This window comes from Myxine glutinosa, chromosome 1, assembly GCF_964187855.1.
Source record: "Myxine glutinosa chromosome 1, kmMyxGlut1.1, whole genome shotgun sequence".
Lineage (NCBI taxonomy): Eukaryota > Metazoa > Chordata > Myxini > Myxiniformes > Myxinidae > Myxine > Myxine glutinosa.
This window is the reverse complement of record NC_136261.1, coordinates 400,670,617-400,740,679: the sequence shown is the minus strand read 5'-3', so window position 1 is coordinate 400,740,679 and position 70,063 is coordinate 400,670,617. Positions and strand designations below refer to the sequence as shown.

Below are 70,063 nucleotides of genomic sequence, written 5' to 3'. Positions count from 1 at the left end.
CTCTCCTTCTTTATATTGATATTCCCTCCTCTCCTTTATATTGATATTCCCTCTCCTCCTTTATATTGATATTCCCTCCTCTCCTTTATATTGATATTCCCTCCTCTCCTTTATATTGATATTCCCTCTCCTCCTTTATATTGATATTCCCTCCTCTCCTTTATATTGATATTCCCTCCTCTCCTTTATATTGATATTCCCTCTCCTCCTTTATATTGATATTACCTCCTCTCCTTTATATTGATATTCCCTCTCCTCCTTTATATTGATATTCCCTCTCCTCCTTTATATTGATATTCACCTCTCCTCCTTTATATTGATATTCCCTCCTCTCCTTTATATTGATATTCCCTCCTCTCCTTTATATTGATATTCCCTCTGCTCCTTTATATTGATATTCCCTCTCCTCCTTTATATTGATATTTCCTCCTCTCCTTTATATTGATATTCCCTCTCCTTTAAATTTATATTCCCTCTCCTCCTTTATATTGATATTCCCTCCTCTCCTTTATATTGATATTCCCTCCTCTCCTTTATATTGATATTCCCTCCTCTCCTTTATATTGATATTCCCTCCTCTCCTTTATATTGATATTCCCTCCTCTCCTTTATATTGATATTCCCTCTCATCCTTTATATTGATATTCCCTCTCCTCCTTTATATTTTTTTCCCTCTCCTCCTTTATATTGATATTCCCTCTCCTCCTTTATATTGATATTCCCTCTCCTCCTTTATAATGATATTCCCTCTCCTCCTTTATATTGATATTCCCTCTCCTCCTTTATATTGATATTTCCTCCTCTCCTTTATATTGATATTCCCTCTCCTTTAAATTTATATTCCCTCTCCTTTAAAATAATATTCCCTCCTCTCCTTTATATTGATATTCCCTCTCCTCCTTTATATTGATATTCCCTCTCCTCCTTTATATTGATATTCCCTCCTCTCCTTTATATTGATATTCCCTCTCCTCCTTTAAAATAATATTCCCTCGCCTCCTTTATATTGATATTCCCTCTCCTCCTTTAAATTTATATTCCCTCCTCTCCTTCATATTCCCTATCCTCCTTTAAATTTATATTCCCTCCTCTCCTTCATATTCCCTCTCCTCCATTAAATTTATATTCCCTCCCTCTATATTGATATTCCTTCCCTCTCCTTTAAAATAATATTCCCTCTCCTCCTTTATGTTGATATTCGCTCCCCTCCTTTAAATGGATATTCCCTCTCTTCCTCATTGATATTCCCTCCCCTCCTTTAAATGTATATTCCCTCTCCTCCTTTATATTCCTCCCCTCCTTTAAATTGATATGCACTCCCCTCCTTTAAATTGATATGCACTCCCCTCCTTTAAGTTGATATTCCCGCTCCTCCTTTACATCCATATTCCCTCCCCTCTGCAAATTGACAATCCCTACCCACTTTTAAAGTGATATTCCCTCGCCTTCATATTGATATTCCCTCCTCTCCTTTAAATTGATATTCCCTCAATGGGGAATGGGATGGGGAACGATGGCGGAGAGATTGGGATGGAGAACGGTGGCGGAGAGATTGGGATGGAGAACGGTGGCGGAGAGATTGGGATGGAGAACGGTGGCGGGGAGAGTGCGATGGACAATGGTGGCGGGGAGAGTGGGATGGAGAACGGTGGCGGGGAGAGTGCGATGGACAATGGTGGCGGGGACAGTGGGATGGAGAACGGTGGCGGGGAGAGTGCGATGGAGCACGGTGGCGGGGAGAGTGCGATGGAGAACGGTGGAGGGCAAAGTAGGATGGAGAACGGTGGCGGGAGAGTGGGATGGAGAACGGTGGAGGGGAAAGTAGGATGGAGAACGGTGGCGGGAGAGTGGGACGGAGAACGGTAGAGGGGAAAGTGGGACGGAGAACGGTGGAGGGGATAGTGGGATGGAGAACGGTGGAGGGGAAAGTGGGATGGAGAACGGTGGAGGGGAAAGTGGGATGGAGAACGGTGGAGGGGAAAGTGGGATGGAGAACGGTGGAGGGGAAAGTGGGATGGAGAACGGTAGAGGGGATAGTGGGACGGAGAACGGTGGCGGAGAGATTGGGATGGAGAACGGTGGTGGGGAGAGTGGGATGGGGAACGGTGGCGGGAGAGTGGGATGGAGAACGGTAGAGGGGAAAGTGGGACGGAGAACGGTGGAGGGGATAGTGGGATGGAGAACGGTGGAGGGGAAAGTGGGATGGAGAACGGTGGAGGGGAAAGTGGGATGGAGAACGGTGGAGGGGAAAGTGGGATGGAGAACGGTGGAGGGGAAAGTGGGATGGAGAACGGTGGAGGGGAAAGTGGGATGGAGAACGGTAGAGGGGAAAGTGGGACGGAGAACGGTGGAGGGGATAGTGGGATGGAGAACGGTGGAGGGGAAAGTGGGATGGAGAACGGTGGAGGAGAAAGTGGGATGGAGAACGGTAGAGGGGATAGTGGGACGGAGAACGGTGGTGGGGAGAGTGGGATGGGGAACGGTGGCGGGGAGAGCGGGATGGGGAACGGTGGCGGGGAGAGCGGGATGGGGAACGGTTGCGGAGATAGTGGGATGGGGAACGGTGGTGGGGAGAGTGGGATGGGGAACGGTGGTGGGGAGAGTGGGATGGGGAACGGTTGCGGGGAGAGTGGGATGGGGAACGGTTGCGGGGAGAGTGGGATGGGGAACGGTGGCGGGGAGAGTGGGATGGGGAACGGTTGCGGGGAGAGTGGGATGGGGAACGGTTGCGGGGAGAGTGGGATGGGGAACGGTGGCGGGGAGAGCGGGATGGGGAACGGTTGCGGAGATAGTGGGATGGGGAACGGTGGTGGGGAGAGTGGGATGGGGAACGGTGGTGGGGAGAGTGGGATGGGGAACGGTTGCGGGGAGAGTGGGATGGGGAACAGTGGCGGGGAGAGTGGGATGGGGAACGGTGGTGGGGAGAGTGGGATGGGGAACGGTTGCGGGGCGAGTGGGATGGGGAACTGGTGGTGGGGATCGTGGGATGGAGAACGGTGGTGGGGATAGTGGGATGGAGAACGGTGGTGGGGAAAGTGGGATGGGGAGACTGGGATGGAGAATGGTGGTGGGGATAGTGGGATGGAGAACGGTGGTGGGGAGAGTGGGATGGGGGAACGGTGGTGGGGAGAGTGGGATGGAGAACGGTGGTGGGGATAGTGGGATGGAGAACGGTGGTGGGGAGAGTGGGATGAGGGAACGGTGGTGGGGAGAGTGGGATGGGGGAACGGTGGTGGGGATAGTGGAATGGGGGAATGGTGGTGGGGAAAGTGGGATGGAGAATGGTGGTGGGGAGAGTGGGATGAGGGAACGGTGGTGGGGAGAGTGGGATGGAGAACGGTGGTGGGGATAGTGGGATGGAGAACGGTGGTGGGGAGAGTGGGATGGAGAACGGTGGTGGGGAGAGTGGGATGGGGGAACGGTGGTGGGGATAGTGGGATGGAGAACGGTGGTGGGGAGAGTGGGATGGGGGAACGGTGGTGGGGATCGTGGGATGGAGAACGGTGGTGGGGATAGTGGGATGGAGAACGGTGGTGGGGAGAGTGGGATGGGGGAACGGTGGTGGGGAGAGCGGGATGGGGAACGGTGGTGGGGAAAGTGGGATGGAGAACGGTGGTGGGGAGAGTGGGATGGGGAACGGTGGTGGGGAGAGTGGGATGGGGAACGGTGGTGGGGAAAGTGGGATGGAGAACGGTGGTGGGGAAAGTGGGATGGGTAGACTGGGATGGAGAATGGTGGTGGGGAAAGTGGGATGGGGAACTGTGGTGGGGAGAGTGGGATGGGGGAACGGTGGTGGGGAGAGTGGGATGGGGGAACGGTGGTGGGGAGAGTGGGATGGGGGAACGGTGGTGGGGAGAGTGGGATGGGGGAACGGTGGTGGGGAGAGTGGGATGGAGAACGGTGGTGGGGAAAGTGGGTTGGGGAGACTGGGATGGAGAATGGTGGTGGGGAAAGTGGGATGGGGAACGGTGGTGGGGAGAGTGGGATGGGGAACGGTGGTGGGGAGAGTGGGATGGGGAACGGTGGTGGGGAGAGTGGGATGGAGAACGGTGGTGGGGAGAGTGGGATGGGGAACGGTGGTGGGGAGAGTGGGATGGGGGAACGATGGTGGGGAGAGTGGGATGGAGAACTGTGGTGGGGAAAGTGGGATGGGGAGACTGGGATGGAGAATGGTGGTGGGGAAAGTGGGATGGGGAACGGTGGTGGGGAGAGTGGGATGGGGAACGGTGGTGGGGAGAGTAGGATGGAGAACGGTGGTGGGGAGAGTGGGATGGGGAACGGTGGTGGGGAGAGTGGGATGGGGAACGGTGGTGGGGAAAGTGGGATGGAGAACGGTGGCAATGAGAGTGGGATGGGGAACGTTGGTGGGGACGGTGGGATGGAGAACGGTGGTGGGGATAGTGGGATGGAGAACGATGGTGGGGATAGTGGGATGGGGAACGGTGGTGGGGAGAGTGGGATGGGGGAACGATGGTGGGGAGAGTGGGATGGGGGAACGGTGGTGGGGAGAGTGGGATGGAGAACGGTGGTGGGGAAAGTGGGATGGAGAACGGTGGTGGGGAAAGTGGGATGGGGGAACTGTGGTGGGGAGAGTGGGATGGGGGAACGGTGGTGGGGAGAGTGGGATGGGGGAACGGTGGTGGGGAGAGTGGAATGGGGGAACGGTGGTGGGGATCGTGGGATGGAGAACGGTGGTGGGGATCGTGGGATGGAGAACGGTGGTGGGGATAGTGGGATGGAGAACGATGGTGGGGAGAGTGGGATGGGGAACGGTGGTGGGGAGAGTGGGATGGAGAACGGTGGAGGGGAGAGTGGGATGGAGAACGGTGGAGGGGAAAGTGGGATGGAGAACGGTGGTGGGGATAGTGGGATGGAGAACGGTGGTGGGGATAGTGGGATGGGGAACGGTGGCGGTGAGAGTGGGATGGGGGAACGGTGGTGGGGAGAGTGGGATGGAGAACGGTGGTGGGGAAAGTGGGATGGAGAACGGTGGTGGGGAAAGTGGGATGTGGGAACTGTGGTGGGGAGAGTGGGATGGGGGAACGGTGGTGGGGAGAGTGGGATGGGGGAACGGTGGTGGGGAGAGTGGGATGGGGGAACGGTGGTGGGGAGAGTGGAATGGGGGAACGGAGGTGGGGATCGTGGGATGGAGAACGGTGGTGGGGATCGTGGGATGGAGAACGGTGGTGGGGATAGTGGGATGGAGAACGATGGTGGGGAGAGTGGGATGGGGAACGGTGGTGGGGAGAGTGGGATGGGGGAACGGTGGCGGGGAGAGTGCGATGGAGAACGGTGGAGGGCAAAGTAGGATGGAGAACGGTGGCGGAGAGATTGGGATGGACAATGGTGGCGGGGAGAGTGGGATGGAGAACGGTGGCGGGGAGAGTGCGATGGACAATGGTGGCGGGGAGAGTGGGATGGAGAACGGTGGCGGGGAGAGTGGGATGGAGAACGGTGGCGGGGAGAGTGCGATGGAGAACGGTGGAGGGCAAAGTAGGATGGAGAACGGTGGCGGGAGAGTGGGATGGAGAACGGTGGAGGGGAAAGTAGGATGGAGAACGGTGGCGGGAGAGTGGGATGGAGAACGGTAGAGGGGAAAGTGGGACGGAGAATGGTGGAGGGGAAAGTGGGATGGAGAACGGTGGAGGGGAAAGTGGGATGGAGAACGGTGGAGGGGAAAGTGGGACGGAGAACGGTGGAGGGGATAGTGGGACGGAGAACGGTGGAGGGGATAGTGGGACGGAGAACGGTGGAGGGGATAGTGGGACGGAGAACGATGGAGGGGAAAGTGGGATGGAGAACGGTGGAGGGGAAAGTGGGATGGAGAACGGTAGTGGGGATAGTGGGACGGAGAACGGTGGAGGGGATAGTGGGATGGAGAACGGTGGAGGGGAAAGTGGGATGGAGAACGGTGGAGGGGATAGTGGGATGGAGAACGGTGGAGGGGATAGTGGGATGGAGAACGGTGGAGGGGATAGTGGGATGGAGAACGGTGGAGGGGATAGTGGGATGGAGGACGGTGGAGGGGATAGTGGGATGGAGAACGGTGGAGGGGATAGTGGGACGGAGAACGGTGGAGGGGATAGTGGGACGGAGAACGGTGGAGGGGATAGTGGGACGGAGAACGATGGAGGGGAAAGTGGGATGGAGAACGGTGGAGGGGAAAGTGGGATGGAGAACGGTAGTGGGGATAGTGGGACGGAGAACGGTGGAGGGGATAGTGGGATGGAGAACGGTGGAGGGGAAAGTGGGATGGAGAACGGTGGAGGGGATAGTGGGATGGAGAACGGTGGAGGGGATAGTGGGATGGAGAACGGTGGAGGGGATAGTGGGATGGAGAACGGTGGAGGGGATAGTGGGATGGAGGACGGTGGAGGGGATAGTGGGATGGAGAACGGTGGAGGGGATAGTGGGACGGAGAACGGTGGAGGGGATAGCGGGATGGAGAACGGTGGCGGAGATAGTGGGATGGAGAACGGTGGTGGGGAGAGTGGGATGGGGAACGGTTGCGGGGAGAGTGGGATGGGGAACGGTGGCGGGGAGAGCGGGATGGGGAACGGTTGCGGAGATAGTGGGATGGGGAACGGTGGTGGGGAGAGTGGGATGGGGAACGGTGGTGGGGAGAGTGGGATGGGGAACGGTTGCGGGGAGAGTGGGATGGGGAACAGTGGCGGGGAGAGTGGGATGGGGAACGGTGGTGGGGAGAGTGGGATGGGGAACGGTTGCGGGGAGAGTGGGATGGGGAACGGTGGTGGGGATCGTGTGATGGAGAACGGTGGTGGGGATAGTGGGATGGAGAACGGTGGTGGGGAAAGTGGGATGGGGAGACTGGGATGGAAAATGGTGGTGGGGAAAGTGGGATGGGGAACGGTGGTGGGGAGAGTGGGATGGGGAACGGTGGTGGGGAGAGTGGGATGGAGAACGGTGGTGGGGAAAGTGGGATGGGGAACGGTGGTGGGGAGAGTGGGATGGGGAACGGTGGTGGGGAAAGTGGGATGGGGAACGGTGGTGGGGAAAGTGGGATGGGGAACGGTGGTGGGGAAAGTGGGATGGGGAGACTGGGATGGAGAACGGTGGTGGGGAGAGTGGGATGGGGAACGGTGGTGGGGAAAGTGGGATGGGGAACGGTGGTGGGGAGATTGGGATGGAGAACGATGGTGGGGAGAGTGGGATGGAGAATGGTGGTGGCTAAAGTGGGATGGGGAACGGTGGTGGGTAAAGCAGAGATGAAGAGGTACATCGCAGACAGAAGGGCAGTTTGGTGAGGTTTGAATAAGGAAAAAGACAATATGTTGATTCTTGATAACACCTGAACCACACCTCAGAAAATGGATCTCTCAAGTAACCGACACAGCATAATATGCACACAATGCCACCGATGCTTTACTAGCATATCCTCTTCGCTTCATTCCATTTGTCCAACCATAACATCTTGTATTGTACACCGCTCCTTTCCTATGCCATCTCCAGGCATTGCAAATCGTCATTGCCGGGCACCAAAGGGGGCTCGGCAGTGACGCACGCTGAAAGAGAGTACTCAGTTTTCACTCTGGTTTCTTGTTTTCTTTCTTGGTTGTCCGGACGATATCTCAGCCATCCTTTGAGCTAGGAAGCTGAAATTTCGGCACAGTAGTGAGCAAGTCCTTTGTCAAATACGGTATTTTTTGTTTTTTGAATAATCAATTAATTGAGGAGTTATTTAATTATTAGCGTTTAATTAAGTACTTATTTAATTAATTAAATTTCATTTATCTTCTGACCATTATTAACTCAGGCACCTTTTGAGTTAGGAAGCTGATATTTGGACATGCCAATGACCAGGTGATTTGGCTGCAAAGGATATTTTTGATTTATTAATTAATCAATTAATCGATTAATTATTTAATTATTCGATTAATGACAAAAAAAATTTTTTTTTTTAAGTTACAGATTCTGATGAAATAGTGGTAGTTTATGTGTTCTCTGACCAAATTGATTAATAATTTAATTTTTTTATGATTATTATTTATTTATTTTCATTATTAATCATTTATTTATTTTCTTTCTCATTTGGCCAATATCTCAGGCACCTTTTGAGCTGGGAAGCTAATATTTGGACATGAGTGACCAAGTGATGTGGCTATCAAGGATATTTTTGATTTATTGATTAATCATTTCATCTATTAAGTATTTATTGATTAATCGATTAATTATTTATTGAGTAATCAATTAATTATTTAATTTTTTATAAATGACTTATTTAATTAAATTTCTAAAAGATACATCTTCGGATGAAGCACTACTGGTTTAGTTATGCGATTAGCCAATTGATTATGAAAATATTTTGTGATAATCTTTTATTGATTTTAATTATACAATTAATCAATCAATTAGTGTACACCTCTCCCTCCCAATGCAGCCTCAATGAGCTGCACTGCGGTATTGCCGGGCGCCGGAGGCGCCCCGGCAATGCCGCGCTGCAGCATATTTAATTATTTGGCATGGGGCGGTGTACTTTGAATGTATGTGTACTTGTTTCCTTTTCAATCAAAACCTTTATTCTCTTCACCACCATGTGCGAGGGTGTATGATTCAGGTCCAACCTTCATGCTGTTACCTTTTATTAGAACGAGGTGTTCATTGGCAGACTAGAGCACAGCATTGACTCCTGTTCGGAGATGGGTACTAAAACCTACTAAATGCATTCGCTGTGAATGAAGTACAGTATTAAAATATACAAGCCTCGTTATACGGTAACCAAGGTAAAATGGTACAAATTTGATGACGGTCAAGATGTTGAGATGGTGAGTTCTTTCAAATTCCTGGGCATTCACATTTCATCTGATATGTCCTGGACTCTGAATACTGGAAGTATCTCCAACTAGAACAATGCGACTGTGTCGCCAATATGCTTCCGCATAGTCCCACAACGGGTAGATGCCATCACTCTGCATATGCATGCGAAGGGGATCACGTTTGTGCAGTTTCGTGTTGATCGGATAAGGTTCGTTTTTTAAATCCAAGATGGCTGCGAAACCACGTGACCTATGACATCATTTTCAAACTATATGCAACAGTGCTGTTTGATGATATTTGTAAAATTTCGCATCGATAGGGTGAGCGGTTTCAGAGATATAATTATTTAAGCGTTTCTTTCAATCCAATATGGCTGCCAAACCATGTGACCTATAGAACCACCTTCAGAGGCCATTTTTCCCCGCAGAACAGGGGTTGGCCTTTTCCAGGCACCGTGGTCCCCTTTTTGAAGCAATGCTTCATGGCCGGATGCCCTTCCTGCCGCCAACCCTGTTAGTCGCCTCTTGCGACACACAGGGAATTACCAGTGAACTGGTTCTCCATTTGCCGACCTCGGAAGGATGACAGGCTGAGTCAACCCCCCTGGCATTAATTCAGCAATCGACCGGGATTCAAACCTGTGATGACCTATGATGACTATGACCTATGATGTCATAAATTCAATATTTCAATACAAATGGGTCAAAGATCATGTGCATGCAATTTCAGATTTTTAGGATAAGGACTTCGATTAAAACATTTTTGGCTGGTATACCACTTCACCTATGATGACATCATTATCATGCTTCTGTTCCCCATTGGGAGTACTTGACAATATGCTAAGTTTCAAATTTTTCCATTCAGCGGTTTCCGAGAAATATTTTTTAATTATTTGCTTTTAATCCAAGATGGTTGCCATACCACGTGACATATGACGTCACAATTATCATAAAAACATTCTGCATGGGTGTCACTCCTACCCTGAAAGTTTCGTTTCAATCGGACATGTGGTTGCTGAGAAAAACGAGGTTTAGCCGGATGGACGGACTGACGGACAGACAACCCGAAAACATAATGCCTCCGGCGACTTTGTCCGCGGAGGTATAAAAAGGCCCAGCAGCACCTGTACTTCCTCAGACAGCTGAAAAAATTTGGTTAGCATTGCGATGTTTCAGTGAACTTTTGCCACAGTGTTATTGAAAGTATTTTAACGGGATTGATTATTGTTTGGTTCGGCAACATCGCTGCACACGACCTCAAGTTGTTGGAAAGAGTTGTTCGTGCTGCGCAGAAGATCATTGGTGTTGACCTTCCTGCACTAAAACTTATCGACACGTCCAGTTGTTTTGCAAAAACCACAACTATTTTTAAAGATTCGAGTCATCCTGGGTTTAACATGTTCGAACGGTGGTGGGGAGAGTTACGCCACACTACGCCACACTACGCCACAGTTACGCCACACTACGCCACAAGACTACGCCACATTCTGGCCGTGGGTACCGCAGTATTAAAAAAAAAACAACCGCCAACCGTTTCAGGAATAACTTTTATCCGAGTGTGGTCCAACTTTTAAACCATGAATCTTGATTTTTAGACGTCTGCCATTCTTTTTTGTGAAATTTTACTTTTCATTGATAGAACTCGTATTCCAAAAAATACCCAAAGTCTTTCTGTGATATTCAGGGATGTTACATATGACATTAAAACGATCTGAATCTGCTACAGCATGGAGACTGACCGAATCCCTTGCCATTCCTTGTGGTTGTAATCTCCTTGAGAGGATGTCAGAAGATGGAACGGATCCCTCTCGAGGCCCAAATCCCTGTTTATCTGTCTGTGAGCAGGATGTTTCAAAAGGTTACGGATGGATTCGGAAAACACTTGATGGCAAGGACGAATTGTTTTTTTTGTTGTTTTTTTTACTCCCAATGGTTATATTTGTTGTGGTTGTGTGCTTCCCCTTCTCTCCCCATCTTGTCTTCCGCTCCCTCTTTTTGTATATTTTGTTTGTCTGGTTGATTTGTTTGTGAAATAAATGTTAGCTCTTTCACGAGCCTCGATTCAGTATACAAAAAAAAATCAATCCCACTCCACCCTCCAGGTCTTTAAAACAGCTGTTCACTGCCATCTCTTATCCTCCCCCATCCAAAACCTTGATCTTTTCTACCCTCACTAATTTCGGTCCCCTTGTGTTTTATACCTCTCCCCCTTCCCACGCCTCCTCCCCCCAAGCCCTCTCCCTCCCACACTTCTCCCTGCTCTCAAATGTTGTGGTTGTGTGCTTCCCCTTCTCTCCCTATCTTGTCTTCTGCTCCCTCTTTTTGTATATTTTGTTTGTCTGGTTGATTTGTTTGTGAAATAAATGTTAGCTCTTTCACGAGCCTCGATTCAGTATCCAAAAAAAAAAAAAAAAATCTCCTTTTCCAGGTTACAGAACATGGAACGGAGTTCTTCTCGGGCCCAAACTGTCCACTTTTTAATCGGATCACATTTCATGGATCAAGTTGTGATGCTTTCCTGTTCATATCACTAAATCACAGTCAGCCTCTGAAACTCTGCCACGAGTTGCTACCGATTTGATATCTTTAGACGTTACGCAGATAAAGGGATCTTTGGAAGTTTTCATTTGATCCTCGAAAGACTTTTCTTTTTCGTGTCCCCCCTTTCCCGCTCCCTACCTCCCACTACCGATTTCTCATGTGTGAAATAAATATTAAAATTAAGGATGGTCTCCTGATCTTCCATGCTCCGGCTCACCTATTTTTAATTCTCCTCTGCTCATTTGGAGCTTACTTTCTGTTGCTTTTGGAGCAGATGGTACCTCTTCACCTTTTTGCTTTGGTGCAGAGATTTGTCTTGTCGTGAGGAAGCCATCTTCTTTCTCACTAGAGAAGTTGCAGTTTGTCTTTTTGATACACATTTCGGCTGCTCAATGTGGCCTTCCCGACTTGTATCTCAGCATTGGAGAGAGCTTTATCCCTTTATTGTCATTTCATAATGGTTTATAAGCCTGGTGTTGGCGTAACGGTTAGGGTGGAGGGCTTGGGATTCCAAGGTCCTGAGTTTGAATCCCGTTCAGCTGTTGAATGAATACCAGGTGGGGTTGACTCAGCCTGTCATCCTTCCGAGGTCGGCGAAATGAGTACCAGGGTACTGGGTCCTCTCTCAAGGAGGTTAGTGGCAGGATTTGCACTCCGGCTGCCGTAAAACACCTCATTCCATAGAACAGACAGTGGTGTGTGTTGGGATGGTGCTGAGGAGTTGTCCAAGGCCGCAGAGACGCGCTGATCCAGCGTACGCTATATATAATGGTTTGTCCTCATTACAATGGACATTTCATTTGTTTACAGCCAGCCATATGGCATTTTCCATGGGGCTCTGTTGGTTTGCCAGGGTTCACCGATGGCATTATTGGAAGGTGTACCTCTCGATGGTAAATGGCTATTTTAAAAACCCTACTACTTCGTGTGTACGCGTGCATGCCCTTTCAAAACTGATTGATCAGAGAAGGCTCTCCCACAAACTTTACAAATGTATGGGCGCTCTCCCGTGTGAATTCTCATGTGAATCCGCGAGTGCGATGACTGACGGAATCCCTTACCGCATACAGTGCAAGTGTACGGGCGCTCCCCCGTATGAATTCTCATGTGTATCTGACACGTTGTTGAGTGAATGAATCCCTTCCCACATGTACGGCAGACATAAGGTTTCACTCCAGTGTGAATATATGTGTGCTTCCTCAAATCTGATTGATCCGAGAAAGTCCTTGCACAAACTCCACAACTATATGGGCGCTCTCCTGTGTGGCACCTTGAATGCCTCCTCAAAGACCTTGCATTTGAAAAAGTCTTCGCACAAACCGTACACTTGTACGGACGCTCCCCCGTGTGAATTCGCTTGTGAATCTCACAGTCCGAAGACTGAATGAACCCCTTACCACAAACATTGCATGTATAGGGGCGCTCGCCCGTGTGAATTCTCATGTGCTTCTGACAGTTCGACGAGTGACCAAATCCCTTACCGCACACACCGCAGGTATATTGTTTCCCTCTTGTGTGAATATCTGCATGTCTCATGAACATGCTTTGATCACATGTGCTGTAAGGACAATCAGTGCATTTGTACTGTTCATCACTGGGAACTTGGCGGTGCATCTCCATGTGCATCTTCAAAGCTGCCTTTCTGGTGAAGCTGTGAAAGCATGAGGTGCAGGTGAACTTCTTGACGAGTTTCTTCTGTTTTCCTGTGAAGAGCATTCATCAATGTAAAAAAAAATGTCAGCACCAAGTTTACACTGAATGGAAGCTTAAACTACCAATGCCAAATTGTATGTTGAGAACATATTGTTATGAATTTTGGGGTAGGGGAATATCTAGATTTAGGTAGATCTGCATAGGTAGGTGTCCAGCTGTCGTGATAGGGAACCTCACCTGTAATAAGTTCTGTGTTTAGCCCGGTTTGTCGGATCAAGTGTGTACCTGTGATCATACAAGGATGATCGTGTGATAGTTCTAGGGAGTAAGATAATTCCCCTGTGTGTCAGACCTGGTGATCATACTTGTGTCCCTCATGGCAATGCACTCTTGTAGACATTAGATAGGCCCATTAGTGCACCACATTAATTAAATCCCCCCCCCCTCCCCTTACAATAACTGACCGGAAGACACAGGCAGGAAACAGCCGTGTACAACGGTGCCATGGAAGACAAACATCGTGCAGGCGGGCAATAGCCACACCCAGAGGGGCTCTTGATTGGCCAGGGGAGGGGCGAGCAACAAACACCACACCGATGTTCAGAGTAGGGGAGGACGTGCGATTGGTCAAAGGAAGGGCAGAGAGCTTCTCCATGATTGGGGGTGAGAAAGGTAAAGGAGCGACAAACTGACACACTGGTTGAGGTGACTGAGGGGACCCTCACCGTGCACAATAATTGGGTACATGAGCCTACGAAACTGAATACCCAGCAGGGGGAGTGTGTTGGCTCCGAGCTGGATTTGGACAAGGAGGAATTGGGAAATTGAGCCTCGGGAAAACTGGTCCCTGTAGGGAATGTGGAACAGCTGCAGGGAGGGGCAGAACAACCCGAGGAGGGGGTTGTTACCTGCAGCTGCGGGTTGGCATGGAAAATCAAAATGTTTAAAAATAAAAAGAAATTTATGTTTAAATGGGAATTTGATTGGCACAGCCTTGGAGGGAGTTGGTCCCCAGGCTGCGGAATTTGGACCAGGAGAGGTCATTGAGGATGGCCTCGGGGAAAGGTTTCCCCTTTGGAAATTTTGTTATGCCAGCCAGCTGGGGGGCTGGGCTGGCGAGATTTGGACGTGGGGTCCAGCCATGGGTGTCGTGGTACGACCTGGGCCTGGGTCTGGTGGACTGTGGCGTCCTTTGTCCATCGGGGTGCCGCCCGAGTGGGTCTCGAGCCGGCAGGGTCACTGGAACCTGGTGGGGGTTAAGACCTCCAGGGGGTCCGTGGTGGTTTCTCAGGTACCTAGGATGGTGTATAATGAGGACCACTAGAGGGAGGTGTTGTGGGTCACGCTTTGGTGGTTGCACCTCGGATGGCCAACATGGGCCTAATGTGGTGACCGCACGGGCATGCGGCCTGACACCCTCTCCCTGAGACTCTGGGACAGCCAGCATGTGGTGACCTGCCATGCTGTGCTGGTCTATGGACGCGGGTCGAACCGAATGGACAGGGATGGACATAGCCTACTGGACAACCATTGGGGCACCTGTGGAATGTGATGGTGTGAGAATGATCTTCCACAGATGTTCCGTTATGTTTGTGGACTCTCGGCTTGGGAAGAGAACCATGGGATTGTTGAATTGGGAGTGTGTAATGTGCCGAGCATATGGGCCATGCTCGGCTGGCATGTGTTGGGAAAAGCATCTTTCAATGTATAAGAGATTAGTACAATGTGAAAAATGTTTGGCATGGGTAATCTGAGGGTAGATGCAAATTTAAGGGTGAATTCTGTAAAGATGCATGGTGGTCACTGACAGCAGTGACACCATTATTGATCCATGTGTGTTCGACCAAAGTGTTGGAGGTTGGGATAAAATTGATAGGGTAGCAGGACACAGCCTTCAACTGGTTACGGGGGCGACTGTGCCAATATTTGGGACGTGGGGTTATGGTGATGAAGTTAGGGTCTGGGGGTCAACGTGGTGCTGTGCGTGTCCGAGGTGTGTGGACCATGTCTTCTGGAGGAGTCCCCTGGTGGAGCATGGCTGTCGACTGGACCTTGGTGTGGTCAAGTGTGGGTGGGCACTGGGGGCTGCCGTTGTGTGGACTGGGGGATGAGGGCGGCGTAGGTGACGTGAGGGTGGATGCCACACACTGCGACCGTCTCCCCCAGGGCCGAGGTTGAGTGGGGTAGTGTTGGCAGCAGGTGCTCACCACATTGGCCAGCTGGGGCTGGTGCAGCCGTGTTCCTCGCAGGGGGGCCGAAGGATGGATGGTGGATCGCATCCTTATGGACGCCCATGGTCCATGTTGGCGTTTCGGCTGCTCAGCTTGTCCCGATGACCCTTGCCGACAATGCCAATGGCGACATCTCCACATCTCCACATCGGGTGACAGGTGGGTTTTGGCGCTCTTGCTTCTTTCGTCGCTGGGACAGCAACCCCGCTGAGTTTGAGCCCCACTCCTGGATTTTTGGAGAGAAAAGGACGCCAAAGGAAGATTGGGGTAGGGTGGATGTTTTTCTGCATTTTATTTTTGAAGTTATTGTCGAATAACGGCATTGTGCTCGTGCCTCAGGCCTTGCCCGTGGTCTTGACTAGATGCTAGACCGCACCACACTTTGTCGAATAAAATGGTTTCAAAATATTTTTTCACGATTTTTGTGCCTAACATGTGATGCCTGACGCTAGTAGCTACACACACATGTATGGATTGTCGATGAATGGCATAAAATTAAGGATTTAGGGATTCGGGAATATTTTCCTCAGAAAAAATGTGATTTCTTTTCGAAGCCCTCCAGAGCTAACGATAGCTCGGATTTAAATTGTTTCCAGATTTTGCAGTCGCTAGAGCGTCTTAACACTCGACTGAAACAAATTCGGTGGAATTCATTATTTTTGTAAAAAATACCTCAGGTTGTAATTACATCGGAAAATCCCATATAAACGTTCCGCCGCTTCACGGCAAAATTTTAGCTCCTAAGTTCATTCTGATTTCACTTTTGGCGAGAAAAAGCAGTACCTGCAAATAATGGTAACCTTTATTTGACGAAACCGGACGAAAAATGACTGAGTTATTCAAAATCCAACATTTTATCGCATTATATTTTCCAATTAAATTATTTTCTGAGGTAAACGTGCAGGCAGACTTTGTGGCGTTAATTTAGCTCCGATTTGAAAACGGTTTTCGATCGTAGTCTTGCCTTCGACGAATTAATAAAATACTGCCACAAATTTGATGAAAATCGGAAAACATTTGATCAAATTTGATCGGCCGATTTGTTCTTGTGCAAGGCCTGGGTGCAGCGCACACGAGTAGCTTTCCTGGGCCTATTAAAATGGTTTAAAATGTTTTTGATGATTATTGTGCTTATCATGTGATGCGTGATGTTACTAACTACACATGCAATTATACATGTAAGGGTCGTCAATGGATGGCATAAGATTAAGGATTTAGGAACTTGGAAAAAATTTCCTTCAGGAAAAAAGCGATTCCTTTTGGAATCCATAGAGAGCTAACGGTAGCTCGGATTTAAATTCTGTTTCCAGATTTTGCAGTCGCTAGAGTGTCTTAACACCCGACCGAAACAAATTCTGTGGAATTCCGATTGTTTTTGTTAAAAAATACCACAGGTTGTATTTACATTGGGAAATCTCATGTAAAACTCGTAGCCACTTCACGGCTTCATTTTAGTTCTGAACGTCATCCTTTCTTCACCTTTGACGAGAAAGTGCGGTATTTGCAAATAATGGTAACCTTTATTTGACGAAAATCAGACGAAAAATGACTTAGTTATTCAAAATCTAACATTTTATCGCATTTTATTTTCCAATTACATTATTTTCTGAGGTAAACGTGCAGGCAGATTTTACGGCGTTAATCCAGTTCCGATTTAAAAACGGTTTTCGATCGTAGTCTTCCCTTCGACAGATTCATAAAATACTGCCACAAATTTGATGAAAATCGGGAAAACTTTGATCACAATTTGATCGGCCAATTTGTTCTTGTACGATCGTTTGGTTACCATAGTAGCGGCTGTGCAAAGCTGCGCACACGAGCAGCTCTCCCGGGCCTACTTCAACGACGATAGTGCTAGTGCTTGAGGCCCTTGGCCTTGGTCTTGGCTAGATGCCAGACCGCACCACACTTTGTTGAATAAAGTGGTTTAAACATGTTTTTTGATGATTATTGTGCCTTGCATGTGATGTCGGAAGTTACGAATTACATATCTGTGTGTAGTTTATTGACGGATGGCGTAAGATTCCCGAATTTATGGACTTGGGAATTTTTCCTCAATATTTTTCGTATTTCTTTGCAGGGCTAAAGTAAACTTTCTGGAAAGCTGGAAATAAGCTTGCTCTGGCTTCCTGGAAATAAACTTTCCATAAGCTAAGGGTAGCTTCGATTTAAATTGTGTTTCCAGATTTTGCAGTCGATAGAGTGTCTTAACACCCTGTCGCAACAAATCCGATAGAATTTTGTTGAAAACTGGTAAATTTACGGCACTTTATAATTTACATAGGGAAATCCCATGTAAAACTCGTAGCCGCTTCACGGCTTAATTCTACCTCTGAAATTCGTCCTTTCTTCACCTCTGGCGAGAAAGAGGGGTATTTACGAGCAATGGTAACCTTTATTTGGTGAAAATCGGACAAAAAATGACCGAGTGATTCAAAATATTAACTTATACAATAGAAGACCTGAGTGCAAGAAGTACTTTAGTCACAAAATAACACTTTTGAGATATTGAGGATCAAAGTTTTCAAAACATGCTGCAGATACTTTTTTTTAAAGGTGGCATACTGTGGAGCCTGTTGCTGGTTCCAGGGGCGAGACAGAGCAGACAAACCCTTTTTGTGGAAAAATAATCCTTTATTACGAAGAAAACGATAAATTAGTTTTGGACTTAAGTACTTTTTAGGGCTAAATACCTTGACTAAGGTACTTTTTGCGACAAAATGGCTGGACTTGGGTACTTTTGACACACAAAGCCCTTTATTTCTCATTTTTGATTGCCAAAGTCATTTTTGCGACGTCTTCTTGCCTTTCGTAGTTTAATTTTATGCAGAAATACTCAGTTAACGCCAATATTACCCAGTTAAGTCCAAAATTACTCGGTTAAATCGGAACTTAATGTCCTAAATAAAAGAAAACCTAAGCTAAACGACATACCTGATGCTTTGGCATCCTTCGTTCTCTTTCTAGCCCAGTCTCCAGGGTTTCTTTTTCGTTTTTTGCCCCTGTCATGCCTGCTATCAGGGTTATCTTCACTCCCACCATGCTGTCCAGCCTCCATGGTCGCCATTTTCATAGCTTGTCGCGTGACACATACTAGCATTTTGATTGGACAGTCATGGACGAAGGAACTTCTTGCTCAAACATTATGGACTTGGGTATTTCTTGCACTACATTTTAGTGAATTCAACAATGACCATATACCAATATACAGGACTTGCGTACATATTTTCGGAATTTTTTTGTATCAAATGATGCTCTAGCCATTATAGATTATAGTACTGGTGCCAGCTCACTTAAAAAAAAAAGTGACTTAAGTACTTCTTGCACCCAGGTCTTATAAGCTCTTTTAATGCCAAGCTCATGACGTCATGACGTCCGCAGCACGACTTTTGATTTTGAAGTGATTTTGTTTTCTCGTGCACGGCTTTGTTTTACAGCGAATTTAAAATCTGTTTACACTTTTTCCGAGAAAGTGATATCCCCACGAAAGTCATATCCCCGCATCGAGTAGGATATTTTATTTGGTGAAAATCGGCCAATTTGAACTAGTGAAATCAAAAATGCGATCGTGGGTTACCATTGCAACGGCAGTCCAGATCTCATCACCAATCTACTTAAATAGCTCTCTCTGGCGTATTTCAACCTCGATTTCAAATTTGTCTTCTGCTCTCGTCTTACTTTGGGTATGTTCACACTGGAACACTGCAATCCGTTTCAAATGAGACAAAAATTATCGAGTTCTGGTGTATAGAAAAAGAAGCGTTTCATTGTCTGATGGACCTGGTAAATACTGTTGCGGATATGGGATTTGCATCCATCCATATCCGCTTGTAAATATTCCCCTATTTCCTCAATACTTCCCAACTCTCCCCAATCCCCCAATCCCCCATTCCCTAGTCCCATTTTCTGTAAACAACACTCTGTAGACCCGACCTCCCCCTATTTCCCCCATTAAATGTCGCACCCAGGTTCACCGCATCTCATGTAAGACAACTATAGGACATCTTGCTAGTTATTCTTAGTCTATGTCAGTTAAGGATTCGTTTCCATTAATTCTGACCCTTCGTTGCACCAGAATGTGATTGTATGGCACCGTTAGGAAGTTTAGGACCTCCCAATACCTCCCCGCAGCTCTTCCTCACAGTTCAGCAACAACAACAACAACAACAACAACAACGAGCGCAGGGAGTGCGCGTCCTCACTCCGGCTTGGTTGGTAGGGGTGGTGGGAGGGCACCAGGCCTTCCCAACGAGCCGCCATCGGACATGTGCTCGACGGGGTTACCAAACAGGGGCTCCCTGTCGGCTCCTCGTCAAGGGCGGAGCCCGGTAACCCCCGCACCCAATGGAAGCGGCGGACCGGCCCCAGTGGGGCGGAACCAACCAGCCGAGGGCGTGTCACTCCCCGCTGAGCATGCGCAGTGAGAGGGAGGTGACGTCAGATGCGCGCTGAGCTTGGAGCAAGCAAGACCACCTCCGAGCGCTGTGAGACCTCCCTGCATCTTTTGAACCGTGCTTTATCCTGTCCCCGAGCCAAGGTGCACCTTGTGCCATCGACCTACCTGTCCCTTCCTGCCATCAATCCCTGTGTAAGTCTACCTTGTCCGTTTGTCCGTGGTCTGTCCGGGCAAAGATAAGACTGGATTTAAGTGCCCATCTCTTCTGTGTCTTTACCTCACTCTGCCTTGTAATCTACCCCCTTTTCTCCACCACTGTAATTATACCCTCCTCCGGAGGTCTTGAGAACTGTACCCCTTGCGTCGTTTCATCTATCCCAGTCGTCGTGTCCTTTCCATCATTGATTTAGCATAGCGCGATTTGGCCAACGTCTGGGTGAATCGGGTGAGTGTAAAGGGAAGAAACGGGGAATAACTGTTCGGTCGCGGAGCCTCCGCTCGGCAAATATAACATCTAATCCGCGGTCCGTAACAACTGGTGTCGGGGAGTGAGATACGAGGCCCGAACCAAATTTTTAAAAAACAGCTAGACAAAATTTGGTCAAAATTATAAAGTACCGAAATTGCTTTTGTTTTACAAAAACCCGAATTTTGAAAGTCGCGCTATGGGAGATCAAGACGGCTGGGTTCCGGTAGAGGAGAGTGAGGCAGGGTCGATCCAGGACCAAATTGAGGGACATGAGGAGAGCGAAGCAGTGAGGGCGGCAGGTTCGCAAAATGGCGGCGCTAGGCATGGGGAAGAGGAGCGGGAACAACAGGTCGGCGCCGCGCAGGGGATTGCGGTAGCTGTACCCGTGCCGCCGATGGACATGCAGGTCCTCATGGCGCAAATAGGGGCCCTGTTGGCCCAGAATAGCGAACAATTGGAACAAAGAATGGGCAAGCAATTAAGGGAGGACATGGGGGCCAATAGCCAACGGTTAGAACAAAGGATGGGGTCCAATAGCGAGAAATTGAGGGAGGACATGGGGGCCCAGATCGGAGGGTTAGGGAGTAGAACAGAGGGATTAGACAATAGATTAGGGGAAATACAGGAGGGGTTAACGGGGGTAGAAAACAGAATGGCCGCTCAAGAGAATCAAATGGAAGGGATGAAAAAGGGGTTAGAGGGGTTAGAAAACAGTATGGAAGGCAAATTGAGGGACATGAGGGACCAAGCGGAAAGGGAAGTTAAACAAATGGGGCAGCAGATAGAGGGGGTCAGAATGGGGGTAGAAACTAAATTGGATGCTCACAGGGAGGAAATGGAGCAGATGAGGGTGGCATCTGGGCAGGAGATGCAAGTGATGGGAGGGGAGATCAGAAGAGGTGTGAGTGAGGAGGTCGGAGGTGTGCACGAGGAGGTGAGGCACTGTGAGGAGCGCATGGAGAAGGAGGTGAGAAAGGGGACTGTAAAATTGCAAGGTGGTATAGAGGAGTTGACGCTGGGAGTGGAACAGCTGACGGAGGGACAAAAAGAACTAACGGAGCAGGTTCAAAGGAACACTGCGGTACTAGGAGGGTTAAAAGCGACACAAAACGACATAAAAAATGACTTGATAGCAACACAGAGGCAATGTCAGATGGTACGTGAGGGACTGACAACGAGGTTGGACGAGGTGACAGAGGTAATGGAGACGAAGGACCGGCAGGTGAGGACGCACATAGAAACGGTCAAGGTAGCCTTAGAGGACGAACTTGAGGAGACGCACCGGGAAATAAAAGAGGTGAAGCAGAAATTAGAAGAAGTGGAAGAAGGGGTGAGCGAAACTAAGAAGCGACGGAGAGGGAATAAGAAAGAGATAAAAGAGGAAGTGAAAGAATTGGTCCAAAGTCTGTGTTCGGATCGTGATGATGTGCTCATTAACCGGATGAGGGATTCGCAGGTGATGGAGGAGAAGCGAAGAGAAAGAGGACCCGGTGTAAGTGGTGACCAATATGGTCGTGCGTATGATGCGCCAGGTGATTTAATAAGCTTGGGGGTCGAGATGGACCCGGGTGTTCGTGAGAGGCCGTTGGTGAAGTGTGCGACAGGTCTGGTGTGCGAAAAAGGAGGTGTGCGAGAAAGTCCGACTCTGGGGTGTGCGAGGAAAAAGTGCGCGCCAAGGAGTGAGTGTGCTGTCGAGAGTGAGTCGGTCGTAGCGCGTGTGCGAGGGAGCACATGGAAGCGCGTAGTGAGGAGTGTTACAGAGGATGTAACGGAAGCATGCACGCCTGTGGTGAGTGTTACAGAGGATGTAACGGGAGGGTGTGCGCGAGAAAGGTGTGTAATGGACAGGTGCATGGGGAAAGAGTGCGCTGTCAAGAGTAAGGGAGAATGCACACCTGTGATGAGTGTTACAGAGGATGTAACGGGAGAGTGTGCGCAAGAGGGTGCGCGAGAAAGGTGTGTAACGGACAGGTGCATGGGGAAAGAGTGGGCTGTCAAGAGTAAGGGAGAATGCACGCCGGTGGTGAGTGTTACAGAGGGTGTAACGGGAGTGTGCGCAAGAGTGTGCGCGAGAAAGGGGTGTAACGGACGGGTGCATGAGGAAAGAGTGCGCTGTCCAGAGTGGAGGTGAGAGTAGTAAGAGTGACACGGAGCGTGAGTTGGTTGTGGCAGGTGAGAGAGGATGTACACCTGGAATGGAAGGATGCACACCTGGAATGGTAGAGCGTGTGTGGGAATGCACACTTAAGTTGGTAGTGAGGCACGTGGTTGGGTGTGCGAGTGAGAGCACACCTGTGGTTGTCACAGAGGAGGTGACCGAGAAGGGGGCGCGAAGAGGTGTGTTGGTGAGGTGTGCGAACGACGAATGTGTGCCAAGGTGTTCGGTGGTCAGGTGTGTGACCAAGTCTGTGAGCGGAATGAGTGTACCTGGGTGTGTTAGAGAAGGTACGACGAGGAGCATGGGAACAGCTGGATGTATGAGCAAGAAAGGGGTAGCGTATGCGTGTAAGCATGCAGGTGAGGCATCGACGGTAACCGGGTTAGCGGTTAGAACGACATTTAGCCGAATCGGGCCCTCGGTGCGCGTCGGGCAGCTTCGCGTGCCGCGAGGACCAGCGGGGATCCGAACCACGGCGGGTTCGAAAGGACCGCCGTACGCAATCCAGGCTGGGCATCGCTTTGAACGGCCGCGTCCGTGCTCCACTAAGCGGAGCGGGCAGCCCGATAGGAAGGGTCGTCATGGCGACCCCTTTTTGTTGAGGCGTTCCGGCAGGTCAAGATCGGGCCATGGGATGGCTCCGTGCCAAGGTGGTGCGTGGGATCTCGGCCCGGGTAAGCGTCCTTCCCTGCACCGAGTGTTGGACGCATCCAGCCGCCGGCACCAAAGAACCCGCATTCATTGCTCGGCTGTACGAAGCCGAGCTTTAGAAGTGAATTGGCGCACCGAGAGGATCTAGTAAGTAGACGGGTGATGAGGATAGTGTTTTGGCCCCGAAATTAGAAAAAAGCAAAATTTGATGATTGGCAAAGGATTGGCAGTAATGATTGGCAGATGATGGGTAGTGATTGGCAAATTTTTGATTTGTTGAAATTTGATGTGCAAAATTGGTAGTGGGAGGTGCCTGATGTGGTGGGATGGCAACTCTGTCATCCCTCACAGGGGGGGGCAAAGGAGCACTAGATTATGGGGTTGATGGCAGTGAAAACTAGCCCGGGAGGGTTAGGATATATCGTTTGTAGGGATCTAGCGAAGATGACATTAGGTAACGTTAAGTTTAGTTAGTGACTGATACCTGTAGTGGGGACGCAGGTAGCTTAGTGTGGATGATAATGACGTGGGAGCGCAATAGTTTAAAGGGAAGACGGAGGAGCGCGAGTTTTAGAAGGGGGTAGACAGAGCAGATGATGCAGTATGAATGGAAGTGCTGGTGAGCAGCTTCAAATGAGGCATTGGTGAGGCAATGCTCAGAGGTGTGTGTGAGGTACAAGCAATGAATGAGAGAGCATTGCGGATGAGTGTCATGGTGAGTAGTGAGTGTTGTGGATCAGCGCGAATGCGCTTGGGGAAGAGAAGGGTGCAGGCGGCACCAAGTATGAGAGCACAGGTGTGCAAGTACAGGTGTGTGAAATATATGGAGCAGAGAATGAGTGGTGTGGAGAGAGTTGGAGTAAGTGGTACGGCGTGGTGTGCATGGTGCGAAGGTGTGGATGGGGGAAGAGTGGCCCCTTTCACGAGTACCCAGGGCGGGTAGTGTAAGTGTTAGGTAGAGGGTATAGGTAAATTGTGGTTGGATATTGGCATCTGTGGTGCGGGTGGAAGAATGATGATTGGATGGGTGCATTAGTGTTGTGGAAATAGCTGGGCGTGTAGCCTGTTAGTGTGTGTAGTTGGTTTGGGCACTCCACCACTGTGAGGATGTCGGCCAGGTGAGGCCGCAGGTGGGCTCTGGGAGCCGGTACTAGTTGTTGTGGATGGGGCCCGAGGATCCGGAGGACGGACCCGGGTAGCCCAGTGCCAGAGGGCACCGAGTGGGGTGACAGAGCCAGGAGGGGCCTTCCCCAGTTAGTTAGGTTAGGGTGAGGAGCTAGGTAAGCTCGGGTGGCAACTGCAGTGGTGGAGGTGTGCAGGTGGGTAGACCTGCTGGGAGAGCTACACGTCGCAGCCCAGAAATTGTGCAAGGGCACCGGGAGATGAATCGGGGGAGTGAGACCCCAAATTGAGAAGCACCACAGTTTGGTCAATGGGAATTGGTTTTTAGAACCCATCGTGTAAGTTGGCCAATGGATTTGCAGGGAAAGACCCCGGGTAATGTAAAGTTGTTAAAGTCATTTAGGAAATAGTTAGGATTGATGAACCTGTCGCACCATACGCAGCCACTTTCCTGAGGTGATGATGATGACTCCACACCTGTGTTTTCTTTGTTTTGTGTTGCAGGAAATGAGAATTGCTGTTTGGATTTGTGAGACGCATCACGACGTGGATGAGACATTGGGGTGATTCCATCTCTCCCTCCTTAGGAGGGACTGATGATGAATTGGTGATGGCAAATTTTGATGTTGAGTTGGAGATGGCAAATTTTGATGAGAGTTGGAAATGGCAAATTTGATTGGGTAGGAAGGAGAGAAGACGAATTTGGTTTATGGGAGGAACGGGGAAGACAGTAGGGACGTTTGTTGATTTGTAAAGTAGATGTTTATGGGTAGTGTTGTGTTTTGTGGATACAGTAAGGGGTAAGGGAGGGGCAATGTAGGTTACCTGGTGGGGGGGGGGGGGGGCGTACGGTAGGAACGTACCTGTCTCACCTGGTTCCCATGTGCCCCCAGTGTGCATTACCTTGTATTGCATGCACTTTTGCGCCCTTACCACCTTACTCACTTGTCTTCTTTTGTCTCCCACCTCCGAGGATCTGGCTTTGGGGCAGAGAGAGAGAGGAGAGAGAGAGGTGGTGGCTCCGCAGTTGTGGGCCTGTACTTCCGCTGCTTGCTGCCTGGATCGATACACCATATGGACCGCAATTTTTGTGGCCGCCCACAATGGACCGCAGTTCTTTTGCGGTCAAGCACCACCCGTTGATGGACCTCTGGGTCAACGTGGCACCCATGCCATACAGGTGAACCACTTTTAGTTGGCCCCCCTGACGGCCACAATTCAGAAATGGACGCGGTTGGCGCCTTTCTTTATTTCTAAAGAAGCCAGAAGGCCAAGTGCACTTCATGAAGGCAAGACCAGCGGCAGAACATCGGCCGGCTGCGACACCACCAGTGACCATGGACACTTGATTGTGCATTGTTATTGAACACTTTATTGGAGCACCGAATGATGCTCACTGTGCATAAGGGGGTGGTGCTTTTGGTGCTTGGAAGGGGTGCTCTGCACATTATTAAAGGCCGTAGGGCCACAGGGCACTCATGGGTTGGTGTATCGATGCTGGCATGCGTGCTCTCCCTATGCATAACATCTGCATGTGTTCCTCAAAGAACAGGTCCTGGATCGTAGTGTAAATATCAGTGTAGTCTTGTATAAATGATGCTCCCTACCTACCGGCTGTATGTTTAGTTTGAGGATGCTTTCCGCGATTCGGTTATCCTGTGGGTGTGTTTCTGTTAGGAGAAGGGTGCAACGTCGCAGGGGGACATATTTACTCATTTGTGAACATCTGTAAAACTGTCGCACTCAGGGTTGAGTTAATAGTAGAGGGAACTACATCTGAGTGCCACACTAAAGTAGGTAAAAATTTATCGGGTCGGGACGCCCCGAGGTCGAGAAGGGTGCAGTGTTGCGGATATGGGATTTGCATCCATCCATATCCGCTTGTAAATATTCCCCTATTTCCTCAATACTTCCCAACTCTCCCCAATCCCCCATTCCCTAGTCCCATTTTCTGTAAACAACACTCTGTAGACCTGACCTCCCCCTATTTCCCCCATTAAATGTCGCACCCAGGTTCACCGCATCTCATGTAAGACAACTATAGGACATCTTGCTAGTTATTCTTAGTTTATGTCAGTTAAGGATTCGTTTCCATTAATTCTGACCCTTCGTTGCACCAGAATGTGATTGTATGGCACCGTTAGGAAGTTTAGGACCTCCCAATACCTCCCCGCAGCTCTTCCTCACAGTTCAGCAACAACAACAACAACAACAACAACGAGCGCAGGGAGTGCGCGTCCTCACTCCGGCTTGGTTGGTAGGGGTGGTGGGAGGGCACCAAGCCTTCCCAACGAGCCGCCATCGGACATGTGCTCGACGGGGTTACCAAACAGGGGCTCCCTGTCGGCTCCTCGTCAAGGGCGGAGCCCGGTAACCCCCGCACCCAATGGAAGTGGCGGACCGGCCCCAGTGGGGCGGAACCAACCAGCCGAGGGCGTGTCACTCCCCGCTGAGCATGCGCAGTGAGAGGGAGGTGACGTCAGATGCGAGCTGAGCTTGGAGCAAGCAAGACCACCTCCGAGCGCTGTGAGACCTCCCTGCATCTTTTGAACCGTGCTTTATCCTGTCCCCGAGCCAAGGTGCACCTTGTGCCATCGACCTACCTGTCCCTTCCTGCCATCAATCCCTGTGTAAGTCTACCTTGTCCGTTTGTCCGTGGTCTGTCCGGGGTAAGATAAGACTGGATTTAAGTGCCCATCTCTTCTGTGTCTTTACCTCACTCTGCCTTGTAATCTACGCCCTTTTCTCCACCACTGTAATTATACCCTCCTCCGGAGGTCTTGAGAACGGTACCCCTTGCGTCGTTTCATCTATCCCAGTCGTCGTGTCCTTTCCATCATTGATTTAGCATAGCGCGATTTGGCCAACGTCTGGGTGAATCGGGTGAGTGTAAAGGGAAGAAACGGGGAATAACTGTTCGGTCGCGGAGCCTCCGCTCGGCAAATATAACATCTAATCCGCGGTCCGTAACAATACGATAAGAACCACAGTTGTCTTCGTGTTAACTCTAACCCTAACACCAACCATAACACTAAGACTAACCCGAAGACCAACCCGAACGCTAAGACTGACCTCAAGACCATTCCTCACGCTAACATGAAACCTAACACTAACACGAACACGACGACTAAACATAGCACTAACATGAAGTCAAACCCTAACACTAAGACTGAAACTAACACGAAGACTAAACCTAACACTCGCACTAACTGTAACACGAAAACAAACCATAATACTAGAACAAAGACGAAACCTAACACAAAGACTAGCACTAAGTCTAAATATAACACAAACGCCAACACTAAACCTAATACTGACACGAACGCTAAGACTAAACCTAACATTAACACTAAGTCAAATCCTAACACTCGGACTAAAACTAACACGAATACTAAGACTAAACCTAAACCTAAGACTAACACCAAGTCAAATCCTAACACTAACACTAACATTAACACTAAGACAAACCCTAACACTAACACTAACATTAACACGAAGACAAACCCTAACACGAACATTAACACTAGGACGAACCCTAACACAAAGTCAAACCCTAACACGAACACTCACATTAACACTAAAACAAACCCTAACACTAAAGCAAACACTAAAGCAAACACTAAAGCAAACACTAAACCTAACACAAAGACTAGCACCAAGACTAAACTGAACCGACGTCGAAGACTAAAGACTAAAAACCTAACACTAACTCTGGAAAATATATTCTTTACGATTATTCCATTATTATATGATGCATGAGGTCACGAGGCACATGTATGTGTCATGTGCATGCACTATTAATGCATGCATAAATTATTCACAGATTATGTATAAGAGTGTTGCGGATCTCGAGCCCGTCGACGTACCTGGCTGTACTGAGGAGTCGAGGAAGGGACGGGTAGCTAGTCTGGCCGGCCAGACGAGCGGCTATCAGCCTCCCCCACCCCCGCCCCCCCACACCCTCGCAATGTCACACGGTCTAATATCGTCTCACCTTCCCACTCTTCCCCTGTATCCCTGGACCTCAATGACGCAGGGAACGAGGTTAACCACAGTTGCTGGGACGAGCTTGGGGAGCACTGAGCCCTGGAAGAAGGGACTAATGGCAGTGATCGCACGCCGCCAGGAGCCTGGGTCAGGGACATGGGGCGGAAGGGGTGACCGTCTGAGAGGTGGCCCTTGACTCGATCGCTCATATTGGGGGTCAGTGGGTGTGGTTGCGGTGGCTGGTGCGCTCGGTCGGTGTGGTGTGGCGTCCGCGGGGGTCGTCGTCGTGCGCTCTGGGGCCCAGCGGCTTGGACTGGGTGCTCGTCCGTCAGGACATGGGGCTACTCAGGGTTACACCAACCCCAGGCCAAATTAATGAACAACCTTCAGGGTCATAAGGGTCTTTTGGGTACTCAAGCTCTTTTGCATCCTTGGGATCTTCTGGTTCATTTGTGTTTTCGGGGTCTTTTACTTTTAGGTCATTTGAGTCTTTTGGGTCCTCTGCATCTTTGGGGTCCTCGGGTCTTTTCAGTCATCTAGGTATTTGGGGGTATTTTTGGTCTTTGGGGTAATTTGGGTGTTTGGGTTCCACTGGGTCCTCAGGGTCTTTAAGGGTCTTTGGGGTATTTTGGGTTTTCAGGAACTTTTTGGTCTTCTGGGTCTTTTTTATATTTTTCGGTCTTTGGCGTGTTTTTGGTCTTAAGGGTCTTGGGATCTTTTCAGTGTTTTGGGTCTTCGGTGTCTTTATGGGTCTTTGGGGAATTTTGGGTCTTCATGGCCTTTTGGGTTTTTGTTACCTTTTGGGTCTTTAAGGGTCTTGCGGTCTTTGGGCTATCTTGGGTCTTCTGGATATTTAAGGGTCTTTGGAGTCGTTTGGGTCTTCTGGATATTTAACAGTCTTTGGGATCTTTTGGGTCTTCAGTGTCTTTTGGGTCTTTAAGGGTATTTGGTGTATTTCGGGGTCTTTACAGTCTTTGGGGTCTTTATGGGTCTTTGGGGAATTTGAGGTCTTCAGTGTCTTTTGGGTATTTAAGTCTTTGGGGTCTTTTGCATCTTTAACGGTTTTCAGGGTAATTTGGGTATTTTGGGTCCATTGGGTCTTGGGTCATTGGGGTCTTCTGGGTCTTCAGGGTATTTGGGGTCTTCTGGGTCCTTGGGGACTTCTGTGTCTTCATGGTCTTTTGTGTCTTTAACAGTCTACTGGGTATTTTGGGTCTTACCAAAATTTTGGTTCTTAGGGTCTTTGATGTCCATTGGGTCTTTAGGGTCTTTTCAGTCTTTTGGGTCTTTAACAGTCTTCAGGGGATTTTGGATATTCGGGGTATTTTGAGTCCATTTGGGTCTTTGGGGTATTTTGGATCTTTAGAGTCCTTGAGGGTCTTCTGAGTCCTTGGGGTCTTTTGGGTCCTCTTTGTCATTTGGGTACTTGGGGTTGTTTGGGTCTTTTGGAACTTCAGGGTCTTTGGGGTATTTTGGGTCTTCACGATATTTTGTGTCTTTGACAGTCTAAAGGGTATTTTGGGTGTTTGAGGTCCATTGGGTCTTTTGGGTCCTTGGGGTCTTTTTTGGTCCTCAGAGTCTTTCAGGTATTTTAACCGGTGGACACAGTCGTGTTCAAAGATTTCCCCCTTAAACACCCCCACCCAAATCCCTCCGAAAGCACTACTCAAAGCCATTAAACCCTGCCCTTATGACGGGGACAGACAGACACAGTATTTTATATGGTATGTATGTATGTATGTATGTATGTATGTATGTATGTATATATATATATATATATATATATATATATATATATATATATATATATATATATATATATATATATATATGTATATATATATATATATATATATATATATATATAGTTGCAGAGATGAGGACTATTTTTTTTATTGTGTGCTGTATTATTATTATTATTGTTTATTCTGCGCCCCCCTACCTCCGGAGCTGTGTAAAGGTGAAAGGGCATCCCATAATTAGTCCACAAGCATACACGTCAGCCAAGTAATAGAATACCCCTGTTGATAGTTATCTCTTATTCTGTGTTCTAGGGTAAGGCTGTGTCTCCCATTAATTGAAGTACTCCATTGCACCAGTGAAAGAGAATAGATCCCCTTTCATTCCCATCCCCAAAACCTCCATTTCCTATCACATCCCCTTTCGTCATTGCCGAGCCTCGATTGCCCATATTACATCCCCTCTCGTCATTGCTGAGCCCTCGATTCCCAATCACCTCCCCTCCAAAGCCACCATTGACCATGTGCTTGAGTCGGAGAAGAAAGGCGTGTCTCCACCTCGTCATAGAGGGGAGGAGGGGCGTACCCGCCCGTCGTCATCGAGGGCGGAGCCCGAGGGTCGCGCGACCAACCAGGGCCGAGGTGAGCACCCCGATGGGCGTGTCCTGAACGCCGGCGGCTTAATCGCCGGAGGCGCTATAAAAAGGCGCGCACGGAAGTGAGAGTTGAGTTGGTCTTGGCAAGAGAGTTGGTCTGAGTTGGTCTGAGTGAGTTGAGAGTCGGTCGTCAAGTGGAGAGTGGTGAAGAGTCAGTCAGTAGAGTCGGTGGTCAGTTGGTTGCGTTGGTTGCGGTGAGGAGTCGGTGGTAAAGAGTGAGGGACCAAGAAAGAGTTGAGGGTTGGACCAGACGAGTCGGACAAGGCCTGGCAAAGCAAGCGGAGGCCGCAGCAGCAACAACACCCAACAGCCACTTGGGGGCCTGAACGGCGGTTTGGAGCAGGGCCGAAAAGGAACGGCGGCTGCTAAACGCGCCGGTTGAGCTGCAGGACCCCCTTGGACCTCCCTCTCCCTCCAGCCATCCACCTCCTGCCTTTCCACCCTTCTTGTGTACGTGAGTTTGTTTTGTTTGTTCTGTCCCTGGGTATTTAATTAAGTCTGTAGGTATAAGCTAGTATTTTCCCTGTGTCACCTGCGTCTTATGTGCTTGTAAATAAACGTGACTGCTTTCTTTTTGCTTGTGTGTAAATAGTCAATAAATTCAGCAGTATTTCCAAACCTTTCTTTGCCTTCGTTTTCCTCTTTGCATTCGTCGCCTTTGTCTTTTCCCTATTGACTAGCTGCGGTGCGACCCGGCCAACGTTTGGGTGGAATCGGTTGAGTCGGGGATCCTGTTAGGTCGCGGTAATACACCACCGCTCGGTCATCATAACATCTAAACCGCGATCTGTAACAATATATATATATATATATATATATATATATATATATATATATATATATATATATATATATATATATATATATATATATACTGTATATATATACATACACAGGGGGCTGCAAAAGTAGGTATACAGTAATGAAAAACAAAACGTGCGCACAAAACGTATTTTATTGATTATACAAGCATATCAACAATAACATATCAATAATGAACATATCAATAATAAACATATTAATCCCTCAAATGTTCAAACTGTTTGCCTCCGGCATTCACACACTCCACTAGTCGAGTGTGGACATCCATGCACACTCTGGCACAAAGGTCTTTATCAGCATCAATTTCCTGGCAAGCCTCCCGTATGAACTGAATCATGGCATCAACAGAACGTGGCTTGCGTGTGAAAACCCTGTCTTTTACACATCCCCAGAAAAAGAAGTCCATAGGGGTGAGATCCGGCGAACGTGGTGGCCAGTCAACGGCTCCCCGACGTCCAATCCACCTGTTGGGAAATTCTTTGTCAAGTAGCGCACGCACAGTGAGTGCGAAGTGCGGTGGCACCCCATCCTGTTGAAAGTAGAAGTCGTCCTGCTGCTGTTGTTCGTGTACCTGTGGTATGATTGTATCCGTCAGCATGTTCAGATACACGTGTTGATCGACAGTCCTGTGCAGAATGATAGGTCCAACGACACCTTTGCAGGACAGGCCAGCCCACACTGTCACCCCAGGTTGATTGAGCTGTTGCTCAATCGTGACTTTAGGGTTTTCAGTTGCGTAGTACACACAATTGTGCCGATTAACGGCACCCGATAGCTTAAAGTTTGCTTCATCGGACCACACGATTTTGCGCAGAATGCTGTCACCCTCTCGTTCCTCGTTCAGGATGGCTTCGCAAAATTGTAAACGCTGATCCGAGTCATCCTCTAATAAACCATGTATCAATCGTGGCACGTACATTTTCAGTCCTGCACAGTGCATCAAACGACCCAACGATCTGCGTTCAATACCCAATTCAGATGACGCCCTGTTTTTCGATTTCTGAGGGCTCTGGGTAAATGCCAGGGCGACTTGCATTGCATTCTCTGGCATTGTCACGGTGACTGGTCGACCACTCTTCGGCATGTTGTGGATAGACCCCGTCCTCTCAAATTTGTCACGTATCCGGTAAATCATGAGCCTCGTTGGTGGAGGCGATGCAAATGTTTCTCGCCACTGCTCTCGCACACGTTCACTATTCTCTGTCTTCCAGTACTGTTTCAAAATCCATTTGCGCTCCTCGTCCGTTGAATTACCAGCCATCGTTAAAATTTCCACTTCACCTGCAAATAACAGATGTATTATAGAAAAAATTACGAAAATAAAAATATTAAAAATGGTAATAATGATTTTAATGAATTAAATGAATTCTAGTATTAAATGAATCCTAGCACCACTATTATAATACTGGTAATACTGGTATAATCCTTACTGTATACCTACTTTTGCAGCCCCCTGTATGCAGCCCCCCTTACTGTATACCTATATATATATATATATTGTTGCGGAAACGGAGTACGGTGCTCCCCTTAGTGGGGGGGGGGGGTGGGGAGGGGTTAATCCCCCTTTTATTTTCACTGGCCGTCTCCGATCCTGAAGCTACCCCGCTCCACAAGGCAGGGGGGTAACTCCGCTCGAACCCCGGACAAGATGTTATTTGCCGAGCGGTTTTTAGCAGCCCGCGGTTCGAGCGATTCAACAAGGACTAAACCCGATTCTCAGCGTCGGCCAAATCGTGCCACAGGTACTCAATGGGGGAAATCACGAAGATGAACGGATGGGAAGGAAAGAAGGCAAAGGTAGAAAGAACAGGAATTTATTCACACACATTCATTCACTTATTTACACACAACCAAAGCAAGAGAAGAAAGAAATGTAATTTACAGGGACAATGGAAAAAGCAGATACACAGTGCAGTGGTTAACTTAAACAAGCTTACTTATACCCAGGACAGAACGAACAGAACAAACTCACGCACACGAATGGGGAATTGAAGCAGGAATTGCTGGAGGGAGAAGAAGATGTGACCACAGGGCTGGAAGGCTTGGCAGGGCACAGCAACAGGTCCGCTCCGGGCTGGAGCGAGCAAGGCAGCAGCAGGCACACGTATCTCCTTTCACGCGGCAGGCCCACGTATATCGTTTTTCGCAGCAGGGCTGGTTTTCGCTTTGACACGCCTCTGGCTCCCTCGATCGTCTGCCCGGTGGGGGCTTCCCTCCACGGGTTATATACCTTACCTTACCCTTACCTTACCAAGCAACACCTTACCAAGCCATGCCCACCGAGTCCTGGTTGGGCGCAAGGGCTTCCTGGCTCCACCTCCTGATGACGATGGGCGGGCCACGCCCTGCTTCCCCGAGTTGACCGCGTGCGTAATGGAGTTTGGGGTGAAGAAAACAGCCCAATGCAACGGTGGCGAACGCCGCCGAAAACAGCCCAATGCAACGGCGACGAACGCCAACTTAAACAGCCCAACTGTTACTGGCACTCTGAAGAGATGATTGGGGAACTGAAAGGGACCTATCTTATTTCATTTGGTGCAATGCAATGTCAATTAATGGGAAACAGAGCCTTAAACTAACATAGAATAAAGAAATAACTATAGAGAGGTTCTATGGTTCTCTACGTGTGTGCGATGGACTAACTAAAAGGACGACCTTTGATCTTTACATGAAACGGAGGTATTTACAAGAATCATTACATTTACAGAGGGTGGTATTTACAATAACACAGGATTCTCAAATCCGCAACAATATATATTGTTACGGAACCGGAGTATGGCCCTCCCCTTTTGGGGGGGGGGGTTAATCCCCCCTTCTATTTTCACTGGCCGTCTACGCTCCTGACGCTACACAGCTACCTCCGGAAAGGCAGGTGCGCAGCCCCGTTCGTACCGCGGACAGATGTTAATTGCCGAGCGGTTTTAGCAACCGCGGCACGAACTATTAACAAGGACTAGACCCGATCCTGAACGTTGGCCAAAATCGCGCCACAGATATTCAATGAAGGAAATCACTAAGACGATGGATGTGAAGAAGAGGAAGACAGCAGTAGGAAATACGAATATGATTTATTTGCTATTATTTACAACCAAAAGAAACCAAGGAGGAGGAAAGATAATAAAATAAAATACAGAAGAAGAAGAGGACACAGTGCAAATTAGCTTACCTACTACAGTCTTACTTAACCCCAAGGACAAGACACAGAACAAACTCACGTACACAGAAGGATGGAATGGAGGCAGGAACAAAGGACTGGAAGGAGAGAGGAAGGTTCAGCTGGAGCAGATGGTTCGGGCTTGATCCCGCACGGGACGTCGGGCTGGACCTCGACGGCCACCGATGCCACCGATCCTGGTTCCCGCGTGGTAACGGGTCGAAGCTGCCTGGTGGAGCCAACGCTGCCTGGTGGAGTCAACGCTGCCTGGTGGAGTCAACGCGGCCTGGTGGAGTCAAAGCTGCGTGGTACTGCTCGTGGGGCTCCGTCACTTCCCTCGCTCTGGACCCATCTGCCGCATCTCTCTCTCCCACTCTCTCAAAGGCTTCCGCACGCGCTTTTGTATCCCGCCTCGAGATCAACCCGCGCCACGCCCGTGCTGGTCTCTCACCAGTCCTGATTGGCGGTGGGGGGCTCGCTGGCTCCACCTTCCGATGACGATCGGCGGCCAACGCCCTGGATTCGGTGGCTCCTCCCCCTTCTTCTCCGATCTGACCGCGTGTTCAATGGAGTTTTGCGGCGAAAACCACAAAGCAGCAGCGGTGAATGCAGTTGGCAATGATGGCTGGCAGTGCGGTTGGCAATGGGGGTTTGCGGCCATGGAAAACTACTTGCACCGCTGGGATGGAAAACCAAAGGGGACCTAGCTTATTTGACTTCGGTGCAATGCAGTGTCAATTAATGGAAGACAAAGCCTTAATCTAATACACATAACAAGGAGATAACTACTGAACAAGGAGTTCTATGATTGGCTACGTGATTGTATATGGAATAACTACGGGGACGACCTTTAACCTTTACACACCAAATGGAGGAAGGAGGGTGATATTTCCATACACACAAAAACACAATTCTCAAATCCATAACAATATATATATATATATATATATATATATACTGTATATATATATATATATACACACACGCGCACGCACGCATGCACGCACACACACACACAAAAGTACCCGGGTAACAATGAATCACTTGCTGCCGGGAATATGATGTATGCAATCTGGGTCCATCATCTCGAGCGAATTTTAAAAATAGATCGCAGGTACAGTGGACTCTGATGCAGTGCAGTGACACACAATCCCATGGAAGTTACACTCACAAACTGCTTACGAAGTACCAGGCTATGCTTCTACAATTTAATAAACCATTTGTGGAAGACAATGACATTATTTTGCTCCTTCAGGTGACAGTTTGGTTCAGTTTCAGTAACACACACACACACACACACACACACACACACACACACACACACACACACACACACACACACACACACACACACACACACACACACACACACACACACACACACACACACACACACACACACACACACACAATAAAATTGACAGAAGAACTAAAACTACTAAAACGGTTTTCCGAGGACATTCAAATGTAATGTGGACTAGACAAGTGCGCCAAGTACACATTTGCACAAGGTAAACCAACAAAATCAGACAACATAAAAATTGACCTTGAAACAACAATACAGCAGTTAGAAAACGAAGCATCATACAAATACCTCGGAGTAGAAGAGGGCCATCAAATATGTCACAAACAAATGCACAAAACAATTGCCAAATAATACGTACGTAGAAAGAAGCTGATCCTGGAAACATACCTCTCCCCAAGAAACAAAATCAAAGCCATAAACCAGCTCGCAGTACCAATGTTCCAATATAGCTGCGGAATAATAAACTGGGCCCAATCATGAATCAACAAGTTAGACATCAAAACAAGAAAACTCCTCATCATTCACAAAATGTTGTACAAGAACCAGTGCATCCCGAGAATTACCTGCCGAGACGAGATGGAGGGAGCGGCCTGATGTAACTCAACCAGGTGCACAGAGCGATGAGTGTAGGGCTAGCTGAGTATGTGAAATGCTCAACAGACTATCGGATGTAATTTGTAAACAAACATGAACAAAACCAACCTGAAAAAGTCATGCGATTAAGCAAGGGTTGTGATCATATTTCCCGTTTTGATTTCCCAAAGTAGTGCCTCTGTCAACACAGCTACTATATAGCGAAAATGAAACTTCGGGAATAAGATAATGGGAGGGGAGGGAATAGGGGTTGCAAAAATGAGAGAATGAAAAATGGGTTAGCAAGTGAAGAGGAATGCTTGGAGATGCCTTGGCCTGGGATGAGGAGTGAGGGGTGGAGTGTATGGGAGGTGGAGTTGGAGGAGTGGTGGATGATAGGGGGAGGGGTGGTGTATGGTGGGGGGAGGGGTGGTGGATGGTAGGGGGAGGGGTGGTGGATGGTAGGGGGAGGGGTGGTGGATGGTAGGGGGAGGGGTGGTGGATGGTTGGAGGAGGGGTGGTGGATGGTAGGAGGAGGGGTGGTGGATGGTTGGAGGAGGGGTGGTGGATGGTAGGGGGAGGGGTGGTGGATGGTAGGGGGAGGGGTGGTGGATGGTAGGGGGAGGGGTGGTGGATGGTAGGGGGAGAGGTGGTGGATGGTAGGGGGAGGGGTGGTGGATGGTAGGGGGAGGGGTGGTGGATGGTAGGGGGAGGGGTGGTGGATGGTAGGGGGAGGGGTGGTGGATGGTAGGGGGAGGGGTGGTGGATGGTAGGGGGAGGGGTGGTGGATGGTAGGGGGAGGGGTGGTGGATGGTAGGGGGAGGGGTGGTGTATGGTAGGGGGAGGGGTGGTGTATGGTAGGGGGAGGGGTGGTGTATGGTAGGGGGAGGGGTAGTGGATGGTAGGAGGAGGGGTCGTGGATGGTAGGGGGAGGGGTGGTGGATGGTAGGGGGAGGGGTGGTGGATGGTAGGGGGAGGGGTGGTGGATGGTAGGGGGAGGGGTGGTGGATTGGGAGAGGGGTGGTGTATGGTAGGGGGAGGGGTAGTGGATGGTAGAGGGAGGGGTAGTGGATGGTAGGGGGAGGGGCGGTGGATGGCAGGGGGAAGGGTGGTGTATGGTAGGGGGGGGGGTGGTGGATGGTAGGGGAAGGGGTGGTGGATGGTAGGGGGAGGGGTGGTGGATTGGGAGAGGAGTGGTGGATGGAAGGTGAGGTGGTGAAGGGGATGTGTGAGGGAGGGGTGGTGGGTGGGGCGCTAGGGGGGGAGGGGGGTGTGAATGGTTTGCTCCATTTGTATACAGTACCGCAGGACGTAATATATGAATGAACAAGCATCTGGTAAATATATCCTCAGGACTTGCAACCTCAGAATGGACTTTCCAAATGTAGGTTTATATATATGACGGTTATAAATCACGTTTATCACAAAATGTCCATAAGTGTTACAACTCACCATCCTCCGGGTCTCTTCTGTCAGTGTCATCTTCAGGACCAACCGAGTCCAGGTCGACTACCTTGATGCACATGTCTCCAGTAGGTCCTCCCGTCTGCATGGCGACGGTTGGTCCCGATCCTCGCTCCGCTTCCATGTACCGACATAGCTCCGCGTACATGGTGTAGGTGAACTTCCGTGTGGCCAAAGCACACAGTCGATCCCTCACCGGAGCGGGCTCGGCTCGGGCACAGAGAGCTCCGAAGATCTCGATCCCCAACCCCGTGACCACAGCTCGGAGAGACTCCTCCGTTAGACCTTGGATCTTCATCCAGGCGGGAAGTGGACCGAGGCCGCTCCGACCTCTCACACACTCCATTGTCTGTCAAGAACTCACACCAAGATACCAAATAAATAAATAAATCGCACGTGTTTCCGGGTTTATTTTTATTTTTTGACCTTCTCAACTCGAATATATAATTTAAACATAACTGATTTTAATGTTTCACTTCATATTATTATTATCTCTCACTCATCGTTAATTAATTATTTATCCCTCCTATTTGTGTCGTTGCCGGATGAAGCTCCTCCCCCACCCCTCTCGTTGAGGTCTTCGTGTCCCATTCGCTGAGCTTGTGGGTCAGAGTTCAGGGGTCAGGGCCTCAATTTAGAATTTGAACAGGGTGCCGGCGATAACTTGCCTACTCCTTACGAAATACACCGTGGGATCTTGATGATTCGATCCAACAGTTTATCATTGCCCGACAATCGAAACCACAGGAGAGAGGTCAAAGGTGAATGGAATCCATCATCCTGTCAGATCTGTAGTCAAATCAACCAAAGATGCCAGAGCAGGGCAAGATATACCACTCCGCCATGAACAGGAAGTAGCCAATGAACATCCTCGGCCGCCATTTTAGTAAGCAACTGCGCAAGCAACACTGGCGACTTGTGCACGTTAGTCAGCCATGGGCATAAAACATAAAGATAGATTTAATTAGTGTATAAAACATGCCGATTTCGAGATTGATGTTTTTTTAGTGTTATTATAACGAGCAGAGTACCCATCCAAGCTCTATCTGACGGGTACCTATATTTGGGCGGTGTATAGGCAGATGACAGCTACTTCAATCGCTCCCGAAAAAAAAAAAAATAAGGTTACGTGAACAAAGCAAAAACATATCTTCTGCCAGGGTAGGATTTGTAAAAATTTCCTATACGACTTAACTTATACATAACAGCGACACAAAGAATAAAAAATCACATTACAGTATTAAAATATATAGATAATAAATTTCTCACTGAAAAAAAAAAAGTAACGAAACAATCACAGACACATTCAAAGTACACCACCCCATGCCAAATAAATAAATAAATAAAAAGGACAGATACATTCAAAGTACACCGCCCCATGCCAAATAATTAAATATTCTCCAGCGCGGCATTGCCGGCGTGCCTCCGGCGCCCGGCAATACCGCAGTGCAGCTCATAGAGGCTGCATTGGGAGGGAGAGATGTACACTAATTGATTGATTAATTGTATAATTAAAATCAATAAAAGATTATCACAAAATATTTTCTTAATCAATTGGCTAATCGCATAACTAAACCACGAGAGCTTCATCCGAAGATGTATCTTTTAGAAATTTAATTAAATAACTCATTAATAAAAAATTAAATATTTAATTGATTAATCAATAAATAATTAATCGATTAATCAATAAATAATTAATCGATTAAATGATTAATCAATAAATCAAAAATGTCCTTGATACCCACCACCGTTCCCCACTGAGAATGGTGGTGGAGAAAGAAAATAAATAAATAATTAATAATTAAAATAAATAAATAATAATCATAAAACACTTAAATAATTAATCAATTGGATAATAGAATACCTAAACCACCACCATTTCATCCAAATCTGTAACTTAAAAAAAAGAGTAATTAATTAAGCAATTAATCGATTAGGATCGATTAAATTGATCGATTATAATCAAGAAATCAAAAATACCCTTCACAGCCAAATTACTCGGTCATTGTCATATCCAAATTTCAGCTAAATGGATATTCCCTCTCCTTCAAATTGACATTTGCTTACCTTTGAATTGATATTCCCTCCCTCATTTAAATTGATATTACCTCAACGCCTTTGAAATGATATTCCTTCAACACCTGTAAATTGGTATTCCCTCCTTTAAATTGGTATTCCCTCCTTTAAATTGGTATTCCCTCCTTTAAATTGGTATTCCCTCCTTTAAATTGGTATTCCCTCTCCTTTAAATTGGTATTCCCTCCTTTAAATTGGTATTCCCTCCTTTAAATTGGTATTCCCTCTCCTTTAAATTGGTATTCCCTCTCCTTTAAATTGGTATTCCCTCCTTTAAATTGGTATTCCCTCCCATCCTTTAAATTGGTATTCCCTCTCCTTTAAATTGGTATTCCCTCTCCTTTAAATTGGTATTCCCTCTCCTTTAAATTGGTATTCCCTCTCCTTTAAATTGGTATTCCCTCTCCTTTAAATTGGTATTCCCTCTCCTTTAAATTGGTATTCCCTCTCTTTTAAATTGGTATTCCCTCTCCTTTAAATTGGTATTCCCTCTCCTTTAAATTGGTATTCCCTCTCCTTTAAATTGGTATTCCCTCCTTTAAATTGGTATTCCCTCCCATCCTTTAAATTGGTATTCCCTCTCCTTTAAATTGGTATTCCCTCTCCTTTAAATTGGTATTCCCTCTCCTTTAAATTGGTATTCCCTCTCCTTTAAATTGGTATTCCCCCTCCTTTAAATTGGTATTCCCTCTCCTTTAAATTGGTATTCCCTCTCCTTTAAATTGGTATTCCCTCTCCTTTAAATTGGTATTCCCTCTCCTTTAAATTGGTATTCCCTCTCCTTTAAATTGGTATTCCCTCTCCTTTAAATTGGTATTCCCTCTCCTTTAAATTGGTATTCCCTCTCTTTTAAATTGGTATTCCCTCTCTTTTAAATTGGTATTCCCTCTCCTTTAAATTGGTATTCCCTCTCCTTTAAATTGGTATTCCCTCCTTTAAATTGGTATTCCCTCCTTTAAATTGGTATTCCCTCCCATCCTTTAAATTGGTATTCCCTCTCCTTTAAATCGGTATTCCCTCTCCTTTAAATCGGTATTCCCTCTCCTTTAAATTGGTATTCCCTCTCCTTTAAATTGGTATTCCCTCTCCTTTAAATTGGTATTCCCCCTCCTTTAAATTGGTATTCCCTCTCCTTTAAATTGGTATTCCCTCTCCTTTAAATTGGTATTCCCTCTCCTTTAAATTGGTATTCCCTCTCCTTTAAATTGGTATTCCCCCTCCTTTAAATTGGTATTCCCCCTCCTTTAAATTGGTATTCCCTCTCCTTTAAATTGGTATTCCCTCTCCTTTAAATCGGTATTCCCTCTCCTTTAAATTGGTATTCCCTCTCCTTTAAATTGGTATTCCCTCTCCTTTAAATTGGTATTCCCTCTCCTTTAAATTGGTATTCCCCCTCCTTTAAATTGGTATTCCCTCTCCTTTAAATTGGTATTCCCTCCTTTAAATTGGTATTCCCTCTCCTTTAAATTGGTATTCCCTCTCCTTTAAATTGGTATTCCCTCCCATCCTTTAAATTGGTATTCCCTCTCCTTTAAATTGGTATTCCCTCTCCTTTAAATTGGTATTCCCCCTCCTTTAAATTGGTATTCCCTCCTTTAAATTGGTATTTCCTCCTTTAAATTGGTATTCCCTCCCATCCTTTAAATTGGTATTCCCTCCCATCCTTTAAATTGGTATTCACAACTCTCCTTTGTATTGATATTCCCTCCCCTTCTTAAAATTGATATTCACTCTTCTCATTTAAATTGGTATTCCCTCTCTTGGATCTCGATGTCACCATTCTGTACTCCGTCAGTGAACGTGGTCGTCATGGAGAAGTTGTTTAGAAAATGACGGACTTCACTCCTTTTCCAGGTTTAAAGCCGAGTAATTTATCTTACCTTGGTCTGGTAAAAACATGAGGAAACAAATCCCTTCAGGCTTCAATTTCCGGTCGTGTCATGAGCTCGATGGAGGACGAGTTGTTGTTGTTGTCGCGGTTTATTCATATTGTTAACGACTACAGTGTTCAGAAATTGCAAATCAATTTATAATGGAGTCTTCATGTCCCGAGATAAATAAATAAATAAATAAAAAACTCTTCCCGATGTTGTGGAGAGGTCAGAATTCACATCACGTCAGGTTTTTCCGAAATCATTTTTTATTTTCAGAAATAAAACGAAAGACAAAAGCAAATTTGACATTTGCTTTAATCGAATAATAGTTCAAAGTTGGTACGAGACGCGTACACTAAACTACACAACGCCAATCATTGCAGTTATTTTTTTCTGTAATTCATCCTTCATTTCTGTAATTTCGAAACAATGAAATCTCCACACAAGAGTAGTGCATTGCACCACAAACATAACCCAATCCAACTCGAAATACATTCATTCACTCAATAGGGAGTGGGATGGAGAATGGTGATGAGGAGAGTGGGACGGAGACTGGGATGGAGAATAGTGGCGGAGAGATTGGGATGGAGAATGGTGGTGGGGAGAGTGGGACGGAGACTGGTGACGGGGAGACTGGGATGGAGAATAGTGGCGGAGAGATTGGGATGGAGAATAGTGGCGGAGAGATTGGGATGGAGAATGGTGGTGGGGAGAGTGGGACGGAGAATGGTGGCGGGGAGACTGGGATGGAGAATAGTGGCGGAGAGATTGGGATGGAGAATGGTGGTGGGGAGAGTGGGATGGAGAATGGTGGTGGGGAGAGTGGGATGGAGAATGGTGGTGGGGAGAGTGGGATGGAGAATGGTGGTGTGGAGAGTGGGATGGAGAATGGTGGTGGGGAGAGTGGGATGGAGAATGGTGGTGGGGAGAGTGGGACGGAGACGGGTGGTGGGGAAACCGGGATGGAGAATGGTGGTGTGGAGATTGGGATGGAGAGTGGTGGTGGGGAGAGTGGGACGGAGACTGGTGATGGGGAAACTGGGATGGAGAATAGTGGCGGGGAGATTGGGATGGAGAATGGTGGTGGGGAGAGTGGGACGGAGACTGATGATGGTGAAACTGGGATGGAGAATGGTGGTGTGGAGATTGGGATGGAGAGTGGTGGTGGGGAGAGTGGGACGGAGACTGGTGATGGGGAAACTGGGATGGAGAATAGTGGCGGGGAGATTGGGATGGAGAATGGTGGTGGGGAGAGTGGGATGGAGAATGGTGGTGGCTAAAGTGGGATGGGGAACGGTGGTGGGAAAGTGGGATGGGGAACGGTGGTGGGTAAAGCAGAGATGAAGAGGTACATCGCAGACAGAAGGGCAGTTTGGTGAGGTTTGAATAAGGAAAAAGACAATATGTTGATTCTTGATAACACCTGAACCACACCTCAGAAAATGGATCTCTCAAGTAACTGACACAGCATAATATCTACACAATGCCACCGATGTTGTACCAGATCCTGTATGAATGAAGGATAGTATTAAAATATACAAGCCTAGTTATACGGTAACCAAGGTAAAATGGTACTCATGAAAAACTTTCCGTAAACGCATCAATCTTCGTCGGAGGTATTCCCCGATTGGTCTGATTGATCTGCTACATTCTCAGGAGTGTCTCTCAGGAGAGCCAGAAAACAACATCTGCCAAACCTCAAGAATGAACTTTCAAACTCGTCTCCCTCCTTTAAAACCCGGTGGCACCTTGTTAAGTCTGTTTATGGTGCATGCTCCCCTTCCATCCCAGCCCTCTCTTCAAATGGCAGCACAGCTGACTCCACTCGTGGGAAGGCCGAATGCCTCATTTCTGAGTTTGCTTCCAAATCTTGTGTCCCCAACCCCTCAATATCGGTACCTATTCTTACCTGTTGTACCCAATCGCCCCTGGACTTTTGCACCAGAAAAGGAAGAGATGGTTCTTTCGACCCTTGACTCTAAATCTGCAACTGGACCGGACAGCATCAGCTCACGTGACCTAAAAACCTGCTCTGCTGCTCTTTCGCATCCTCTGCCATTTCAACCCGATCATTTGCACTTGCCCATCTACCACTGCATGAGCCAACATCACAGGATTACATTAAAAAGGTGCAAAACTTATCTTCCCTGCTCCAGCTCACCTCTTTTAATCCTGTTCTGCTCATCTAGACCTTAGTTTCTGTTGCTTTTGGAGCAGATGGTACCTCTTCACCTTTTTGCTTTGGTGCAGAGACTTATCTTGTCGTGAGGTAGCCATCTTCTTCCTTACTGGAGAAGTTGCAGTTTGTCCTGTTGATATACATTTCGGCTGCTCCCTACCCTACTCCTGAGTGTGTACGCGTGCATGCCTTTTCAAAACCGATTGATCAGAGAAAGTTCTCGCACAAACTTTACAAATGAATGGACGCTCTCCCGTGTGAACACGCATGTGAATTTGATGTTGTGATAATCGCGTGAATCCCTTACCGCATTCAGTGCACGTGTATGGGCGCTCTCCAGTGTGAATTCTCATGTGAATCCGCGAGTGCGATGATTGACGGAATCCCTTACCGCATACAGTGCATGTGTACGGGCGCTCCCCCGTATGAATTCTCATGTGTATCTGACACGTTGTTGAGTGAATGAATCCCTTCCCACATGTACGGCAGACATAAGGTTTCACTCCAGTATGAATACAAATGTGCTTCCTCAAATCTGATTGATCCGAGAAGGCTTTTGCACAAACTCCACAACTATATGGGCGCTCTCCTGTGTGGCACCTTGAATGCCTCCTCAAAGACCTTGCATTTGAGAAAGTCTTCGCACAAACCGTGCACATGTACGGACGCTCCCCCGTGTGAATGCGCTTGTGAATCTCACAGTCCGAAGACTGAATGAACCCCTTACCACAAACATTGCATGTATAGGGGCGCTCACCCGTGTGAATTCTCATGTGCTTCTGATAGTTTGACGAGTGACCGAATCCCTTACCGCACACACCGCAGGTATATTGTTTCTCTCTTGTGTGAATATCTGCATGTCTCATGAACATGCTTTGATCACATGTACTGTAAGGACAATCGGTGCATTTGTACTGTTCATCACTGGGAACTGGTCGGTGCCTCTCCATGTGCATCTTCAAAGCTGCCTTTCTGGTGAAGCTGTGAGAGCACGAGGTGCAGGTGAACTTCTTGACGAGTTTCTTCTGTTTTCCTGTGAAGAGCATTCATCAATGTAAAAAAAATGTCAGTACCTAGTTTACACCGAATGGAAGCTTAAAGTACCGACACCAAATTGTATGTTGAGAACATATTAAGTTCAATATTGAACTAATCATGTGTGATCTAAACGCTCTCTAAATGATCTGCAAAAAGTTTACATTCTACAGATCTGGACATTTCCCTGTCCAGTCGTAAAGAAGATCGTGTCACTCACCAGAGAATCAAAAATAGGGGCAATACCCCTGGCGCTCACCTGGTAGAATAAAGCAGTATACTGCACTGACAAAAGGTATTGTCAAGTCTTTGGGTAGAGCATGTATAGATCCAGGTAGATCTGCATAGGTAGGTGCTCCGATGACCGTGGGTAGCAAGAACCATCTCGATGTAAATAAGTAGAGAACCTGTCTAGCCCGAATGTCGGAGTAAGCTGCGTATCTGTGTCCCCACCACAAGGGGGCGGGGCTTGGTAACTAGAATTAGGGAATAAGGATAAGATTCCATTGTGTGTCGTTCCCTCTGTGATCATACCTGTGTCCCGTATGGCAACGCACTCTTAGACATAAGATAGGCCCATTAGCACAACACAAAATAAATGCCCCGTCTGCTACAAGACGATAAAACTGACCGGAAGAACCAACAGGCAGCGGTCAAGCAGTAGTACACCGTGGCCAGCAAACATCGCGCAGGCAGGCCGAGGGACACGCACAGAAGCACCCCGTAACACGAGCACCAATTGGAGAGCAGGACGATGAGGGACGTGCCACTTTGATTGGCCACCGACAAATGACGATCACAAAAAGGCGCGAACATTCGGCCAGTCGGTGTGGAGGGCATGAAGGAGGACGGTTGGATGAGAGAATCGGTGACGTCAAGGCTCGGGCGGTAAAACCACTGGCAAGCCGACATTTTGTCTCTTCTCGTTCCTAGATCCATCCAGCCCGGACCTCTGTCTCGACCTTTCTTCTTGCCTTTTTCGTCTGCCCTTGCCTCGCCCTGCTCGTTTGGTCCCTTCATCTGCAACTCTCTCGCCACAAACGTTGGGTGCATTGGAGGGCCGTGCCGAATCCGAGGAGGACGTTGCATGGTTGCGGAGGCGGGTTACACGCCCGCTCGCTCGCTTCGCGCGGGGACGCGAGGCTTGCCGTGGCAGCTCTCGATCTCGAGGACGTGGGCCCGGCAGCGCGCGAGCGAGAGGTGACATTGAGGCCTGGTCGCGCCGACATCCTGAGGATTGGAGCCATGCCGGACTGCATGCTTGGGAGCCTGACCGACCTGACGACTGATTGAGATAAGCCTAAACACGAACGCAAACACAACGATTTATTTTATTCATTCTCTCATTTGTTGTGTAGTGCGAAGTCCGTATGTAAGAGTGCTCACTAGGGGATTTAGTTATTACCGGCGCGTTATTTTCCTGTCCCGATATTTATTAAATAAACCCTTGTATTATTTTCCCAACCAACTTTAATTCCGTTTTCATTTGTGAGTTCTTTTCAAAGGGTGAAGGCATCGTCGGACCGACAGGTAAGCCGTAGCATTTTCCCAAACCCCCCTTCTCGTGTATGATCCGCCATAGAATTGATTGTCGCCTCGTTAAGCTCGATTCCATCCGTGGACGCTCTGTCTTAACTGACAGCCGTCCACACGACAGTATTTTAATCCAATTTCAATGGCTGCTAGAAAACAGGGCAGCATCTGCACTCATGCTAACATACTCATAAGCCCCCCCCCCTTCCTTGAATCAAACGTGGACCCACTTTGACCCCTCCTTAGACCCCAATTTTTCTCATGCCTTGAACAAACATTGGTACATCACAGGTGATGAAAGTTGTGATCAAGTTTCATCAAAATTGTGTGTGTACTTTCGGAGAAGAGAGCAAATACCTATTTTGGTGGGCAACCCCACCGACATAGATCGCCTTAAATGCCGATTTTTTAAATGCCGGGAACAAATGCTGGTACATCATGGGTGATGAACGGAATGTTGTGGTCAAGTTTCATCAGAACTGCGTGTGTAGTTTCTGAGAAGAGAGCAAATACCTATTTTGGGGGGCACCCCCCCAGTAGACCCCCCCTCAGAGCCTGATTTTTAGCTCAGCTGGAATGAAGTTCAGGAGAGTTTATGCGATAGCGCGTCGTCCGTCCGTCAGTCTTTCAGTCCGTCCGTAAACACTTGCAACTTCTCCGAAACCGCTGAAGGGATTGTGCATAATTTCACCAGCCATGCATAAAGCAGCTGGACATACGCAAAATAACATCTACGAGCCGCGAGCATGACCTGCCTCTGCATTCACTGCTGTGTGCTTTGCGTTTTCATGGCTGTTGCGGCCGCAAATTTTAGTCGCACTAAAATCGAGAGCTTTGCCGTTGTTCCACCAGCTGCATAAAGTTCCTGTACAGAATGAAAACACCCCACAGTATCTATTAGTGCAATTAGCTGTCTCCCTTTTCCCCATTGAAACTGGCACGGCATGCATTCGCGGATTTTCATCGACATTCGTGGGATTTGCCTCGCCATTTCTGTGACTTTCATCGACCTTCACAGATTATCGTCCAACATTCGTGGGATTTGCCTCGCCATTTCCAGGATTTTCATCGACATTTGCGGGATTTGCCACTCCATTTCCGTGACTTTCATCGACCTTCACAGATTATCGTCCAACATTCGTGGGATTTGCCTCACCATTTCCAGGATTTTCATCAACATACTGCTCTCCCCTCTGGGCTGGTGCTCCTGCCTCACACCTAGCTCGTCTTCACGCTGTTGAAACCAAAGCGTTTAGAATCACTGGAATCTCCCGCGATGAAGCTACCTCCGAGGGCCTTTCACTTACTCACCACAGGCAGGTTGGTGGTCTTTCTGTCTTCTACCGACTCCTCTCCAGCCTTGCTCCTCCAGCTCTCTCTAGGCTCTGTCCCCCAAATATTCCTACAGGTCACACAAGATCTGCCTGCAACCCTCTTATGGTTAAACTGCCAAAATCAAGACTCTCTGCTCACATTCACTCCTTCATTCCTCTCCCACCCATTTCTCCCACCTCTGGAACAAACTCCCTCACCCTCTTCAATCCCACTGCTCCCTCCAGGTCTTTAAAACAGCTGTTCACCACCATCTCTTATCTTCCCCCATCCAAAACCTTGATCTTTTGTACCCCCGCTAATTTCACCCCAAATCCACTTTTTTGAAATACCAACTTGTATCCTGGAAGTCCTTGGTGTCCTTGTGTTTATACTTCTCCCACCCCTCCCTTCCCATGCCGCCTCCCCCAAAGCCCTCTCCCTCCCACACATTCCCGATGTCCCTGCTCTCAAATGTTGTGTTTATGTGCTTCCCCTTCTCTCCCCATCTTGTCTACCGCTCCCCTTTTTATATACTTTGTTTGTCTGTTTGATTTGTTTGTGTGATAAATGTTAGCTTTTTCACGACCCTCGATTCTGTATACAAAAAAAGAAGAAAAAAGAAAAAGAAAAAAAAACATTCGCGGGATTTGCCTCGCCATTTCCAGGATTTTCATCGACATTCACGGGATTTGCCTTGCCATTCACGGATTTTGCGACTCAGGAACCTATCCCCCCTTTTTCCATTGAAATAATGCCCCGCCATTCGCGGTTTGGCAATTCGCAGCATTTCCTAGGAACGTATCCCCCACGAATAGTCTGAGCCATATTAAATGTATACTAGCAAATGCACCCGTCAATTTGCTGACAGATTTAATTTAAAGGCAACATGTCGTACTTCACAATCATTCTGCTCTATTCACTCTAATTCACCCGAGGTCATCTTCCACCAGCTTGGAAGTCAGCTAACTCCGATGCTCCGCACCCCCCACTTGCATGTCCATCCACCCCATAATCCCTCCCCCTCCTTTCTTCACCCTTAAGCTTGAACTTGTTCCGTAACTTATCATAATAAGGCCATGTACCAAGTTTCAGTTGAACATGTTGAGGGGCATGGGGGAAAAGTCAAAAAAAAAAAAAAACACTGGTGGGACAGGCGGACAGCAAACCTATAGTCCCCCCTGGAGAAACCAGAAGGGGACTAATAAAGGTTTAGAGAGGTTTAAAGACGTACAGATAAGATAGATCAATTCCGCGTTTTACCGCCATTTTACCCAGTCTAACATTTACCCTATCTAACACTTTACAATAGTTATTCATGCCTGTTGTTTGTGTCCTTTATAACGTCCTTAAAGTAAATTTCCTGTTTGGAATGATTTTAAATTTTGTTTTAGTGCTAGTCAGACAGAGTAAAAATATTACCTCACTCCCCTCTGCGCATGCTTGATCGGGTGAAGTCCGAGCCAAAGCACGGTAAATCGGCAAACATGTCTTCCTATTCATGTTCCGATTAGTGTTCAAAATATAACATTGGATTTAAATAAGTTGTTCCTCGATCTTAAACTGAAAAAGCAGACAAAGAGACACACAGAAGGATGGAGTCGATTACAAGTCAACATCCCTCAGGTTTTTCTTTTTTTTTCAAAAAGTGGGGGAATAATAAACACAACCCCTTCAGACAGAAGACCAAAGTGTATTTTTGACAATTTGTCCAAATAATGTGCCCGGGCCTTAATCCCAAGGCAGGAATGAAGGGTCATACAATAAATGCATGAATTTTATCGAAATGTATGATTTACCGAAAGATTCAGGTTCTGCTTCCAGGAATCCCCAACTTTGAGATTGAGTATCGGCTTTTTATGTGAAACACCTTGAGTAGATGATGTTCTGAGATGACAACAGTCTCGTTCTTCCGGTTTAAGTTTGGTGATGCGGTGAAGCAAGGTTGTGATGATATTCCCCATTTTGATTTCCCAAAGGACTGTATCTGTCACCACGGCTACTCCATGGAGAAAACAAAACTTTGGGAATGATAATAGAATAGGAGAGGAGAGAAAGGGGGTTGTAAAAGAGTCTGAATAATGGGTCGGGAAGTGAAGGGGCACGCTTGGAGTTTTGGTTTGGGGTGAGGTGGGGGGTGTGGGGGTGGATGGGAGAGGGAGGAGTGGTGGATGGAAGGGGGAGGGGTGATGGATGGAAGGGAGAGTTGGTAGGGTGGTGGATGTTGGGAGAGTTGGAGGGGTGATGGATGTTGGGAGAGTTGGAGGGGTGATGGATGTTGGGAGAGTTGGAGGGGTGATGGATGTTGGGAGAGTTGGAGGGGTGATGGATGTTGGGAGAGTTGGAGGGGTGATGGATGTTGGGAGAGTTGGAGGGGTGATGGATGTTGGGAGAGTTGGAGGGGTGATGGATGTTGGGAGAGTTGGAGGGGTGATGGATGAAGGGGGTGGTGGGGGAGGTTGGAGGGGTGGTGGATAGAGGGGGGAGGGGTGGTGGTTGGAAGGAGGAGGGTTATGGATGGAAGGGGGAGTTGGTGGGGTGGTGGATGTTGGGAGAGTTGGAGGGGTGGTGGATGAAGGGGGTGGTGTGGGAGGTTGGAGGGGTGGTGGATAGAGGGGGGAGGGGTGGTGGATAGAGGGGGGAGGGGTGGTGGATAGAGGGGGGAGGTGTGGTGGTTGGAAGGAGGAGGGTTATGGATGGAAGGGGGAGTTGGTGGGGTGGTGGATGTTGGGGGAGTTGGAGGGGTGGTGGATGTTGGGAGAGTTGGAGGGGTGGTGGATGAAGGGGGTGGGGGGGGGGGGGGAGGTTGGAGGGGTGGTGGATAGAGGGGGGAGTAGTGGTGGTTGGAAGGAGGAGGGTTATAGATGGAAGGGGGAGTTGGTGGGGTGGTGGATGTTGGGGGGACTTGGAGGGGTGGTGGATGGAGAGGGAGTTGGAGGGGTGGTGAATAGCGAGGGAGTTGGAGGGGTGGTGGATAGAAGGGGTAGGGGTTGGAATGGGAAGGGGTGATGGATGGAAGGGGGAAGGGTGATAGATGGAAGGGGGAAGGGTGATGGATAGAAGGGGGAGGGGTGGTGGATGGAAGGGCAAGGAGTGGAGTAGGGGGTGGGGAGTGTGAATGGTTTGCTGCATTTGTATACAGTACCGCAGTACGTAATATATGAATGAACATGCATCTGGTAAATATATCATCAGGACTTGCAACCTCAGAATGGACTTTCCAAATGTAGGTTTATATATATGACGGTTATAAATAAAGTTTATCACAAAATGTCCATAATTGTTATAACTCACCATCCTCCGGGTCTCTTCTGTCATCTTCAGGACCAACCGAGTCCAGGTCTACTACCTTGATGCGCATGTCTCCAGTAGGTCCTCCCATCTCCATGACGGCGGTCCATCCCGATCCTCGCTCCGCTTCCATGTACCGACAGAGCTCCGCGTACATGGTGTAGGTGAGCTTTCGTGCGGACAAAGAACGGAATCGATCCCTCACCGGAGCGGGCTCGGCTCGGGCACAGAGAGCTCCGAAGATCTCGATCCCCAACCCCGTGACAACAGCTCGGAGAGACTCCTCCGTTAGACCTTGGATCTTCATCCAGGCGGGGACTGGACCGAGGCCGCTCCGAGCTCTCACAGACTCCATTGTTCGTCCGGAACTCACAGTCTCACACCAAGATACCAAATAAATAAATAAATCGCACGTGTTTCCGGGTTTCTTTTTATTTTTTGACCTTCTCAACTCGAATATATAATTTAAACATAACTGATTTTAATGTTTCACTTCATATTATTATTAATATCTCTCACTCATCGTTAATTAATTATTTATTCCTCCTATTTGAGTCCCTTGCCGGACAAAGCTCCTCCCCCACACCTCTTGTCTACGTGTCCTATTCGCTGGGCTCGTGGTTCAGAGTTCAGGGGTCAGGGCCTGGAATTTGAACAGGGTGCCGGAGATAACTTGCCTACTCCTTACGAAATACACCGTGTGATCTTCATCGTCCACTAGCAAATGCTGGCGAAGCAGGCGAACGGAACACCGAGCTTAACGTCCATCCGACCGGAACTCAACGTCTCGAATCTCGATTCAAAGTATGGAATGTACCATTACAAAAAAGGGTGAATTGTGGATTATTCCATTAATAAAAAAGGGGTGGGATGCATATAAATCCATAATGCGAATACTGTACTTTCGTTGAATCGGGTGCGATTCGGGGAACCGTGAATACAGGTTTTCTGTAAGTAAAAATATGATTAACAAGGACATATACATTCAAAGTACACCGCACTCATGCCAAATAAATAAATAACATATCCTTCAACACCCGGCGATTCTCCCGTGCAGCACACAGAGATATTGGGAGGGAGACGTGCACAACAATTGATTGATTAATCGTAAAATAAATAATTTCTTCAATTGGCTAATAGAATACCTAAACCACCACCGTTTCATCTGAATCTGTAACTTAAAACAATTAATTATTTAGGTGATTAATCGAATAATTAAACAAGAAGACATCATGCAGAGCACGATACTTGCAAAATGATTTTGGAAGTTTGACCTTGAGTTGACCTTTTGACCTCAAAAATAGTTCATTTCCCAATTTAGTGACTCGATATGCAAATGCTGTTCAATTTCCAAGTCAATCGGATTTAAAATGGCGATTTTCGAAATTTGACCTCCAGATGACCTCTGATCTTTGACCTCAAAATCAATAGGCTTCTCAATTGTGACGACCTCTAGAACTTGAACTTTCGCGACGATTGGTTTTGAATTGTGACCTGTAGCCTGGTGACAAAGAGACAGACAAACAAATGAAAAATCACTCATAGAGCGACACTTGGCAAAACAGAACAAAGTGGAATGGCACTCAGTGGAGCATCCTTTTAACCTCAAAAATAGTTGGTGGTTGAATCCAGTTGGCTGATATGAAAATCCTATTCAAATTTCAAGTCAATCGAATGAAAATTGAGGCTTTTATATATTTGAAAAAAGCGGTTGACCTTGGGCCTATGTTGACCTTTTCGCCAATGGTGATCTCAAAAATAGTTGGTGGTTGAATTCAGTTTGCTGATATGTAAATCCCATTCAAATTTCAAGTGAATCGGATGAAAATTGAGGATTTTAGAAATTAAACAAAAGTGGTTGACCTTTTGGCCCACGCTGATCTCAAAAATAGTTGGTGGTTGAATTCAATTCGCCGACATGTAAATCCTATTCAAATTTCAAGTCAATCGGATGAAAATTGAGAATTTCAGAAATTTGAAAAAAAAGTGTTTGACCTTTGGCCTATGTTGACCTTTTGGCCGAAGCTGATCTCAAAAATAGTTGGTGGTTGAATTCAGTTTGCCAATATGTAAATCCTATTCAAATTTCTCAAGTCAATCGGATGAAAATTGAGGATTTTATAAATGGTTTTGACCTTTGGCCTATGTTGACCTTTTGGCCTATGCTGATCTCAAAAATAGTTGGAGGTTGAATGCAGTTTGCTGGTATGTATATCCTATTCTTATTTCAAGTCAATCGGATGAAAATTGAGGATTTTAGAAATTCGAAAAAAGTGGTTGACCTTTGGTCTATGTTGACCTTTTGACCCCAAAAATATATAGGATTTTGTCGGACCGCGAACTCGACCATTTGGTGGAGTTTCGTGAACATCGGTTTAAAATTGTGACCTGTAGGCAAGTATGAGTGAGCGGATATACAAACACACACACACACACACACACACACACACACACACACACACACACACACACACACACACACACACACACACACACACACACACACACACACACACACACACATACACACACACACACAAACCGGAGTGATCAACATACTTGCAAAAAAATTTTTTTTTTTGCCAAGTAATGAAAAATCACTTATGGAGTGACACTTGGCAAAACAGAACGAAGGAGCATGGCACTCAGTGGAGCATCCTTTTGACCTCAAAAATAATTAGTGGTTGAATTCAGTGACCTGATATGCAAACCGTCTTCAAAGTTTAAGTTAATCGGATGAAAATTGACAATTTTAGAAATTCGGCCTATGTTGACCTTTTCGCCCATGTTGACCTCAAAAATTGTTGGTGGTTGCTTTCAGTAAGGTGAAATGAAAATCCTTTTCAAATTTCCAGCCAATCAGATGACAATTGAGGATTTTAGGAATTTGAAATTGGTGGTTGACCTTTGGCCTGTTGACCTTATGACTGATGTTGATCTTAAAAATAGTTAGTGGTTGAATTCAGTTCGCTGACATGAAAATGCTCTATTCAAATTCCAAGTCAATCGGATGAAAATTGAAGATTTTAGAAATTTGAAAAAAGTAGTTGACCTTTGGCCTATTTTGACATTTTGGCCAATGCTGATCTCAAAAATAGTTGGGGGTTGAATTCAGTTCGCCGATATGTAAATCCTCTTCAGATTTCAAGTCAATCAGATGAAAATTGAAGGTTTTGGAGATTTGTAAAAAAAAAAAAAGGTTGACCTTTGGCCTATGTTGACCTTTTGGCCGATGCTATTCTAAAAAATAGCTGGTGGTTGAATTCAGTTCACTGATATGAAAACCCAATTCAAATTTCAAGTCAATCGGATGAACATTGATGATTTTAGAAATTCGGAAAAAGTGGTTGACCTTTGGCCTATGTTGACATTTTGGCCTTCGCTGATCTCAAAAATAGTTGGGAGTTGAATTCAGTTAGCCGATATGTAAATCCTCTTCAAATTTCAAGCCAATTGGATGAAAATTGTGGATTTTAGAAATTAAAAAAAAGTGCTTGACCTTTGGCCTATGTTGACCTTTTGGCCGAAGCTGATCTCAAAAATAGTTGGTAGTTGAATTCAGTTCGCTGAAATGAAAATCCTATTCAAATTTCACGTCAATCGGATTAAAACTGAGGATTTTAGAAAAATTTAAAAAAGTGGTTGATCTATTTTTTTTACATTTTTATTTGTATACTGAATCGAGGCTCGTGAAAGAGCTGACATTTATTTCACAAACAAATCAACCAGACAAACAAAATATATAAAAAGAGGGAGCGGAATACAAGATGGGGAGAGAAGGGGAAGCACACAAACACAACATTTGAGAGCAGGGAGAAGTGTGGGAGGGAGAGGGCTTGGGGGGAGGTGGCGTGGGAAGGGGGGGGGGGAGGGGAGGAGGTATAAAACACAAGGGGACCGAAATTAGCAGGGGTAGAAAAGATCAAGGTTTTGGATGGGGGAAGATAAGAGATGGTGGTGAACAGCTGTTTTAAAGACCTGGAGGGTGGAGTGGGATTGAAGAGCGTGAGGGAGTTTTTTTCCAGAGGCGGGAGAAAAGAGGAATGAAGGAGTGAAGGTGAGCAGAAAATCCTGATTTTGGCAGTTTAACCATAAGAGGGTTGCAGGCAGATCTTGTGCGACCTGTCGGAATATTTGGGGGACAGAGCCCAGAGAGAGCTGGGGGGGGGGGGGGGCAAGGCCAGAGAGGAGTCGGTCGAAGACGGAAAGACCACCAACCTGCCTGCGGTGAGTGAGTGAAAGGCCCTTGGAGTTAGCTTCATTGCGGGAGATTCCAATGATTCTGAACGCTTTGGTTTCAACAGCGTGAAGACGAGCTAGGTGTGAGGCAGGAGCACCAGACCAGAGGGGAGAGCAGTATTCCATAAGTTGGTGGTTGAATTCAGTTAGCCGATATGTAAATCCTCTTCAAATTTCAAGCCAATTGGATGAAAATTGAGGATTTTAGAAATTAGAAATTGTTGTTGACCTTTTGCCTATGTTGCTCTTTTGGCCAAAGTTGATCTCAAAAATAGTTGGTGGTTGAATTCATTTAGCTGAAATGAAAATCCTATTCAAATTTCAAGTCAATCGGATTAAAACTGAGGATTTTAGAAAAAAAATTAAAAAGTGGTTGACCTTTGGCCTATGTTGACCTAAAAAATAGTTGGTGGTTGAATTCAGTTAGCCGATATGTAAATCCTATTCAAATTTCAAGTCAATCGGATGAAAATTGAGGATTTTAGAAATTCGATTAAAGTGGTTCACCTTTGGGCCTATGTTGATCTTTTGGTCTAAGCTGATCTCAAAAATAATTTGTGGTTGAATTAAGTTAGCCGATATGTAAATCCTATTCAGATTTCAAGTCAATTGGATGAAAATTGAGGATTTTAGAAATTTGAAATGGTTGTTGACCTTTGGCCTATGCTGATCTCAAAAATAGTTGGTGGTTGAATTCAGTTTGCTGATATGTATAGCCTATTCATATTTCAAGTCAATCGGATGAAAATTGAGAATTTTAGAAATTCGAAAAAAGTGGTTGACATTTGGCCTATGTTGACCTTTTGGTATAAGCTGATCTCAAAAATAGTTGGTGGTTGAATTCAGTTTGCCGATATGCATATCCTATTCAAATTTCAAGTCAATCAGATGAAAATTGAAGATTTTAGAAATTTGAAAAAAGTGGTTGACCTTTGGTCTATGTTGACCTTTTGACCCCAAAATATAGGATTTTGTGGGACCACGAACTCTACCGGTTGGTAAAGTTTCGTGAAGATCGGTTTAAAATTGTGTTCTGTTGGCAAGTATAAGTGGGCGGACAGACAAACACACAAACCGGAGTGAGCAACATACTTGCAAAAAAATATATATATTTTTGCCAAGTAACAAAGACAGAATAACAAACGCAACCGACCAATATACTTGAAAAATCTTCGATTTGGCAAGTAATAATTAATCGATTAATTGATTAATCAAGGAATCATAAATGCCCTTTATAGCCACATCACTTGGTCACTGTCATGCCCAAATATCAGCTTCCTAGCTCAAAAGGTGCCCGAGATATTTCCCAGATGAGAAAGGAAATAAATAAGGACTCAAAAAATCTATAATAATTTTTAAAATTCAAAAAAACCTCTCAGACCCAGATTTGGATCTTCAACAAAATTGAATCAATTCGACCAGGTAACAAACCCAACCCCTCCACCAACTTTCGTCAAAATCCATCAATGACTTTTTGAGATATCGTGCTATGCATTGTTTTTGGCCCTATAACTCAATGGTGAAGAATCACTTAAAAATTCTCTTATCCAGAACCAGATCTTCACCAAAATATAATCATTTCGTCCTTGATGCACACCCAATCTCTCCACCAAATTTTGTCCGAATCCATCCACAACTTTTTGAGATATCCTGGTCACAAACAGACAGGGATGAAAACCGGTCTGTCTAGCACATCTGGGATGTGTTCGGTTGCCAATCAGGTGTTCATACTCCTAGTCCCTTGGAGTTCGGAGTTGGTTGGTAATCGAGTGGAGAGTTCCGAGTGCAAGTTCAGTTCTGGAGAGCTCGGTGGAGAAGTTCAGCAAAGCAGCCCTCGGAGTTCGGAGTTGGTTGGTAATCGAGGGGAGAGTTCCGAGTGCAAGTTCAGTTCTGGAGAGCTCGGTGGAGAAGTTCAGCAAAGCAGCCCTCGGAGTTTGTTGGTAATCAAGTGGAGAGTTCCGAGTGCAAGTTCAGTTCTGGAGAGATCAGTGGAGAAGTTCAGCAAAGCAGCCCTCAGAGTTTGGAGTTGGTTGGTAATCGAGTGGAGAGTTCCGAGTGCAAGTTCAGTTCTGGAGAGCTTGGTGGAGAAGTTCAGCAAAGCAGCCCTCGCAGTTTGAAGTTGGTTGGTAATCGAGTGGAGAGTTCCGAGTGGAGAGTTCCGAGTGCAAGTTCAGTTCTGGAGAGCTTGGTGAGAAGTTCAGCAAAGCAGCCCTCGGAGTTTGGAGTTGGTTGGTAATCGAGTGGATAGTTCCGAGTGCAAGTTCAGTTCTGGAGAGCTCGGTGGAGAAGTTCAGCAAAGCAGCCCTCGGAGTTTGGATTTAGTTGGTAATCGAGTGGAGAGTACCGAGTGCAAGTTCAGTTCTGGAGAGCTCGGTGGAGAAGTTCAGCAAAGCAGCCCTCGGAGTTTGGATTTAGTTGGTAATCGAGTGGAGAGTTCCGAGTGCAAGTTCAGTTCTGGAGAGCTCGGTGGAGAAGTTCAGCAAAGCCACCCTCCGAGTTTGGAGTTGGTTGGTAATCGAGTGGAGAGTTACGAGTGCAAGTTCAGTTCTGGAGAGCTCGGTGGAGAAGTTCAGCAAAGCAGCCCTCCGAGTTTGGAGTTAGTTGGTAATCGAGTGGAGAGTTCCGAGTGCAAGTTCAGTTCTGGAGAGCTCAGTGGAGAAGTTCAGCAAAGCCGCCCTCCGAGTTTGGAGTTGGTTGGTAATCGAGTGGAGAGTTACGAGTGCAAGTTCAGTTCTGGAGAGCTCGGTGGAGAAGTTCAGCAAAGCAGCCCTCGGACTTTGGAGTTAGTTGGTAAACGAGTGGAGAGTCCAAGGTGGGCTATGCCAAGCGCCGAGCACGGAGCAGAGCTGCTAGGTGTAGTTACCATCTCCGACGGAAAGTACCTCCTACGCACGTTGTAAAAGCAACCACAAACTCTCGAGCATTAAAAAGGGGCAACAGTGATTCCCCCAGACATCGTACACATGCATCCTTCACCCTTGCACCTTGCAGCATACATTGACTCACCCTGTTGTGATCAACAGAGTCTACAATATTTCTTTTCAGAGCCCGCAATACTTGAATCCACATACACCACACCTCCCATCTGCAATTCTAACTCAACCGCACCACCGTTTGTTACCACAGAAGCCATCTGGCTCATTTAAGGATTCCGATGGCTAGTTTAGGGACTGTCACCGAACACTGGTCAGCTAACAATTGTCGTATTTTTACCTCCGCCACCGAAGGTGGATGGCGGTTATGTTTTCACCCCTGTCTGTTTGTCTGTCTGTCTGGGAACAAGATATCTCAAAGGGTTGTGGACGGATTCGGACAAAATTTGGCAGAGAGGTTGGGTGTATGACAAGGACTAATCGTTTCGATTTTGGTGAAGATCTGAATATGGATTCGGATACGAGAATTATTTAATTTCCAAGTGATTCTTCACCATTGAGAGATCGTGTGAAAAGCGATATGTAACATCATATTTAAAAGAGTTGTGGGCAAGTTATGACTAAAGTTGGTGGATGAGTTGGTTACCTGACAAGAAAACGCCGATTCGATTTTGGTTCAGGTCTGAATCCAGATCCGGCCTATCAGTGGGATACAAAACAAACTGTTGAGCCTGGCGGAGGTATGTTCTCCACCGAGCGCTGTTCTAGTTTGTTACATTTATTACCCCTACAACCAAATGTTTTCATGTTTATTACACCTGCCACTGAATGTTGGATGGAGATTATATTTTCACCTGTCTGTTCATCTGTGAGCAGAATATCTCAAAAAGTTATGGACGCTCTCCTGTGTGAATTCGCTTGTCTCTCATGGTTTGATAGGTCACGGAATCCCCTAAGGCACACCCCACAGATGTACCGATTCCTTCTTGTGTGAATATCAGAATGTCTCATGCTCATTAAGATGCTTTTATAAAGCGTTCTATTAGAACAATCAGCGCATTTGTACTCTTTATCAAGGGGAACTTGTGTCTTCAGGGACACTAATCAGTGTATTTTTTGAAATTCCGACTTCTTTCCTGGAAGTCCTAGCAGTGTCCATGTGTTTTATAGCCCCGCCCCCTTTCCCATGCCTCCTCCCCCCTCCCAAGCCCTCTCCCTTCCACAGATCTCCTGATGTCCCTGCCCTCAAATGTTGTACTTCTCCCCCCCATCTTGTCTCCCGCTCCCTTTATCTTATGTCAGTTTTCCTTTTTGTGATTAATGTTAGCTCTTACACGAGCCTCGATCTTGCATACAAAAAAAAAAACACAAAAAAACTTGTAGGTGCATCTCCATCTCCACCTTCCTGGTGAAGCTGTGAGAGCTTGAGGTGCTGTTGAACTTCTTGATGAGTTTCTTCTGTTCTCCTGTGAAGAGCATTCATCAATGTAAGAAAAAATGTCAGCACCGAGTTTACATTGGATGGAAGCTTAAACTACCGACGCCAAATTGTATGTTGAGAACATATTGTTGCGGTTTTGTGAAACCGCTCAGAAGCGATGGCAACCACCATACAGGTACCTAGGAGTAGTTATTTAGTCGTACAAGATCACAATAGTCCCTTCCCTTTATCTATTGGGTTCGCATGTCATAATGTGTTGGTTCCCGGGTATGGACCAATCAGCATCCTGGAGGTTCTTTTTTTTCTTTTTTTTTTAAACTCTGCATGATCTAAGCTAGTGGAAGAACTTAGACACAGAACAAATCAGGACACAATATGGCAAAGGGACCAGAATGAGAAAGGGGAAACACATCCAGACAGACATCCGGACTTAATGACACATTTTATAAATTAATCTCTTGGAGAATCGAGATGAGATGACCGAGAAATAGAAAGAGCTTAAGAAGGTTGATTGATTGATTGAGTGCTCTGCTGGAAGGCAGGTCTTTGTTTTTTTTTTGTTTTTTTTGTATACTGAATCGAGGCTCGTGAAAGAGCTAACATTTATTTCACAAACAAATCAACCAGACAAACAAAATATACAAAAGAGGGAGCGGAAGCCAAGATGGGGAGAGAAGGGGAAGCACACAACCACAACATTTGAGAGCAGGGAGGAGTGTGGGAGGGAGAGGGCTTGGGGGCAGGAGGCGTGGGAAGGCGATGGGGGGGGGGGGGGGGGGGAGGGGGGGAAGTTGGTTGGATGATTGGTTGCTTGGAAAAGATGATTCTAGGTGGTTTGCCATTACCTTCCCAGCAGTTCGTCAGGGCAGTAATTTGTAATTTGTTCAGGATGCCGGTGATAACTCGCCTGGTCTTGGCGAAGGACAATTCTGGATCTTTAACATCCATCAACGAATGATGGTAGATGGGACAGTGGGACACCCAGCTTGACGTCCATCGGAGGGACAGCACACACAATGATGATCACCCTGCCTGTGAAGACCCGGGATGACAGTATCTATGTCCATCTACCCATGCCTAGTGCGGTGCGGCGTGTCTGTTATGTCCTGTGTACAAATCATCAGCATGGTGGCTCTTGCACTTCATCAAACCTTCCCTGAATCCAAGATGACGATTCGATCTTTTTTTTTTAGTTCATTTTTCTGAAATAATGTAACATAATCTATGTCCACAAAGTAAATTTCGAGGTAGAGAGAGAAAAGTGTTACGTGGTCCCCTCGGTGACTACCTGGTCTCGGTGACCCCCCGGACCGTGAGAGGACCTTCGCCAGAAAGTAGTATTATATATGCGCTTTCGCAACGCAATCCCTATGAATTCCACCCAAGAGAAACTGATGTTCAATGATATATTTCCAGGGTAAGGATATCATACAATTTCAAGGATACAATCACGGATATATTCCCCGAGCAATCAACAGCAAACAACCATCAACAATTCACACTCAACAATCAATCAATCCCCTAGAGGTTTAAGATGGCCATCTTATATATGTGTGTCCCCTTTTGGTACTCACGACCCCCTTTTGTCTCTACCCCTCACAATGTCTCTGGGCCCCTCCTGACCAAGATGATGGTCGGCGTCGCCGCACTCGGGCGGTTGAACGAACCCCGGGTGGACGTGTTTCCACCGGGCAGGTATCGTATCAGGCACCACGGCTGCAGCCCCTCGTGGCCCCGCGAAGCGGGTACGGTCAAGCAAGCCAAAAGCCCCCACGCCGCTTGCAACGCGTGTTAGGCCCCAACGTGCGACCCGTACGCGTCTTTTTAGACGGTGCCGCGAACAGTGCCAGACGCGGGGTCGATGCACGGCCCCACGTCAACTTGACGTCTCCACCGGGTAGGTACACGTCCCGGTAACTCCTCTCGCCAGACGGGCTTCGGAACGCCGCTTTTCCACGCGGCGCAAGGTCGATCCCACCTTTTGTCGGAGCGGGGCGAGGAAGAAGAATACTCGTCGCTTTTCTTCCTCGTGTCTTTTTCTCTTCCGTTTCCGGTCACTTCCGTTTCCGGACACTTTTTCAGAAGGGCTCCTGACCCTCCAACCACAACAACCCTTAATCTACTACACATGGATAAGCAAAGACCTGAATGGTAATTCACATACATTCACATAAATATGTAACAAAAGGAAAAGGAAGTGAAGATGGGCAGAGAAATGCAGCAAGCAGATAAAAAGGTGAAGAGTAGACAATGATGGAAACACAAATAGAAAAAGAAAGAAAGTGAACATGAGGCAGAAGAAGAAGAGGAACCACCATTAGAGGCCATTTTCCCCCGCAGAGCAGGGGATGGCCGTTTTCGGGCACCTTGATCCCCTTTTTTGAAAAATGTTTTATGGCCGGATGCCCTTCTTTGCCGCCAACCCTGTTAGTCGCCTCTTGCGACACAGGGAATTACCAGTGAGCTGGTACTCAATTTGCCGACCTCAGAAGGATGACAGGCGGAGTCAACCTCCCTGGTGTTAATGCAGCGATCGAACGGGTTCGAACCCAGGATCCCAAGCCGGTACCCTAACTGCTAAGCCAACACTAGGCTTAAAGTGAACATGAGGAACGAGTGAATATTAAATAAATAATTATTCTATTATATATGGATGAATTGTGTGTGTGTGTGTGGTACTTTTTGTGTCTATTGATTACAGGCTATTGAAATGTACTTTTAACTCTTTAGACTGCTGAGACCCCTTCGACTTTTGAAGACCCTTCAAGATCCTTAAGACCCCGAGGATCCAAAAGTTCCCGAAGTCCCAAAAGACCCAGATGACTCAAAAGTCCACAACAACCCAAAAGTCCCAGAAGAACCAAAAGACCGAAAAGACCCAGAAGTCCCCAAGCGCACAAAATACCCAAAACTCCCAGAGGGCCCAAAAGACCCAGATGACGCAAAAGTCCCTGGGGACCCAAAAGACACAGATGACCCAAAAGTCCCCAAGTACCAAAAAGACTCTGAAGACCAAAAAGACCCCTCACCACCCCCCCCCTCCCCCGGCCAAGTCCGGCAGGCAGGTATGCTCCAAGGTGATGAAGACCAATGAAAATTTGGTCCAATGGACCAACGAGCCCCAAGTAAAAAAAATAACAATTACATACACCTATGACATTTACATTTTATTTGGCCATCAAGAAAAATGTCTTTTGCCCATGTTGATGTTTTTATCATATTTTGTCACCAAATCACCATGCAATATTCTCCACGCATGGCTGGCGGACTTCCTCTCGAGTCGTAGTCAACGTGTGGCCCTGAATGGGTTTCTCTCATCTCCTCTTCCTGTTCAGGCTGGAATTCCCCAAGGCAGTGTTCTGGGCCATGTGCTTTTTCTGGTCTTCATCAATGATCTCTCTGACTCTCTTGAAAATCCTCTCTATCTCTTTGCTGATGACTCCACTCTCTGCCGCTCCATTCCTCTTCCCTCAGATCGGCAGTCTGCAGCCTCCTCACTCTCTGCAGACCTGGACAAAATCACAGACTGGGCAAACAAGTGGAACATGTCTTTCAATCCTGACAAATCTCACACTCTTACGATGTCTCTCCGAAAAGACCGACTGGACAACCCTCCCATCCACTTTCTGAATAATTGAATAATCCTCTCCAAGAAGTTCTGTCACTCAAGCTTTTGGGTCTCACTATCTGCCATGATCTTTCCTGGGAAAACCACATTTCAAATCTGGCCTCAAAGCCAGTCGCCGACTGAGCATTCTCCGTCGTGCGAAGTCCTTCCTTGGCACACCTGCGCTCCTCACCACATACAAGGCTTTCATCCGCAGCTCAATGGAGTACTGCTCTCCCCTCTGGGCTGGTGATCCTGCCTTACACCTAGGTCGTCTTCACGCTGTTGAAACCAAAGCGTTCAGAATCATTGGAATCTCCCGCGATGACGCTATCTCCGAGGGCCTTTCACTTAATCACCGCAGGCAGGTTGGTGGTCTTTCCGTCTTCTACCGACTCCTCTCCGGCCTAGCCCCCCCCCCCCAGCCCTGTCTGTGCTCTGTCCCCCAAATATTCCTACAGGTCGCACAAGATCTGCCCGCAACCCTCTTATGGTTAAACTGCCAAAATCAAGACTCTCTGCTCACCTTCACTCCTTCATTCCTCTTTTCTCCCACCTCTGGAACAATCTCCCTCACTCTCTTCAATCCCACTCCTCCCTCCAGGTCTTTAAAACAGCTGTTCACCAACATCTCTTATCTTCCCCAATCCAAAACCTTGATCTTTTCTACCCCCGCTAATTTCACCCCAAATCCACTTTTTTGAAATACCAACTGCTTTCCTGGAAGTCCTTGCGTTTTATACCTATCCTGCCTCCCCCCCAAGCCCTCTCCCTCCCACACATCTCCGGATGTCCCTGCTCTCAAATGTTGTGTTTGTGTGCTTCCTCCCCTTCTCTCCCCATCTTGTCTGCCGCTCCCCTTTTTATATACTTTGTTTGCTTGTTTGTTTGATAAATGTTAGCTCTTTCACAAGCCTCGATTCTGTATACCAAAAAAAATAAAATCATTATTTTCTCACAGAATCGAACAGACCGATTCATGGAGAATGGATACAAAATGGCATACACAGCCTACATGACCAGAATGATCTGCACACACCACGTTGGTATATACAGTGTATATATATATATATATATATATATATATATATTGTTACGGACACGACTTATTAAGATGTTATGCTGGGCCGAGCGGAATGGCCGCCGTGTTCGCACAAGTTACCCGATTATACTCGAACGTTGGCCGAATCGCGCTACGCTAGATCAATGAAGGAAAGGACACAACGGCTGGGTTAAATGACACGACACCAGGGGTACAGTTCTCAAGACCTCCGGAGGAGGATATAATATGGGATATGCAGAACGTTTAGATTACACGGCACAAGAGGTACAGCACAGAAAGGTGGGCACTTATACACGGTCTTATCTTAGCGCCGACAGACCACAGACAAACGGGACAAGGCTGACTCACACAGGGATTGATGGCAAGGAGGGGCAGGTAGTCGATGGCTCAAGGTGCACCTTGGCTCAGGGGCAGAATCGACCCGGTCCGGTCCAGAGATGCGGGAGGTATCTCTCAGCGCTAGGAGGTGACGTCCTTTCTCCTTCGTAGCTGAGGCGCATCTGACGTCACCTCCATCTTCCTGCGCTTGTCCAGCGGGGAGTGACACGCCCTCGGCTCGTTAGCTCCGCCCCAGATGGAATCGGTCCGCCGCTTCTTATTGGGTGCGGGGGGTTACCGGGCTCCGCCCTTGACGAGGAGCTGACAGTCAGCCCCTGAGTGGTAACCCCGTCGGAGCACATGGTCAATGGCGGCTAACCAAGCCGGAGTGAGGACGCGCACTCCCCGCGCCGCTGTTGTTGTTGTTGGTGTTGTTTCATGGGGAAGAGATGCGGGGAGGTATGGGGAGGTCCTAAACTTACTACTGGTGCCATACAATCACATTCTGGTGCAACGAAGAGTCAGAATTAATGGAAACGAGTCCTTAACTGACATAGACTAAGAATAACTAGCAAGATGTCCTATAGTTGTCTACGTGAGATGTGGTGAACCTGGGCACGACATTTAATGGGGGAAAAAGGGGAAGGTCGGGGCTACAGAGTGTTGTTTACAGACAATGGGACTAGGGAATGGGGGATTGGGGATAGTTGGGGAGTATTGGGGAAATAGGGGAATATTTACAAGCGGATATGGATGGAGGCCAAATCCCATATCCGCAACATTGCACCCTTCTCTACCTCGGGGCGTCCCCACCCGATAAATTTTTACCTACTTTAGTGTGGCACTCAGATGTAGTTCCCTCTACTATTAACTCTACCCTGAGTGCGACAGTTTTACAGATGTTCACAAATGAGTAAATATGTCCCCCTGCGACGTTGCACCCTTCTCCTCACAGAAACACACCCACAGGATAACCGAATCGCGGAAAGAATCCTCAAACTAAACATACAGCCGGTAGGGAGCATTATTTACACAAGACTACACTGATATTTACACTACGATCCAGGACCTGTTTTTGGAGGAACACATGCAGATGTTATGCATAGAGAGAGCACGCATGCCAGCATCGATACACCAACCCACGAGTGCTCTGTGGCCTTACGGCCTTTAATAATGTGCAGAGCACCTCGTTCAAGCACCAAAAGCACCACCCCATAACACAGTCAGCACCATCCGGTGCACCAATAAAGTGTTCAATAATCACCGGTGGTGTCGCAGCCGGCCGATGTTCTGCCGCTGGTCTTGCCTTCGTGTGGTGCACTTGGCCTTCTGGCTTCTTTCAAAAATAAAGAAAGGCGCCAACCGCGTCCATTTCTGTATTGTGGCCGTCAGGGGGCCAACTAAAAGTGGTGCACCTGTATGGCATAGGTGCCACGTTGACCCATAGGTCCATCCACGGGTGGTGCTTGCCTGCAAGAGAACTGCGGTCCATGGTGGGCGGCCACAAACATTGCGGTCCATATGGTGTATCGATCCAGGCAGCAAGCAGCGAAAGTACAGGCCCACAACTGCGGAGCCAGCACCTCTCTCTCCTCTCTCTCTGCCCCAAAGCCAGATCCTCAGAGGTGGGAGACAAAAGAAGAAGACAAGTGAGTAAGGTGGTAAGGGCGCAAAAGTGCAAGCAATGCAAGGTAATGCACACTGGGGGCACATGGGAACCAGGTGAGACAGGTACGTTCCTACCGTACGCCCCCCCCCCCCACCAGGTAACCTACATTGCCCCTCCCTTACCCCTTACTGTATCCACAAAACACAACACTACCCATAAATATCTACTTTACAAATCAACAACCGTCCCGACTGTCTTCCCCGTTCCTCCCATAAACCAAATTCGTCTTCTCTCCCTCCTAACCAATCAAATTTGCCATTTCCAACTCTCATCAAAATTTGCCATCTCCAATTCAACATCAAAATTTGCCATCACCAATTCATCATCAGTCCCTCCTAAGGAGGGAGAGATGGAATCACCCCAACGTCTCATCCACCTCGTGATGCGTCTCACCAATCCACACAGCAATTCTCATTTCCTGCACACAGAACAAAGAAACACAGGTGTGGAGTCATCATCATCACCTCAGGTAAGTGGCTGCGTATGGTGCGACAGGTTCATCAATCCTAACTATTTCCTAAATGACTTTAACAACTTTACATTACCCGGGGTCTTTCTCCTGCCAAACCATTGGCCCTCTTACACTATGGGTTCTAAAAACCAATTCCCATTGACCAAACTGTGGTGCTTTTCAATTTGGGGTCTCACTCCCCCGATTCATCTCCCGGTGCCCTCGCACAATTTCTGGGCCGCGACGTGTAGCTCTCCCAGCAGGTCTACCCACCTGCACACCTCCACCACTGCAGTTGCCTCCGAGCTTACCTGCTCCTTACCCTAACCTAACTACCTGGGGAAGGCCCTCTGGCGCTCTCCCCACTCGGTGCCCTCTCTGGCACTGGGCTACCCGGGTCCGTCCTCCGGATCCTCGGGCCCCACTGACACTAACGGCTCCCAGAGCCCACCTGCGGCCTCACCTGGCCGACATCCTCACAGTGGTGGAGTGCCCAACCAACTACACACACTAACAGGCTACACGCCCAGCCATTTCCACAACACTAATGCACCCATCCACAATACCATTCTGCAACCGCACCACAAATGCCAATATCCAACCACAATTTACCTATACCCTCTACCTAACACTTACACTACCCGCCCCGGGTACTCATGAAAGGGGTCCACTCTTCCCCCATCCACACCTTCGCACCATGCACACCACTCCGTACCACTTACTCCAACTCTCTCCACACCACTCATTCTCTGCTCCATATATTCCACACACCTGTACTTGCACACCTGTGCTCTCACACCTGGTGCCACCTGCACCCTTCTCTCCCCAAGCGCATTCGCGCTGATCCACAACACTCACTACTCATCCACTGCTCCACACACCTGTCCAGTTCTCACACAGCATCATCTCATCTAACTACTCCCCTCTGAAACTTGCGCTTCCCAGTCGTCCCTTTAAACTATTGCGCTCCCTCGTCATTATCATACACTAAGCTACCTGCGTCCCCACTACAGGTATCAGTCACTAATTAAACTTAACGTTACCTAATGTCATCTTCGCTAGATCCCTACACACAATATAACCTAACCCACCCGGGCTAGTTTTCACTGCCATACACCCCATAATCTATAGCGCATTTGCCCCACATGGGAAGGGTGGCAGGGATGCCATCCTTACCCACCGTCATACGGCGCGAGTGGGACCTTGTGGGACCACCTCGTATGCGAGTCGTTGCCCGCCTGCCGGACCCCGTGCGTCGCCCCTTGCGGGGTCAGCGCGGGGCCGAACCGGCCGGGCCCCCACAGTACATTACCCCCAAGGGGCTCTCGTGCCTCCCCGGTCCCTCTAACAACTACCCCTGTTGGTGTCGATGCATGGGTCACACTTCCGCAACCCGCTACCCATTCCATACCACCACAACCTTGCTCACCCACACCTCGCACCTCTCGTTCCATACCCTCCGGACCAGCCATACATCTCACTCTTGGCCTCTCACGAACATCCGGGTCTATCTCGACCCCCAAGCTTATTAAATCACCTGGCGCATCATACGCACGACCATATTGGTCACCACTTACACCGGGTCCTCTTCCTCTTCGCTTCTCCTCCATCACCTGCGAATCCCTCATCCGGTTAATGAGCACATCATCACGATCCAAACACAGACTTTGGACCAATTCTTTTATCTCCTCTTTTATCTCTTTCTTATCCCCTCTCCGTCGCTTCCTAATTTCGCTCACCCCTTCTTCCACTTCTTCTAATTTCTGTTTCACCTCCTTCATCTCCTCGTGCGCCCCTTTAAGTTCTTCCTCTAACTCCACTTTATTTTTTTCTATGTGCTCCCGCACCTCCCGCTCTTTAACCTCCATCACCTCTACCACCTTGTTCATTTACCTCGTCAGGTCCTCGTGTACCGTCTGACACTCTTTTTTAATTACCCCTACGTCCTTTTTCATCTCCTTCTGTGTCGATTTTAAACCCTCTATTACCGCTGTGTTCTTCTTTACCTGGTCCCCCAACTCCTTTTGTCCCACTGTTAGTTGTTCTACTCCCAGCGTCAACTCCTCTATACCACCTTGCAATTTTACAGTCCCCTTTCTCACCTCCTTCTCCATGCGCTCCTTACAGTGCCTCACCTCCTCGCGCACTCCTCCGACCTCCTCACTCACACCTCTTCTGATCTCTTCTCCCATCACTTGCATCTCCTGCCCAGATGCCACCCTCATCTGCTCCATTTCCTCCCTGTGAGCATCCAGTTTGGTTTCTACCCCCATTCTGACCCCCTCTATCTGCTGCCCCATTTGGTTAACTTCCCTTTCCGCTTGGTCCCTCATGTCCCTCAATTTGCCTTCCATCCTGTTTTCTAACCCCTCTAACCCATTTTTCACTCCCTCTATCTGATTCTCCTGGGCAGCCATTCTATTTTCAACCCCCATTAACCCATTTTTCACCTCTTTTATCCCGTTGTCTAACCCCTCAAATTTGTCGTCTAACTTCCCAAATTTCTTGTCTAATCCCTTAAAATTATTGTCTAACCCCTCACCGGTACCCCTCGCTTCGTCCCTCATTACCCCCATTTGGCCCATAAGGGCCCCCATCATTCTGTTTTCCATTTCTTCATTATTCTTGTCCATAAGGGCCTTCATTTGCATAAAAAAAAGGTTCAAATCTACCAGCGGCGCTACTACGGTCGCGGGCGTGGACGCCGTGGCCATGTGTGAGGTGCCATTTTGCGCACCCGTAACCTCGTGCGCGACGACGCTATTTTGCGACCCTGCCACCCTCACTGCTACGCTCTCCTCATGTCCCTCATTTTGGTCCTGGATCGACCCTGCCTCACTCTCCTCTACCGGAACCCAGCCGTCTTGGTCTGCTATAGCGCGACTTTCAAAATTCGGGTTTTTATTTTTGTTTGTAAAACACAATTAAATTTCGCCATTATAATTTCGAGCGCATGAAACGCGCTCCGGGACCGATCCCACTTCCCGACACCAATTGTTACTCTAATAGTACAATTGGTGTTCCAAAATTTGGGCCTAACAAATTTAGTCCCAGGTCCGAATCGAACTCCTGACAACCAATTGTTACGGACACGACTTATTAAGATGTTATGCTGGGCCGAGCGGAATGGCCGCCGTGTTCGCACAAGTTACCCGATTATACTCGAACTTTGGCCGAATCGCGCTACGCTAGATCAATGAAGGAAAGGACACAACGGCTGGGTTAAACGACACGACACCAGGGGTACAGTTCTCAAGACCTCCGGAGGAGGATATAATATGGGATATGCAGAACGTTTAGATTACACGGCACAAGAGGTACAGCACAGAAAGGTGGGCACTTATACACGGTCTTATCTTAGCCCCGACAGACCACAGACAAACGGGACAAGGCTGACTCACACAGGG

The 70,063-nt window shown here is 47.6% G+C and overlaps 1 protein-coding gene across 1 annotated transcript; it reads right to left on the bottom strand.

Moving 5' to 3' along the window:
* Window positions 1–12,097: 12,097 nt before the first annotated feature.
* Window positions 12,098–51,356, bottom strand: LOC137416803 (uncharacterized). The gene is made up of 4 exons (XM_068102451.2): window positions 50,999–51,356; window positions 43,991–44,858; window positions 37,685–38,049; window positions 12,098–13,018 (listed from the first exon to the last, which is right to left on the bottom strand). Exons 1-4 carry the CDS (start codon window positions 51,348–51,350, stop codon window positions 12,234–12,236), a joined length of 2,370 nt encoding a protein of 789 aa, XP_067958552.2. The 5' UTR covers window positions 51,351–51,356; the 3' UTR covers window positions 12,098–12,233.
* Between the last annotated feature and the right edge of the window lie 18,707 nt (window positions 51,357–70,063).

Excerpts from the sequence above, each read along its gene's own strand:
- LOC137416803 (XM_068102451.2), bottom strand. The coding sequence starts at position 51,350 with ATGGAGTCTGTGAGAGCTCGGAGCGGCCTCGGTCCAGTCCCCGCCTGG. Across the intron at positions 44,859-50,998 it reads CAGAAGAGACCCGGAGGATG|GAAAACAGAAGAAACTCGTC; the intron begins GTGAGTTATAAC and ends TGCTCTTCACAG. Across the intron at positions 13,019-37,684 it reads CAGAAGAGACCCGGAGGATG|GAAAACAGAAGAAACTCGTC; the intron begins GTGAGTTGTAAC and ends TGCTCTTCACAG.